Source organism: Panthera onca, chromosome B2, assembly GCF_046562875.1.
Source record: "Panthera onca isolate mPanOnc1 chromosome B2, mPanOnc1 haplotype 2, whole genome shotgun sequence".
Taxonomy (NCBI): Eukaryota; Metazoa; Chordata; class Mammalia; order Carnivora; family Felidae; genus Panthera; species Panthera onca.
Genome location: NC_138343.1, coordinates 63,894,536 through 63,966,624, shown reverse-complemented (window position 1 = coordinate 63,966,624; position 72,089 = coordinate 63,894,536). Strand labels below are relative to the sequence as shown.

Sequence of the window (72,089 nt, the reverse complement as noted above, 5' to 3'; positions counted from 1 at the left end):
CAGAAATCAGATATAGATATAGATATAGATCTCCACCATAAACATCTCCAGCAAAAAGAATATCATTTTCCATTAAGCTTTGTAGAAATGAATCTATTCTATTTCTAACTGTTATGCAGAGAGGGAAAAGTGCATTTTAGAGTGGAAGTAGATGTGGCCTGGATGGGGACGTCAAACCCTCTTTCTAGGTCTACTCCACTGTGACCCAGAAAGTATGGGGTTGAGTTAGGGAAACATGGCTTCTGGTGTGTCTCAGTCATTAATTACTGAGCAACATTAAACAAACTGTTTAATAGCTATGGGACTTAGTCTCTTCATCTGGAAAATAAGACTTTTTAATTACATGATCCAATGTAGTCCACTCCAGCTATGCATCTGATAATTCTATCAGATCAGGGCTCTACTGTTACGAATTCATTTGACCTCATCACCTCCTTGGAGGACATATCTCCAAATATAGCCACAGTTGGAGTTAGGGCGTTAACATATGAGTTTGGAGGGAACACAAATACTCGGTCCATAATGATAGATTAGATGGATGAATGGATGGATGGATGGATAGATAGATCCATCTCTCTCCCTGCTGTACCTGGCTGACCCCTAACATAATCTTCCTCCTAAACATAGCACAGACTTCACTCATTAGCCCTCCTTGTCCACCATTTCAGCTAAACCCCTCCCCTGTACCTCTATATGCTTCCAGCATGGATCACTCACACTGTATTGTATATATATTGTTGGTTGTTGAGTCTGTCTTTGCCTTCCAGTCAATGAGTTCTTTGGGAGAAGAGATGCTTACTTGTTCATTATTTAACTATATGTCTGTTACAAGCTAGGTAGCAACTGAATATTCAATGATCATGTGAATGAGAAGACATGGGTCTTAGAATCAGACAAACGTGACATCCCTTTGCCATTATTTCTTAGCTGGGGGATCTCGAGCTAATTTTTTTTAATGTTTATTTATTTTGAGAGAGAGAGCAAGCAGGGGAGGGACACAGAGAGAGAATTCCAAGCAGGCTCCACACTGTCAGCATAGAGCCTGACGCGGAGTTGGAACTTATAAACTGTGAGATCATGACTTGAGCCAAAGTCAGATGCTTAACCAACTGAGCCACACAGGCAACCCATAAGCTAATTTTATGTTTTAAACAAAATGAATCTCAGATAATTGTCTATAAAGTGAAGATAATGTTATATAATGTTCAAGGGAACATTATATAGTGAAAAGTATATGAAAGTGCCAGGAGAGCGTGGGGACAGGAGGGGCCGCCTGGGTCACTCATTTGGTTAAGCGTCTGACTCTTGATTTCAGCTCATGTCATGATGGGGTCATGGTCATGGGGTCGAGCCCTGCTTCAGGCTCTGTGCTGACAGTGTGGAACCTGCTTGGGATTCTCTCTCTTCCTCTCTCTCAACCCTCCCCCACTCATTTCTCTCTCTCTCTCTTTCAGAATAAATAAATAAAAACATTTTTTAAGTGCCCAGCACAGTGCCTGATATATTATAGGAGTTCAATATATGCTACTTTTCCCTTCCCCATAATTTTGAGATTAAATGAATCACCAAATAAGTATTGACTACCAAAAATGTACCAAGATTAGTTCTTTATTCAAATTCAGTAAAAATAAATAGGATGTATTTTCTCTAGCTATGGCTAATCTGGAAGGAGACATAATTTCATATTGGATACTTTCAAGAACAGTACTAGTCTATTGCCTGAAGAAATAACAGCTTTACACGCAGCAAAGATGAACTTCCTGGTAGTTAAAAGCATTCTAAAGTGTCACTATTTGTTGCCACTAGTTAACCCAGCCAACTGAGGCACACCCCGAAGGAGTCTTTTAATGAAGTGACTAAAGATTCCCAAGCAGCATTTTAAATGCTTGTAAAAATGAACATCCCAAAGGGATGGATTTTTAAACACTTAAGGATGTATGAATGGTGCATAGCACACAATGAAGTAGGGATTTGGCAACCTTCCAACACAAGCAACTCCCTGCTGCTGAGCATCTCTCTGCAGCACAAGCAGAAAGCAGGACACAAGCCTTCCTTGACAGAGGGTCTGAGTGACATGCACCATACCCCTTACACCACTGCCCCCACTAGTGCTAATTAGAGTTTCCTGTTACAAATACCAGACTCTCACTCTAGTACAGCATGATGACCGTAGTTAATAATACTGGACTGTATATTTGAAAGTTTCCAAGAGAGTAGATCTTAAAAGTTCTCCTAAAACAAGCTGCTCAACATCACTCATCATCAGGGAAATGTAAATAAAAACCACAGTGAGATATCACCTCACACATGTCAGAATGGCTAAAGTCAAAGACTCAAAAAATAAAAAGTGTTGGCAAGGATGTGGGGGAAAAAAGGAACCCCCTTGCACTGTTGGTGGGAATGTAAACTAGTGCAGCCACTGTGGAAAACAGTATGGATCTTTTCAAAAAATTAAAAACAGAACTACTCTATGATCCAGGAATCACACTACAGGGTATTTCCCCAAAGAACATGAAAACACTAATTTGAAGGGATTCATGCACCCCTATGTTTATTGCAGCATTGTTTACAAGAGCCAAACTATTGAAGCCACTCAAATGCCAATCAATAAACAAATGGATAAAGAGGTACTATACACACACACACACACACACACACACACACACACACACACACTGGAATATTATTAACCATAAAAAGAACAAAATCTTGCCCCTAGCAACAACATGGATGGATCTAGAGAGTATTATGGTAAATGAAATAAACCAGTAAGAGAAAGACAAACGCCATATGATCTCACTCATATGTGGAATTTAAGAAACAAAACAAATAAGCAAAAGAAAAAAAAAAGAGATGAATCATAAAACAGACTCTTCACTATAGAGAGCAGATAGTTACCAGAGGGGAGGTATGTGGGAGTATGAGTGAAATGGGTGAAGGAAATGAAGACTACTCTAATCTTGATGAGCACTGAGTAGTACACCGAACTGTTGCAATCAGTGTATTGTACACGAAACTAATATAACACTGTAGGTTAACTACACTGGGATTGAAAATAAAATATACTAAAAAATGGTAAGTGAAAAAAAGTTCTCATCACAGTCACAAAAATTTTGGTAACTGTAGTGATAGATGTTAACTAGACTTACTGTGGTGATTATTTTGCAATGTATATACATAGCAAATCAGTAGGCTGTACACCTGAAACATATAATGTTATGTGTTACATGAAATTATATATTAATAAAAATAATGAAAGAAAGAAACTCAGATGGCAAGTAGAAATTTGGGAAGACTCTACCTGAAGCCCAGGGAACCAGGAACAAACAGGAACCAAGCAGGGGAAGACACGGTCAAAGCTCTACCATCCAAACCGCCTATGTAGCAGCTGCCCCTGGTCCCTGGACACTGGCCCACCTGGATTCTAGACTATACCTCAACCCCTTTCAAAACTATTGTCTAACTGGTCTTTGGGCCTCTCTCTCAAGAATTGGCTGTGCTCTTAGGAAGCAATTCATGATGATTTTCAGCAAAATCTATTTGCTGCCTGGGGTTCTGGCTTCTACAAGATGAAAAGAGGAAATATTTTCCCTTTTGTGGAAGAAGTATTTTCCCCAGGCCACCCACCTATTTGGGGAATCCCTTCGAATTTAAGAGGTATTTGGCTGCTGTGTAGCCAAATGTCAACTGTCCAGTACAATACCTTTTGTTATCCCTTCCTTCCTTGCTTTACGGTTGAGGAAACTTGCCGAGAGAACACAGCAAGCAAGTGGTGGAGGTCGGGCTAACATCTCATTTCACGCTTTCCACTGCACACACTGACTAATCAGTGATTAGGGTGGGTTGCTTTTTGTTTTTTGTTTTGATTTTTAAAAATTGATTAAATTTATTAGCTTCCTGCCAAATCACTTTCATTGTTCTATAAGTACATCACCTAGGATTTATAATTGTTATAGTTCTAGCCACCTAACTGCTTTTCCTTTCCCTTTTAAAGGTATTTCCAGATGCTATAAAATCTGGAGTCTGCATCCTCTTTTCCATCCAAGAATAAATCACAGGGACAATACCCTAAAGTTACATGAAAATACACAAGCCGGGGTTCAGCCAAAGAGCCCAACTCACTCAGAAGCAATTGCATTTCTACATCAGGATGCTTTATTATATAGCTAAGTGAAGCCAACTATCTCACCCTTTCAAGTACAAAGATCATTTAAATGGATGGCTGTGTGTGAGACTCTAATCACTGAAATCTGGGATCAATTATGGAAGTTAGTCAATCCTAAAATTTTATTTACTACCTGATGCAGATGTTTACCTTCACTTTCAAATTTCATAGTCAGCTGGAAAATTTATTTAACTATCTCCCAAGATAACCATTTCCAGCTGTAATTTTTCATGCCAGGAGTTTGCCGCAGTTCACTATGTGCTATAGATCTTGTTACTGCTAGGTGGAACTAAAGTTCGGAGATAACACTGCTGTGAAAAATAACATAGGTTGGCTCACTCAAACCCATTTCAACCTCATTTCCTTTTCTTTCTCTACCATAGCTGCTAAAAACTAAAACGTCACCTACTCTAATAAAGGTAACCCCATGAAAAAGTTCAAGCGAAAGAGGTACAAGTAGACTTCCATGCATGTCTAAGAGAGTCTGATTTCCTGATACAAGCACCACCCTTTTCTCTCACCCCTTTCTTCTGGCCTGGGGTCTAAATGTGTTGCTAGAAGCTGCAGCAACTATCTAGGGACCATCAGGGAGGAAATCAAGGAATTGCAAAGAAGTGGACTCTGATATAACGTGAGCCTCTGAACCACCACCTACTGTGGACTTGTTGCATGAAGCAAACAAAATATAATAACAAATAAGCCAATATGTGTTTAAGGTTCTATTTGTCTATTTTTCTGTTATTCACAACCAAGAGCAACCCCTCCCTTTTAAGTCTAAAAAATAAGAAGTTACTAATCTTCACTGCAGGGCACACTGCAGTGAGATTAAATGTCCTAGGATGGCATAAACAATGTGGTGGTTTCCACCTAAACCAATAATATGGATTTAAAATGCATTGATTCCCCAAAGCAAAAAGTCATCTAAATCTAGAGTACTGATGTTAAATACTATGTTTAATTAAGGTCCTAATGGCAAATAGTTAGATTTATTTTGAAAACTGGTCTAAATCCACCCAAATCTGCTAATTGAACAAAATAATTTATTGTAGATTAATTGTTTATTACTTACACTTATCTGGAAAGGCCTTTGGCATATATAATTAAATATTCTATATTGCTTTCTTTGATCCCCGTCCTAAACAAACTGCTTCAAAGTTTTCTTGATACTCATGGAATAAAATCCAACCCTTTGTCATGACCTAAACGGCTTCATATGAACTAACCCCTCTTTCCAACTTTATTGAATACTTTCTCCCATCCACACTATGTTCCAGCCGGTCCACCCCTTTCCATCCCCAAGTCTTCAAGCCCCTACCCTCCTTAGGATTTTGTCTCAGCATTCTCTTCACACGCTCTCCCTATGATAGGTTCTTTCTCATCCTTCAGACATTGGCATGAACATCCCCTCCTCCAAGCAGCCCTCCCTGACCACACGACTATGGCGGCTTTGACACACTGTTCATGACGTTTTTAGCACCTTCTGAATCCATCATCTTAGTCATTTCCTAATGTATTTATTTCTTTGTTTATTCGTTTTCTCTCCCCATACTATTTATATATCAGTCCAGGAGGACAGGGACCTTGCCAATATCCCTAAAAATGTAACCTATAGAATAGAAAATGATTGTTTAATGCGTTATTTCATTCTTCAACCAGGTGTTTCTCAACATATCGATAACATCTCAAACAACCTGTTATTTTTTCATCATGTGTTAAATAATTAGCAATAATAATAGCTAATGGCAATGTGTATCTTACTATGTATGAGGCAGTGCTAGTAATTTTTATGTGTTATTTTCTTTAATCTCCACAATTGTGTGAGGTAGATGCTATCATTATAATCCTGTTTCACAGATGAGAAAATGAGAAGGTTGCTGAGTCCACACAGCTGTGAAGTGGGAGAGTTGGGGTTAACACCCAGACCACTTGATTGCAGAGTTCTTCCTCATAAACACATCCCTGCTACTGATTTAGTCTCCCAGTAAGGACTCCTTTGCACTGGTACGGTACTTAGCTAATTATAAAATTGTTTTATATGTGTTATATTAGATGAATAAGATTAAAAATTTGCCAGGGATGGTATTAATAGTCTTGTTCTACAGATAAGAAAACTAAGATGCAGAGATATTAAATGATTTCTTCAAGATCATAACAGCAATTGGTAGAAGTCAGAGATGGCTCCGGAGCTCTGATTCCTTATCCAGGTTTCTTACCTTGGTACCATGCTGCCCATGAGCCTAACACAAATTCCACATGACCTGTTATTCCTCCATAGGAATCTCTTTAAAAAAGCCATTTTCAGTGGATATCTGATTTCTTACTTACATTAAGGTAATCAATAATATGTCTTTTCTTGTGTGTGAACCTTAAAAAGAATCTTTTAAAGGCAACCATGTCACTACAGGCTTATGTGATGATATCACCCCGGATATAATCATTTTCTTGTTGATATATGAAAGGAATTGGAAGCTGTAAGTCATCTTATACATATGCGAGTATATTAGAAGCCACTGATTTTACGTCAGTAATTATTTTGATGTGTAACTGTCCTCTATCCCCATTTACAAGTTCTTAAGGACCATGAATTGTGTATAATACTTATCTTTGCTAAGAGGTCAAGACATATTCGTTGGTACTTATTTAGAGAGGCAGAGAAGACAAGTTTTCTATATGAACAAGTTTTTTCTTCTTTTATGAATCAGAGTCAAAATCCTACTGGTTTTGAGTGATTTCTATTTTGCATAAATTGACTAATTCTGTCAAATAACAAATGGTTACCAGGCTCCCAATACAGTCCGGGCTCATGCCAGGCACCAAGGAATACAAAGGACTGGAAAACACTGGCCTTACCTCTGCCACCCTCAGAAAGCTAACTCAAGTTGTGGAGACAAAATCAATGCATTAAAAAATATAAGCAACAAAAACAACATAATTTATGATAAATGCTGTGGTATAAACAACATAAGAATTTAGAAAAATCTGTTTACTATAGGGAAAGGGTCCAAGATTGCAACGTAGGAAGATACTGAACTTACCTCTTCCATGAACACAGCAAATCCACACCCATATAGAAAGCAATTCCTGAAGAAGAACTGAGAGCTAACTGAACAGCTTCTGCACAACAAAGCCTAGAGGGACCACGCAGAGAATGGCAGGAAGATAGAGACATAGTAATGATGAGAACCCCCACCCCCTATACTGTGAATTGTGGGGAGAGATGGTACTGAGGGACCAGGAACTGATTTGTCTGCCCTGGGATACAGAAAAAAAGCAACAGTTTAAAAGGACAACTAGAATATAAAGGAACTAGCCCTCCACCAAATGGCTGGCTTCCTACTGGAACTCCGGATCAGAGGGGCTGGCCAGCACCACTGTTTATATTCCCCATCCACCTTCACAGCACAGATGGGAGCAGGGTCTGGGCCCCCTAGCTGGCCTACCACCTGGGTGAGCTCTAGCCCCTATCCTACACAAGGTCTTGATGCCCTGGGTCACAGCCCTTGGTTTAAAAGAGCAAATAGAATATAAAAAACCAGCCCTACAACTCTGCCAAATGGTAGAGCCGCTGCTGGAATTCTCTCCTGGGTCAAAGAGTCATATGTTCCTTCTCCACCTTGATAGTGCAGACAGGAGGAGCGTCAGGATGCCCTAACAGGCTAGCTGCCCTAGTAACCCCCTGGCCAGAGTCCACACCAGCCCCAGCCTTCCCACTGAGGCAGCCCTAGTACAACACACAGCAAGACTGCCCTGGACAGCTGCAGGTTCAGTCATCTCACCAAGGCCACATAGACACATTCCACAAACATTCCAGGACACACTAGGATCTCACCCACGTCAGCTCCAGATGACTCACCAGGGTACCCCCTGCATGGAGCACCCACGGATCTCCTGGCCTTTTCCCACTTCAGCTCCAACTGTCCCACCAAGGAACCCCTTGCACAAAATACCCTAGGATCCCCTAGTTGCACTCATTTCAGCTTCAGCTGTCCTACCATGGCACTCTATGCATGGAGAGCCCTGGGATACCCCACAGCCTGTGCCCAGTTTTGCTCCAGCCATCCCGCAAGGGTGGCCACAGTTCAAAGTGCCCCCAAATCCAACCCATGCCTGCTATAGCCCCAGAAAGACAGCCAAAGTTGCCAGGCTCACGTGGTCTACACAGGGAATATCCCTACACAAGGCCACTCCTTCAAATTTAGGGGAAGTAGCTATTTTGCCAAATTTATAGTCACAAACACAGAAACTCAAACAAAGAGGAATATGCTCAAAACAAAAGAACATCACAAAACCTCAGAAAAAGAACTAAACAAAACAGAAACTGAAAAAAGACACAAACGCATAGAGGCTAAACAACATGGTACTAAATAAACCAATGGGTCAATGAATAAATCAAAGAGAAAATCATAAAATACATGGAAACTAACAAAAATGAAAACACAATGGTCCAAAATCTATGGGACTCGGTGAAAGCAATTCTAAGAGGCAATTTTATAGTAATATAGGTCTACTTCAAGAAACAAGAAAAATCTCAAATTAGCAATCTAACCATACACCTAAAAAAACTAGAAGAAGAACAAGCAAAGCCCAAAGTTAGTAAAAGGAAAGAATTGATAAATACCAGGGCAGAAATACATTAAAAATAGACTTTAAAAAAAAAGCAATAGGAAAGAGCAAACCAACAGCTGGTTCTTTGAAAAGATAATAAAATTGATGAGCCTTTAGCCAAACTCATCAAGAAAAAAAGAGGACTCAGAAAAATGAAATCAGAAATAAAAGAGGAGAAGCAATAACACCACACAACTATAAAGGATTATAAGAGACTACTACAAAAAATTACATGCCTACAAATTGGACAACCTAAAAGAAATGGATAAATTCCTAGAAACATATAACCTTCCAAAATTGAATCAAAAAGAAATAGAAAGTCTCAACAGACTGATTACTAGTAGCAAAATTGAATCAGTAATCAAAAACTCCCAACAAATAAATGTCCAGGACCAGATGGTTTCACAGGTGAATGCTACAAAACATTTAAAGAATTAATACCTATTCTCCTCAAACTATTCCAAAAAATAGAAAAGGAAGGAAGCCTTCCAAATTCATTCTATAAGGCCAGCATTACCCTGATTACCAAAACCAGATAAAGACAAAATAATAATAATAATAATAATAATAATAATAATAATAATAATGGCCAATATCTAATGAACATAGATTCAAAAATCCTCAACATAATATTAGTAAATGGCATTCAACAACACATTATAAAAATCACTCATTACCATTAAGAGGGATGTATTCCAGGGATGCAAGGGTGGTTCAATATCAGCAAATCAATAAACTTGATAGATCATATTAACAAAATGAGGGTTAAAAACCATATTATCATCCCATTACATGCACAAAAATCATTTGACAAAATTCAAAATATTTCCATTATAAAACCCTTAACAAACTGAGTTTAAAGGGAACATACCTCAACATAAGAAAGTCCGTTTATGACAAACACACAGCTCACATCATACCCAATGGTGAAAAACTCAGAGCTCTTCCTCTAAGATCAGGAAGAAGATAAGGATGTCCACTCTCACCACTTTTACTCAACATAGTTCTGGAAGTCCTAGCTGCAACAGTCTGACAAGAAAAGGAAATAAAATGCATCCAAATTGATAATGAAAAAATAAAACTGTCACTATTTACGTATGACATGATACTATATATAGAAAATCCTAAAGACTCCACCAAAAACTATTGGAACTAATGAATTCAGTAAAGTTGCAGGATAAAAAATTAATATACAGAAATCTGTTGCATTTCTATAGGCTAATAACAAAGTAGGAGAAAGAGAAACTAAGAAAACAATCCCATTTACAATTACAACAAAAATAATAAAATACCTAAGAATAAATTAAACCAAGGAGATGAAAGATCTGTAGTCTAAAAAACTATAAGACAATGATGAAAGAAATTTAAGATGACACAAGCAAATGGAAAGATATACCACGCTCATGGATTAGAAGAATTAATATTGTCAAAATTGGATATTACCCAAAGCATACTACCCAAAGCTGTCTATGGATTCAATGCAAACTCTATCAAAATACCAACAATATTTTTCACAGAACTATAACAAATAATCCTAAAATTTGTATGGAACCACAAAAGATCCCAAGTAGTCAAAGCACTCTTGAGAAAGAAAAACAAAACTGGAGGTATCACAATCTCAGATTTTAAGATATACTATGAAGCTATAGTAATCAAAGCAGTATGGTATTGGCACAAAAATAGAACATAGATCCATGGAACAGGAGAGCCTAGATATAAACCCACACTTATATGGTCAATTAATCTACAACAAAGGAGGCAAAAACAATAGGGAAAACAGTCTCTTCAATAAATGGTATTGGGACACCCAGAGAGCTATATGCAAAAGAATTAAACTGGACCACTTTCTTACATCATACACAAAAATAAACTCAAAATGGATTTAAAAACCTAAATATGAGACCTGAAGCCATAAAACACCTTAAACAAAACAGAGCTAATAATCTCTTGGACATCAGCCTTAACAACATATTAATGGATATGTCTCTCAGGCAAGGGAGACAAAAAGCAAAAGTAAGCTTACACCAAAAAAAAGAAAGCTTTTGCACAGTGAAAGAAACCATCAGCAAAACAAAAAGGCAACCTCACTATACTGCAACATATTTGCAAATCATACACCTGATAAGATGTTAATGTCCAAAATATATGAAGAACTTATATAACTTAATACCTGAAGAACAAACAATCTAATTAAAAAATGGGCAGAGGGGCGCCTGGGTGGCTCAGTCGGTTGAGCGCCAACTTCGGCTCAGGTCATGATCTCGCAGTCCGTGAGTTCGAGCCCCGCATCGGGCCCCTGTGCTGACAGCTCAGAGCCCGGAGCCTGTTTCAGATTCTGTGTCTCCCTCTCTCTGACCCTCCCCCATTCATGCTCTGTCTCTCTCTGTCTCAAAAATAAATAAACGTTAAAAAATTTTTTTTTGAAATGGGCAGAAGACCTGAAAAGATATTTTCCAAAAAATACATACAGATGGTCAACAGGTACATGAAAAGATGCTGAACATCACTAATTATCAGGGAAATTAAAGTCAATGACTTTAACCATAATGAGATATTACCTTATACCTGTCAGAGTGGCTAATAACAAAAATAGAAGAAATAACAAATATTGGCAAGGATGTGAAGAAAGAGGAACACTGGTATATTGTTGGTGGGGATGTAAATTGGTAGAGCCACTATGCAAAACAGTATAGAGGTTTCTCAAAAAACTAAAAATAGAAATAGCATGTACTCCAGTGCTTCCTCTACTGGGTATTTATTCAAAGAAAATGAAAATGCTATTTCAAAATAATATTTGCCCCCCTATATCTATTTCAGCATTACTAACAATAGCTAAGATATGGAAGCAACTTAAGTGGCCACTGATAGATGGATGGATAAAGAAGAGGTATATATATATATATATATACCTATATATATATATAGGTATATATATATATATATATATATATATATATATATATATATATATAGGAATATTACTCAGCCATAAAATAGAATGAGATCTTGTCATTTGTGGCAACATGGATTCACTCAGAGGGTATTATGTAAGTGAAATAAGTCAGAGGAAGACAAATATCTATGATTTCACTTATATGTGGAATCTAAAAAAAAAAATAATAACTGAAAGAAACATGCATCAATAAAAACAGAATCATAAATACAGAGAGCAACCTGGGGTTGCCAGAGGGGAAGGGGTTATAGGAGGATGGACTAAATAGGTGAAGGGGAAAAGAGATGCAAAATTCCAGTTATAAAATAAATAAGCTATGAGGGTGAAAAGTACAGCATGGGGAATATAGTCGATTATATTATAGTAACTTTGTATGGTGGCAGATGGTAACTATAGTGAGCATAGCTTAATGTATAGAATTGTCAGATGACTATGTTGTACACCTGAAACTAATATAACATTATGCATCAACTATACCTCAATTAAAAAAAGAATTTAGGAAAAGAAGAGAGAATTATAGGAAGAATTTGTCAACACACAGGCTACCTTCTGCACGTAGATCTACAAGTTATGTATAAATTGTTATTTTCAGGCTTTAAAATATACTTTTCATTGAGTTGGTGTCTCGAATGGGGTAGACAATAAGAATAATGTATGCCTAGGAGATGGGTATGTATTTTAATAGAGTATGTGGGCAGGAGGATAAGGAAAGTGTCTGGTCCTTTGACTAGATACTAAAGAGCAGCATTCTGAGAGGTACAGTATAGTGTGAGCAATCCCATGCCTACAAAAACTCTCACAAACTCCCATCCTTGCAGTCTGAATACGTCCCAAGTATCTTCTTATTTGTTTTGTTTCTTTTTGTGAATCTCATAGCCAAACACATAGTATTTGAGCTCAAACATAAAGTTTCATATGGATATAAAGCCAAAATCTATAGAATTGGAGACTGATGGAACAAGGGAAATGAGAAAGAAAGAAGAGTTTAAGATGACTCCCTGATTTGGACAGTTAAGAAGATAGTGGGACCATTTCCTGAAATGGAGTCTGTAATTAGAAGAGTTGACAGAAATAATGAGTTCTGTTTTGGACACATTGAGTTTGAAACTCCATAGGACACCTACTGGAAATATACAAGAAACAGGAGAAAGTACTGCTCTGGAGTTTAGGAGAAAGGATGTTGAAGGCATGAGCATATTGATGGCAGTTGAAGTCATGAACATGGCTCACCCACAGAAAACACATGTGATTAAAATTTTAAGGAAAAAAAATATTTAAGGGAAGGCATTGAAAGAGAAAGCTGAGACATGGTAACCAGAGAAGTAGCAGGCAACCAGAAATGGGCCAAAGAATAAAAAGCAAAAAAAGAGAAAGAGTTTTAGAAAGGAGAGTTCTGTGGGATCAGGTGTGGGGGGTTAACTTGGAGTTAGGACCCAAAGGCCAAGCACTCTAAATACCAGACTGACCCAGTTATGGACAGGCCCTTACAGGAACAGCACCTCAGCCTAGCATCATTCCAATTTCTTAGATTAAGGTTGTTCTAGGAGGAAGTAAATGCAAATTTTCTCTGGAGAATGACACTTATAACATCCTAAGTGTCAAATTTTTAATGATTTTGCTAATACAGGACCTAGCAATCAAAGTAACTAGGCAGTACATATATTCATCTATCTATCTATCTATCTAGAGATAGATAGATAGATAGATAGATAGATGAATATTCTTAGCCACACTGCTTGTTAAAGACCCAAATTTAAAACTATAAACAATTGAATGCTAAATAAATTATGACATAATCACACAATAGAATACTAAACAACAGTGGAAATGGATAAGTGGCAGCTACTATAGGCAATAAAACTGATGAAGCTCACAAACATAAGTGAAAAGAAAAGCAAAACCCACAAAAAATATATACTTCATCATTTCATTCAGATACAGTACAAAAATCAGGAAAAACTCATCTGTGCCATGAGACAACAGAATAGTAGTTATTCTTGGGTGGACGGAGAAAGAGAAGGAAGAAATCATTTCTAGAAAAGTTCAACGAGGGTTTCTGGATGTTGGTAATGATATGATTCTTAATCTACATTTAAGTTACATAGAGGTATTTAGTTTGTAGAAATTTAACATGCTGCACATATATGTGTACACTTTTCTGCTTGAGTATTATACTTCAATAATTTTTTTAAAATAACATGATTGGAATCTGCAAGAAAAAAAAAGAGGGGGCAATATTTGCACCCACAGAGGCTCCAATAAAATATTTTTGTTATCAGACATAGACTTTAAAATAACTAAGGTTGTTTTCTTTCTTTCTTTCTTTATTTTTGAGAGAGAGAGAGAGTACAAGGTGGGGAGGGGCAGAAAGTGAAAGGGAGACACAGAATCCATATCAGGCTCCAAACTCTGAGCTGTCAGCACAGGCCAGATGCCAGTCTCAAACTCACAAACCATGAGATCATGACCTGAACAGAAGTCGGCCGCTTAACCAACTGAGCCACCCAGGTGCCCCTAAAATAGCTAAGGTTTAAGGGGTGCCTGGGTGGCACAGTCATTTAATTGTCCAGCTCTTGATCTTTGGCTCAGGTCATGATCTCACAGTTTGTGAGTTTGAGCCCAGCATCAGGCTCTGTGCTGACAATGCAGAACCTGCTTGAGATTCTCTCTCTCTCCCTCTCTCTGCCCCTCTCCTGCTCACATATTCTCTCTCTCTCCCCCCCCCCTCTCTCTCAACAATTAAATTTTTAAAAATAACTAAGGTTTTATATTGAAAGAGATGAAAGATAAAACTGGGAATTTTTGTGGAGTTCTGGAAACTATACAAAAAAAAAAAAGAAAGAAATGAGCATTCTAGCCTTCAAAATACAAAACCAAAATGAAGAATTCAGTGAATGGGTTTGGTAGAAGATTGAGCACAGTTGAAAAAGGAATTAATGAACTGGAAAATAAGTAAGAAGAAATTATTCAAAATAAACTATAAAAACTCAAGAAGGATGAAAAATTACAGGAGAGGGAAGAGACATATAAGACACAGTGGGGATTTGTAAATGGGTCCTATTAGGAGAGAAGACAGTGAGTTAAAAACAGTATTTGAAGAGGTGGTAAAGAGAATTTTCTAAAACTGATTAAAAACGCCAAGCCAAAAACTCAAGAAGAACTATAAATCTGAAACAGGAAAAATAGAAAAAGGTTTTTGTTTCAACACATCATAATAAAACTGCCAAAGACAAAGAAAAAATCCTAAAAGCAGCCAAAGACAAAAGACTGATTATCTTTTAAAAAGCCACAATTAGCCTGACAGTTCAGTTCTTAATATAAGAACTGGCAATAGATGCCAGAAGAACATAAAATGATGTATTTAAGTGCTAAGAGAAAATAGCTGTGAGCCTATAATTCTATATACTGTAAAAATATCTTTCACAAATGAATGTAAAATTAAAATGTTTTCAGACAAATGAAACCAGAAAATTTGTCATCAGCAAATAAAATACTAAGAGTTGTTCTTCAGGCACAATAAAAATGCTCCCAATGAAAGATCAGACATACAAGAAGCGATGAGAAACAACAAATGGCTTCAACAGCATTCTTTTGAGACAGGACTCATCTCTTCTTTGGGTACCAGTCATGTCTCTGTCCTCATCAGTTGTATAGGGCAAACAATGACCAAGCTCACCTTTCTCAACCACTGCTTTGTGCCACTGAGGACTGCCAGGACAGTCTCAATCATACAGTCAAATGTGTCCAAGAAAAATTTTGAGTCTCTAGAATGGTTCAAGGCAGTTCCGTGTCAAAAACTCCAAATAAGAGTGATGTCTATATGGAACAAGTCAATATCTCTGAAATTTGAATCCCATTTTATTGAACAAGTCCTGAACAACAAAGTTGTCTGCCTCCAAGCATGTTAATCTCATTCCAGCTAACTACATCACTGGGGAGGAGAAGCCTGAATCTACTGCTGATGCCCAAGAGACCATCAGGCCAGATGCCAAGCATCTCATCAAAGAGGTTGGTTTTCTCGAGCATGTCCCACTAGATTTGTGCCTAATACAGTTGATTTTCTTCCTCCACAGCCCACTTCTAGCTGTTATGATTTAAATTCCTCATGTTCCTTCCAGTATTGCTTTTCCTCCTGGTTCAGCTTTTCAGCTTCTACCCAAACTTTTCAAAATTGCCTGTCTCTTGTCCTAGTTTATTTTGACTTCCTCCAATTCCCAAATCAACCTCACTCTTTCAACTGCATCCATAGATTCTACTTCTCCTACTCACTCCTTAGCTCCTTGAGTTCCAAAGCATATTTGTAGCTCTGATACTCATCTTCAATGACAAGAAGTTGGATGTTTAATCACTCTAAAAAGTTATCAGAGCGTTCTTCACATAGTGGATCATTCACACATCTTTGTCTTCACAGGAAGTCAGGATGTCCCAGTAACCTTCAGAGTGGAGCTGAAGATATTAATGGTGCATATTCCTCTGATTAGTGAGGCTGTTGAGAATTTCTCAAGCACTATCCCTCATCCCCATCCCAGAGGGGTCATCTGAGGTCCCACACCCTGTATGTATCTGGCTTCTCCTGTGCTGCACTGAATAGCAAAGCTGGGAGCTCCTGACATATTGCAAAATCAGGCTCTTGAAGCAAGCATCCAGTTTCAGTGGCTGAGTATAGCACCAGCCAATGCCATGCTCAGAGGACATGGCAGTCCATGTAGCTAACTGCGATCTCACCTTGATCCCAAGTCTCCACTGTCTCCTCAATCCCTGACCCTTTTTCTGTTTCTAAAATAGGGATCTTCTTCTGAAGCACTGAACCACAGTCACACAAATATTATCTTGACACTTTCCCTTAAAACCATCAATGCCTCCCTAGTTCTCTACACTTTTATATCCTCCTCGGCTCCTTCTAATCTGGGGATATTTCTAAAAGGAAAATCTGATCATTTCACTGGCCTTAAAACTTTCTATGAAGTTTCCTTCATGAATCAGAGTGATCTTATTTTAAAATAAGCATCTGTAATAGCACTCCCAGTATCTGCCTCCCCAGTGTCCTCAATTTCAAGGGCAATTCTTGTCATAATTTGTCATACAGGCCCCTACTTGCCTTTCCAGCCCCATCTCTCTCCACTCACAGTCTCCTCTATTTTTATCCATACTGAATTGTCTTTTAGTTCTTCAAAGACTCCATAGTGTTTCATCAACCTAGAATATTCTTTCTACTCCTTAGCATAGCTTACTCCCACTTATCCTTCATTTAGATGTCACCTCCTCCAGGAAGTTTTCCTTTCCCTCTAAATCTACTTTAGTTACCAACAAGTTCTCTTACAACACACTGTATCTCCCTAACACACTGAATTTTTTAAATGAATGAGAGACAAAAAATATTGAATGAGAAGGAAGGAAGTAAAAGACTAAGTTTGGATTTTCTTTTCTAAAAGAAAATCCTTTTTATAAAAGGATGGGGAAGGCATTAAAAGTGAATGCAAGGAATACAAGATCACAGGCATGGCAGACTGAAGTTACCAGGGAAAAAGGCTGTTATTGATGGCATCAGGTCCCTGAGGAAAGGGAAGGAAGCAGATCCAGAGCTCAGAGAGCAGGGTTAGTTTTGGATATTATAATAGCCAACACTTATTAACTACTTACCACTGGATGCTATTTTAAGTCCTTTACAGATAAAGAAATGCAAGTACAAGATCTCACAGCTGAAAATTGTACATCTTGTAGAGAAAAAAACATTAGGGCCTAAATCTTGGCAGGCTGGCTCCAGAGAAAATGTTCTTAATCACTCTATCAAATTAGATTTGAGAAAGGACACCTCCTCTGAAAAGCCAAGAGAGGATATTTAGAAGTTTATTTAGTTCTCTAGAAAGATAGTCTGGGGTTTGGGATAGCTCCTGCTTTTTCAGGGAGAAATTAATGCTATCTGCTACACACAGAGGGAGGGTGGGGAGAAACTTGGTGCAATAGAGAATGCTGGAGTCCCTGCTGTATTATTTGGGGATACCTTATTTACAGGTGCATCTCTTAGACCGGTGGTACTCAAAGTGTGGTCCCGGGCCAGGGCTGGTTTGCAAACTATTTGTTGCTTTCCCCCACTTGTTGAGTGCAGAAGTTGAGGGCAAACATTCAGACACTTTTATAGCAAGTTGAAGTTGCTGCATAGCCAAGTGCATGATTGGTGGTCTTGTCTCCTTAAAGAGGATATAAACAAGTTCAAATGTCAAAGAGCTTACAAATGTGACAAGAACATTGGCAATTTAAAAATTAACAACAATAATAATAACCAGAGAGTTTGAGAAGCACTGCTTAAGGAGGGAAGAAAAGTAAAGCGCTAGAGGACCACGCAGCTGAGTAATTCCTATGATGATCGCACATGACTTCTAATATCTGAACTACACTCCATGAAAAAAGGAAATGCAACATCTCTGGAAGCGGCTTTGCACGCTCTGGGGAATAGCATAAATGAGCATGTGCCATTCGTGCAAAAACCCTGCCGAGAAGTGCTCCTGTGTATGCTGTGAGCTGCATTACTGGAACAGAGAGTCGTAAGGAAAGGGCTTGACCTCAAAATGAGAAGACCTTGGTACTAGTTTCAGCACTACTTCTGACAACCTCCATAGTCTTGATAAAATCACTTAATCCCTTTAATCCCTGGGAGTGTCAGTGTGCTCATCTGGAAAAAAAAAAAATGTGTAATAAAGTGTGTGTGAGGAGGAGAAAGAGGGGAGAGGAGTGTTGCCCTAGATAATATCTAAACCTTCTTCAAGCTTTTGTATTCTATTATTATCCACTGTCAATGATTCTGAAAATTTCACCCTTAAACACTAAAGCACACTTAACCTGTATCTTCTCAATCAACTATCATAGAAACACAAATTTTAAATAGCTATTGTATCAGGTGGGACCCCACCTAACTAGGATACATGTGTTCCTTACAAATGAGTTGAGGAAATAGCCAAGAATTTTCCTAGTATTTCTTGAAGTCATAGGAAAGAGTGTGGCATGTAAAATTATTATCTTCCATATGAGATAGTATGCTCCTGGTGTATTTAGTTCATGAGGAATCTTGCTTATATTTAAGCATATGTATTTTAAACTTCAGTGAAAATCGTCATCAAAAAAATAATAATGGCCCCCAAATGTCCTAAGTTCCATGTCTAACTGTTACTATATTAAGCCCTACTTAAAGCCCAGCCAGCTCTTTAAGAACTGGAAGCTAAACATAATACACCTAATAAATACATGGTATATTCACTTAAATATATAGCATCTTTTGCTTAATGATGGTGTTCAGATATTTTTATACTCTGCATCATCTGCTGCTCCATAATTTGACAGTTTATTCTTTGTGTATACTTACATAGGAACTGAAGGGCTCTGAGAACATGTATTACCCTCATTAAAAAGCATGATATAATGAAGGACCAAACTTGGGTCAGAGCCCAAGTGTTTCTATTTTGGTGAAAACATTTCATTATCTTCTGGTGGGACCTAATAAAGTGATATTATTTAAATGTTTCTGAGCAGTTCTTATAGACTATCCTATGTACCTCCAATTTTGCTTAATTTTTTGAAAGAATGTCTCTGAATGAATAGTGTTGAAGAGCCACCCAAGATTGGGTCTACAGAACAAAATAATAAGCCCGTAAGTGAAAATGCTTCCCTTTGTAATCCTGTGTCTTGGCAGGTGTTACTAAACTCTTTGGTTTGCATTTAAATAAGATGCTAATGTAATTCCTTTTCATAATTTTTATGAGAAATAATAACCCTAGAATTTCAAGATCATTTTCTAGTCTGTGGTTTAATATTTGCAGACTTGTAGAAATGCTATTTTGCTGCCAGCATCTGGTCAGTGACATATTGTTCATTTCCAGATACACTATCAAGCACAGCTTTAAATGACAAAAGGTAGATTATGTCCATTCTTTTTTAATAAAAGCAAATTGCACATTTCTTGCTCAGTAACCGTCTTAGAAAAACTGAAATACAATGAGAATAAATTAATCATTCTTACCATTTACTTTTCTACTGATTATTGTTAATTATACTTAAATGAAATGTCTCTGCTGAGAATTTCTTACCTAAAAACATCTATGAGATTTTTTTTCTGGTTTTATTTGGATAATCAGAGGACTAGATTTTTAAAAAACACTGTAATTATTACAGTGACTCAATATATTTTATCTGAGATTGTGATTTTACCAAGGCAAGAAGAAACAATCCTAGTTCCTTTCTAACCATTTGATCTATAGCCCCCATTGTCAATTGCTCCCACTTCTTTTAAAAAGGTAAAAAAGGACTCTTCCCATAATTTGGCTATTGTTGATAGCTCTGCTATAAACATTGGGGTACACTTGCCCCTTCAAATCAGCATTTTTGTATCCTTTGGATAAATACCTAGTAGTGTAATTGCTGGGTGGTAGGGTAGTTTTATTTTTTATTTTTTTAGGGAAACTCCATACTATTCTCCAAAGTGACTGATGAGTGAATAAAGAAGATATGATATATACATACAATGGAATATTACTCAGCAATCCAAAAGAATGAAATCTTGCCATTTACAACAATGTGGATGGAACTAGAGTGTAATATGCTAAATGAAATAAGTCAGAGAAAGACAAATATCATATGATTTCACTCACATGTGGCATTTAAGAAACACAACAGATGAACATAGGGGAAGGAAGGAAAAATAAGAGAAAAACAGAGAGGGAGGCAAACCATAAGAGACTCTTAAATACAGAGAATAAACTGGGGGTTGCTAAAGGGGAGATGGGCAGGGGGATGGGCTAAATGGGTGATGGGCATTAAGGAGGGCACTTGTTGTGATGAGCACCGGGTGTCATATGTAAGTGATGAATCACTGAATTCTACTCCTGAAACCAATACTACACTGTATGCTAACTAACTTGAATTTAAATAAAAAATAAAGTAAAAAATAAAAAGCTAAAAAGGAGATCTTGAGGGCTGGCAGCCAGGGAAAAAGTACTGAAAAGGAAAAGTTGAGTAAGGAAATAATTAAAAAATAAAATAAAGAGAAAAGTTGTAACATTCACCAACCTCTGAAAATCTAGCTCATTTTATTTCTAAAACGTTTCTGTTTGATCTCAAATATGTGACCATAAAGTCATTTTGAACATCTATGACTAAAACATCATTTTACATTAACTTGAAGCAACACAGAGTTCAGCTGCTTGGGCTACTGAATTTGCCTTTTATATAACAGCTTTTCAGAAGTTTGATTACCATGATGGCCATATTTTAAGAGAAAAGTTTTGTAAACTAAAGAGCCCATAGTATTTGACCACCCCCAGTGCTCACTGGCCCCCTGAGAGGGATAAGCAGGGATTTTACCAACTTGTAGATGAAAAGCCTAGAGTATCAGAGACTGGCTCACCGTTTTACCAAAGGTCACACCATCTGTGACAGTGCGAGGACCAGAAGACCAAGTTGGTTTCTCCACCCACCTGTAATTCCAATACATTCCCTGGTTTGGGTTTATAAGCTTCTTTCAGGCTTCAACACGATTTGGTGGGCATTTAATGATGAGAAAAACATATGCCATCTTGATCAACGAAAAGGCACATGGCTGTGCTCAGACAATCAAGTCATTTCAGTGTTTGTGAATCTCTTTTCTCCTCTGCTCCCTGCAGGAGAGGGAGGTATTTAATACCAATTAAAGATGCATTTAATACCTTCCACTGATGCTGAGCCATCTGTTACCGGTTCTGTTCAACTTATATTTCTAGAACAAATCTTCTTTAATGCCTGAATTGTGCACCATTTCAAAGTTCATAGTTACTCACTATCATCTTAAAAATATTAAAACTTTACCTATATTACAATATAGAAAATTATTTGATTTCTCAAATTTAGATTGTTGCCTAGGCAAATAGCCTCCCAGTTTTAAGAAGTTGCTGACAGGATAGGTTCGGAGAAGACTGAGAAGATGAGAAGGAGCAAAGCTGGTCTGTGGAATTAGCTGAGAGACTAATAAAATGAAAAGCACACCCCTTCCTCCCCATATCCTTAATATCAATCTCCTTTATATCTATATATTTTATTGAATAGTTTGAGTCACTGATTCTTAACATTTTTCATTGCTCATTTTACTCTAACTTCAATATCCTTTTACAAGGTCTCATCCCCCGTGCTGCTGCCTCATCCTTCTTAAACATTTGCTCATAACATCATTTAATATCAATTTAGAATGCCTTAGGAGGAAGGGAATACTTTGACTAATCCCTGAAGGTTGAAGCTGATTTCAAATCCCAGTTCTAAGGTAAAACCATCCCTAGCTCACAGGGAGACATATTGACATACCCCTTAAGGGAACTGGAATGTGCAAAGAACATGTGTGATGGGGAAGAAAAAAATTTTTTTCCAGGTTCACCAAAGAGGAGGGGGAAAGGGAGAACCAAGGAGATGGTAGGAGGCTGAACACTCCCTAATTAAACCCCTCCTTGCAAACTAAATTCTCTCTTTCTCAGGAGAGTTGCTAAAATCTGTGCAATGTTTGAAATCAGAGAATTTTAAAAAGCAAATAACTGAAACAGGACTGGGCTTTGCACCCAAGCTAGTGTGGCCAAGACTAAGGCAGCACGTGTGGACCCTATAGAAGGGAAGAGGCCTAGAGAGAATTAAAAGAACTAAGCCAAAACCATGGGCCTCACAATGTCTGCAGAATTGTCCCTGCAGACCAGGGACAACCAGATTTCCAGAAGATGGTGGCTGGCGGTAGACACGATCCCTTCCGCAGCATGGTCCAGCTGCTGTTGTCAAACAACATTAGGTCCACGCTTCTCCCCTCCCTGTCACATAACTGTCGCTGTCTCCTGTCTTTTTGAAGCATTTAGCTCAAATGCACTTGTTGACACTCCACTAATTCTTCTCCCTTGAATTTGCAAACATTAATGTGAGAGGGTCCTGCAAGTCATAGGGAAAGGTCAAGAAGGGATAAGGAAGAGAAAGGCAGCAGTAAAATCCAGAACATTTCATGGATGTCTGCCCTACTTATGTCTAGGTACCCATGGGGTTGGTAATATTATTACTTACTTAACATCATTGTTAGATAATGATTATAAGTACTTTAAGGATGTATGTGTCTTTAGGAAAAAATTTATATGTGTATATATACTACAATAATAGAGAAATGTATTTGCCAAGAAAATGCCCTTTAAATTATTATTTATAACTAAGAAGGAATGAAATATAGTTGATCATCATCCCAGAATAACCAAGCCTCAGAGTTCTCCCCACCTCCGTGCCTTCTAATTGTCCCCCCCCCCCCCAAACGCCACCACCAAATGGCTCTTGTTAAGGACAATGGCCCTTGGTAAATGCACACATATGTAGGGCTACATTCTAAACCATATGACTTGGTGCCTTCACGAAGATGTTTGGGCCACAAAAATGCTAAGGAAAGGGCAAATAGTCTGTAAGTCTCCCAATCACCTAGAAAGAAGACTGGTATGAAAGTTCTTCCTAAATCAACAAAACAAGAAAATGGAGATTAGATGGACCTATGAGAGTCCCTCTCACAATAATTTCAATTATAGGGAGAAGGTTGGGCAGTTGGTAGGGGCAAGTAGAAATCAAAGCACACAACAACAGAAGACAGTGTGCAGACTCCTGCTATAAGGAAAAGATATCTAACAGGGAAAAAAAGGTCAAGTGGATGTACAAAAGAAGGAAGAGGAAAATCTAATATATCAAAATTAAATGGCAATGTGTTCAGGGTGTCTTCTTTCTAAACTTGTCTTCAATTCTTTCCCCACATACCATGAAGTGATATTCTGGGTGGTAAATTGCTTCTGCTTCTTAAGCTACATATTTTAAGGAGGTGGAGTGATTAGGTATACCATGGGCTAATAAATGAGAGCCCAAGGTTCCCTTTAGAAAATGAGCAGTTTAATTATTTCCATTGTTGCTATTAATCTTACAAGGAAATAAGCAACTTTATTTGAACATTTCTGAATGAAATTTTAAATAAGATGCTTTGTACCTACTCAGTTTTGTATGATTGTGCCCATATGCAACACAGAAAAAAGATGTTTTTCCAAAATTTAATTATTGTTCCCACATTCAAATTATCATCTTCCTTAAGGGTCTCATTAAACTACTCCTGCAATATTACTGAGCGTTCAAAGTCAAGTATAAACCTGATAATGTTTTCTTATATATGTGGGACTGCCTACTCCTCTTACACGGGGAGTTGAATTTACTTAACAGATATTTACTGAGCACTCATATGTGAAAGGCGCTCTGCTCAGGGCTCTAGAGAAGTTTCCCAAACTTATCTGATATTAAGAATCATCCATAACACTTTTTTTTTAAGTCCTTGAAGCCCAATCCAAACTTACTGAATCAGAATTTCCAGATAACAAGAGCCCCACATTTATTCTTATCTCTAGGAATTTGGAAAACACTGTTGTAGACGATGGAAAGATAAGCAAATCTCCGTCCTTAGAGTCCAGTAATTCAAGAATGAGGAGAACTAGGTAAGTGTATAAGAAGCTGCAACATAAGGCAGAGGAGGAAGAGATCACACGCGGTGGGGAGGAGGTAGTGATGATGAAAGACATCACAAATGGGTTGATGGATTTCGTGTGGCAGACACTATGGGACTTCGCTAGGCACAGTGAAGGAAGCGACAGGTATGCATGCAGGAAGATGTGATACTTGCCTGGAAAATGGGGAGATAGCCCAGCCTAACTGGACCACAGGATCCGAGTTTTGCAGAGAGCAGGAAAGCAGAAACAGTGGGGGATATATTGCAGAGGCTCTGAGTGGCATGATGAGGGAAACCTTTTTATGCAGGATAGTAATGTGATTACATCTGTTCCTTAGAAATATTAATCTACCAAAGATTATTAGAACAGGTTGAAGTAAGTCAAGACAGTAAACCAGAAGCCCCAGAAGGATCTCATTTTAAAAGATCAAAGGACAGATAGTGAAGAGTGGTGAGGGGAGTACTAGAAAGATTATCATTTATGTGAGGTCACTAGAGCAATGTTTATACTTCATCTTCTCTGTCCTATTTCCTTTTTAAAAAATGCAAATGTATTCAATATTTACTCAACAAATATTTAGTGAACATGTACTATGTGCCAGACACTTTTTAAGGCCCTGGGGTCCCAGCCTTCACCACATTGCTAATAGGTTAACGTGGCAGACAAAGGAATAAGTCAACCACCGCAGTGCACTGAGAGGAGCTGGGGCAATGGTTAGGGGGAGTGGACGAAATTACTTTATAACATTCATGTTGTGAATGTACTGCAGAGGTATTTTCTACACTCTGACTTACAGTAAGAATGTCTTAGCTCTTTTCGCTGAACATATTAGTCTCAATTCACTGAAGCTGAAAGTCAAGAGAGAGGCTTTACCAGACAGAACCTTGGAGAATGCCTGTGCGGTTTGTGGCATTTCCAGAAAACACTACTGTCTTCAGACACCAATTTATAAGGACTGCAGCTTACCCGGTCTGTCCGTGCTGGGCTCATGTTAATCACAATTGTGTTTAAATTCCCATGATCCAGACACATTTCTGAACCACACATGAATATATTTTTAATCCTGATCTTAAAAACAACAAACCAAACAAAAATAAGGGATGGGTTGATAATTTGTTGAACCCATAGAAAATGTCAAATGTACTAAAATTCTGGACGTGTGGGCTTACACACACACACACGCACACACACTCACATACACATGCACACTGTGCACATCTACTATCCCAACATATTTACACAGGGGGCAGAGTGCAAATTACCAGTCCCTCCAATTAGAGCACTAATAAAACCCCTAGCTTGAAGTAACCCTTAGTTTAAAAAAAAACAAACAAAAAAACTAAAGATTCAATTTGGGTCAGTATGCTCAGTTTCTGTCATTGTGCAAAGTTCACCACTGATCATCTCTCCATTTCATACCGGCTTATATCCCCACTGACACATGCCCCTCCACATAGACTCAGAATTGTCATTTATTAGAGCAGACAGGCTAACCATACAGTGTTCTCAGTCTCTGCATACAACTGTTCAAATCTCCATCCTTCCAGATTTAATCTTCGCAAATATGAATAAATTCTGCAAAAGTCCCCCTCAAGGTGCCTGCAGCAAAATACTTAACTGTGTCTTCCATGTCCTTATCCTGCTGTGGTTTGTGTCAGAAAACAAGAACCTTCAGTCCCTAGAAGTCACCATTTTATAGTGACCTCCTACGTGTGACCATAAGATGCCCCCTCTACAGCAGCAGCCAGAGTCGGAAGCAATCCAGCCGAAACCTTACCAGAATGTGCTGTTTAGCCATTCGTAGTTAACAAGGGGTTAGACTTAAAGTTAGGAATAAGCAGCATGAAACAGAGTAACTAAAGGTAGCTAACAATTCCATAGATGGAAAAAAATACTCCAAAATGTTTCTAATGGATTATCTAGATATTAGATCTTTTTTTCTCTTTCTACTTTTCTAACACGATTCAAATTTTTTAAAGGCCTTTACATATTTTATAATATATGTGTTTTTAAGAATCAGAGTGTGGAGGCATCTGGGTGGCTTGGTGGGTTAAGCCTCTGGCTCTTGGTTTTGGCTCAGGTCGTGATCTCGCAGATCATGAGTTCAAGCCCCACATTAGGCTCTGTGCTGACAGTGTGGAGCCTGTTTGGGATTCTCTTTCTTTCCCTTTCTCTCTGCCCCTCCCCTGCTCATGCTCTCTCTCTCTCTCAAAATAAATAAATAAAATTAAAAAAATAAAAAAAAATAATCAGATGGTGTGGGGTACTTCAGTGGCTCAGTCAGTTAAGCATCGGACTCTTGATTTTGGCTCAGGTCATGATCACATGGTTTGTGGGATCAAGCCCTGCATCTGGGCTCAGTGTTGACAGCACAAAGCCTGCTTGCGATTCTCTCTCTCTTGATCTCTCTGCCCCTCCCCTGCTCACTCTTTCTCTCTCTAATAAATAAATAAACAACATTTTTAAAAAAGAATCAAACTGTGTTAAAGGGATATATATTGATTTTCACTTAAATATGCTTGAAATTTATGCATAAATACATAAGAAACCAATAATATGATTGCCTATGGAGAGGGGAGCTGGGTAGATGGAACATAGTTGTGGGGAGCAAAGGAGCTACTGCATACTCTTCCTGTGTCTTTCAAATTTTGAACCATGTAAATGTATTAGCTAGTCAAAAAATAAATTAAAAACCAAATCAATTATGTAAGTAGGAGGATATGAAAGAAACAAAAAAAAGTAAGAGGATAATGAGGAGAGAATGTATTAATTCACACATTCATTCAGCAGGCATCATTGACTATATATGCCAGGCACTGTACTAGATGTTAGGAACATAAAGATGAATAAAACAGTAGCTTTCCCCACAGCTCACAGTAACCCAAACTTGAATATGATGTTGCCATAGCACCTTTTTTAAAAATTTTTTTCTTTTTTTTTTAAATTTTTTAAAATTTACATCCAAGTTAGTTAGCATATAGTACAACAATGATTTCAGGAGTAGATTCCTTACTGCCCCTTACCCATTTAGCCTATCTTCCCTCCCACAACCCCTCCAGTAACCCTGTTTGTTCTACATATTTATGAGTCTCTTCTGTTTTGTCCCCCTCCCTGTTTTTATATTATTTTTGTTTCCCTTCCCTTATGTTCATCTGTTTTGTCTCTTAAAGTCCTCATATGAGTGAAGTAATAGGATTTTTGTCTTTCTCTAACTGACTAATTTCATTTAGCATAATACCCTCCAGTTCCATCCATGTAGTTGCAAATGGCAAGATTTCATTCTTTTTGATTGCCGAGTAATACTCCATTGTATATATATACCACATTTTCTTTATCCATTCATCCATTGAAGGACATTTGGGCTCCTTCCATACTTTAGCTATTGTTGATAGTGCTGCTATAAACATGGGGTGCATGTGTCCCTTCGAACCAGCACACCTGTATCCCATGGATAAATGCCTAGTGGTGCAATTGCTGGGTCGTAGGGTAGTTCTATTTTTAGTTTTTTGAGGCACCTCCATACTGTCTTCCAGAGTGGCTGCACCAGCTGGCATTCCCAAATAGCACCTTTTTTTATTACTATTTGAAGATTAATGAAGAAACAAATCTTGGAGAATTTTGGTGTCACTGGTATTTAAAGAAATAGTCATGCTTTTCCCTCAAAGCTAAATTACCTGGTTAAAGGCAACTTGGCCTTGAAAAATTAAGCTAGCTTCTCTATGACCAAAGAGGACTGTATTTAAGATCCTGTTCTTTGAAATCAGATGAAATTTGTGTCAGACTCTCAACTTTGTCTCTCACTACTACCTGAGTAAACTTGGGTAAGTTTACTGAACATTTCTAAGTCTCATATTATCTGCAGAGTAAAGATTCTAATGTTATCTACTTCATCAAGTTGTTATGAAAATTACATTTTAAGTGTATGCAAAGCACTTTTTATAGTTATCATTACTATTATCTGGAGAGGAATCTTGGTTTTTCAACAAAGGTTTTTGTTAAAGAAAATAAGGTTCAATTTCTGCTGGCAGATTCCTCTTTAAACTGCCTATTTTTGTTCTCCTACATCTTTTGCTCCCCAAAATGAACATTTGGCTGAAAGCTTAGCCATAATGCAGAATGGCTCCCAGGGAGGGGAGGAGCACCTTCCAAAAATCCATGATAAATATCTTTTGGCTTTATAACTCTACAGGCTTAAATCCTACTTTGTAGCCAAGACCGAGGGCATTACCCTTCTTGGCTGTTTCAAGTCACACACTGTGCAGAAATCAATTTCTTTGGGGAAAATATAATGCACATTGGAGCAGGTTAAAATCTATGATTTTTATTCATCTTCTGCACAGGTGTCTTTTCATATGTTTTAACTTTACATTAAAGGAAGTCCCTGGTGCCATACAATAAAAGATTGATATATTTTATTGCATAGTCCCCCCAAAAAAGCACATCTGCGTAGCAAAAGAAAATAAGAAGCCAACTCAAGAGATAAATAAATTGAGAAAATATTTGCCACAAACATAACATACAAAACTCATCTTCTTAACATATTAAGAACTCCCACAAACTGAAAAGAAAAACCTCAATCCAGAAGAAAGAAGGAAAGAACCTGAGCAGGCAATTCACAAAAAAAAAGAAATACAAATTGCTCTTAATATGAAAAGATGAGCGACCTAAATTGATGCATCAATTTTCATTTACAATATTGACAAGATCACAATGACACATACCTCATAAGATTGCTGTGAGGATTAAATCATAGTACATGTAGAGCACCAGACAAGAGCTTGCATTTCAGAAGCCACAGGAAGCACTTCCTGTGCACAACAGGATTTAGGCCAACCCAGAGCCAAGAGTTGGCATGAACAGAGCAAAAGAAACTCAATACTAAAGGAATATATGATTCTAATTAAGGTATCTATCTATACACCCTCTCTGTTTTCACAGTGATGGAAGCATGTGTTCACTTACTGCTGTAAAGAAAACAATGCGATATGGGGTCATGATATCGTATTTAAAGTAAAAACACATAATTATCCTCAAGCAATATTACTTTCTCCAATCTAGAGAAGTCATCACTGCTCATGTTTTAAATGGAGAGTAGAAGTACAAGAATAGAGATGATTCAGAATAATGACTAGTCCATCATCTTTCCATCCACTTGCCTCAGGACACAAAACTGAGGACAACTTCACATTTTGGACCCAGAGGGACTAAAAGAACCTAGTTGCTCAATTAGAAGACACTTCACCTGCCCATTCTCATTGGTGAGTGCACGTTCATAGTCTTTGTTCTCAGCAGTGTCTGCAATTGTTAGCACTGTAGGTACTAATGTTCAGGTTGAGCATTGATATAGCTTACTGACTGACTATGAAAACAAAATGGGGGGGCTGTTTTTTCTTGGGCGTTTCAAATTACACAAAATTCTCACTCATACTTTCCACTAGTTTTAATGTGTACAATATTTACTGTTACAATGTTCTGTAAGTTATATATCACATGCAAATTATAATAAAGGTCCAGCCAAACTAGTATATCAAAATTGCTGTAATAATACAATGAATAATGATGCATTCATATGAATAAAGTTACAAACAGAAGTTGCAAAAAAGGCTGAATGTCATTTGGAAGTGCACTCTAGCAGCTATGGCATCAAGATACTCTCCAGAGAATAATGTCTCTGGATGAACCCTAGCACCTTATATGCAGCTAATGATACCTAATGGAAAGTCATTTAAATGGTCTCACATCCTGTTATATATTGAAATCAATAATCAGAGACAGTATGGGAAACAAGTAAGTGGTTTTTAAATTACTGTGTAGGAAGATATTATTTAGATTTACTCTGCTTAGATTTTCTGATCAATTAACAGGTCACAGCCAAGCAGAGCTTACATTATTCCAACTGCTGCAATGAACCATTTCCCTCATTACTAAAATGCAACAGTCCTAAGTTCATTCAAGCAGCTGTTGCATTTATCATACTTATATTTACAAATGACTATAATGATCACATAATGTTGTTATTATCACTTTTTGGAAATGTTCCAGGATTTGTTTTCTGAGAACTCATGTGGGTCCTTCCATTTCAAATGTAGAATATATAAAATATTTAGAGCCTTTCAGTCGAAGAATGGTAGCACATTTCACCCATTATTTTAGATGTAATAAATACACAATAAACCAGACATAGAAGTTCAGTCCTTTCAAGTTCCATTTATCCCAATATAGTGTCATAAGAAAGACTGTGATCCAAAGTGGGAGAAACAGATTCACTATTATACTTTCTGATAGCTAGTGGTCAATATTTTCAAGAAGTGTAGATCAACCCAAACCTCACAAGTGAATTTATCTTCTATCATGATTCCTTTTTTTTAAGTTTATTTATTTTGAGAAAGAGCACATGAGAGTGGGTGGGGGAGAGGCAGAGAGAGAGGGAGAGAGAGAGAATCCCAAGCGGATTCCACATTGTCAGCGCATAGCCTGACATGGGGCTGAAACCCACAAACTATAAGATCATGACGTGAGCTGAAATCAAGAGTCAGATGCTCAACCAACTGAGCCACCCACATGCCCTTCTTCCATCATGATTCTTGACCCTAAGTGTGGTTTATCACTCACCTTCACTTCCTCCCCACCCAGCAGCAACTTTTGTTTTCATCTTGTGAACTGACTGAATTAAATGATTCTAAGCACCCTAAGAATTTCAACCATATCACAGTCAATTTCACCAGGAAAACTGGAAATGTACAATAACACATTATGCATATCATCACCTCACCCCCCAGCATTGACATCTCTACAGCCTGAATCCATGAATCAACATTTCCTCTTTAAACTAAGACAAAGAAACTTCAAAGATAATGGAGCAATCAGCATTCAAAGCCTTCTAAGTCTTAAATAATTATCTCTTACATAGCTTTAAATTAAATTGTGATGTGCTTTTACACCTACGGTGTAAAAAAATACCTTTATCATAGTAAATATAGCAATTCAAGAAGAGAGGAAAGAGGGTTTAAAGCATTGTTTGTTTGGGGGAAATGGAGGGTAGCAGTGAGAGTCCCAGAATTCCTACAAGAATTAACAAGATATAAATTCCTTCCAGAGTGGTACTATGTCTCTTTCCTGTTCCTCTTCCCTTCAGCCCCTCAACCACCAGCAGAGTGTTCTGTCATATCCTCCATATGCTCAGACAGCTGTTCAAGACAGACTATTTTGGATTTATTGATTTCTCCATAAATTAATCACTCTGAAACAAGAATATATCAGATTAAATTATTCAATCCATATAGGCTTGTGTGATAGAAAAAAATTATACACAAAAAGAAAGAGAGAAAGAGAAAGAAGCATCTTCCTTCTCTCTAGGGTTTCTTTACAATAGTAATGAAGTATTTATAATTATGCATCAGTCAAGACACTTCCACAATGAAAATGTCTAAGCAATGGTATTCGAAAAAGTGTTTATGGTAGTTATTTTTACCAGAATGGTTTTGCTAAGGTGGCTTTTGGCCCTTTTATATGTAGTGCATTATAAAAACCTCTATTTCAAGGCTTTCTAACTTTAGACACTTCACATGTATGTAGCCTTAATCCAAAAAGGCAATGTTTGAGAGATGGTCAGAGTATTATAGCTTTCCCAAAAAACAACTCATCTAAGCTGATTTTTGAAAGCCAAGGTACATATGCAGTTTGTTTATTCACAATTTGTTCACGGTAGGGACATGATTTTAAGCTAGAAATTAATTAGTTACTTGTTCATCAGTCTGGGTTCCTCAATGACATTTTATTATTCAAATTTATTATTGGTCTTGTGTTGGTGGTATAGTGGTGAGCATAGCTATCTTCCAAATTTATTATTGGTCTTACTTTTAAAGTTAGGGAAACTTAAGGCTATGGAACAAATAGGCTGATGCCAGCTTAGGGGTACCAGATGCACTTGGAAAGTAAGTACCAGTATTTAAACTCATTTACAAAATGTTGCACAATTCATGTAAGAAGACTGATGTAAAAGGGAGGTAAATTGTTTTTGTCACTATAGTGCCTCTATGGGATACTAACATGTCTTTAAAAAAACTAGTGCCTAAGAAAAGCAGATCGGTTATTTTGTGATCATTTGAAGTACAAGGGATGGGCAGAAAAGAATATACCCAGAAGAAACACATTTTGGTTTGTTTCATTTTGTTTTTGGGTACAACCCAAAACGTGCAAAAATGACAAATAGTAGCATTATGACAATGGCATTATAGGTGACTTAAACACTAACTGTTACTTTGACCTTCAAAATGTGCAGATTCAAATTTCTTACTGATTTTATTCAACTATTATTGTAGTTACTGTAAGTACTATTGTTAAAAATTCTATATTCCTAGTTATAATAAGTTTAAACATAAGACCCTGTTGAGCTGTAGAAATGCAAAATTTTATAGCAATGTTAGGAATACAATACATGAATGAAAGCTGTAAGTAGAAGTTGCAAAATAGGATCTCAAAATCATATGAAAACTTACTCCACTGGCTATCTATACCTACATGTTGTTCATTGTGTTACGGAACCAGGCTGGAACGCTGGCGGAAAAACCAAGCAGCACTCAGAGATCTTGGTGCATCAGAGATTTATTTAACACCAGTGGGCTCAGAGGAGACCATTTCTCCAAAGATCTGAGCTCCAAATGAGGGGGGAAGGGTAATTTATAGTTGCCAGCTTCCGTATCTGTGGCGGTTTTTTGCGCACATGGCAAACAGGGCAAGAGGAACCCAGAAGAGGGATCTCCAAGCTAGAGACCAGAGCTTGTTTTAGTCTCATCAGCTTTCTTATGGTGTAAAACTTTATTCATTTTCCCAACATTCCCCCCTTTGATGCCTTTTTAAAGATCTTTTATTAGGCATCACTTTTTAGCTCTAGGGGTTGTTACCCTCAGAGGGAGGGCTAAGATATGTGCTGCAGTTTGCCGAGCAACAGTGTTTTCAATAAAACATACCAGGGTATTTAGTATACAGGGGCCGATGGTCTCAAGTAAAATTATGGAAAGGAGGAGCCCTGCCAGGGCAGGGAGCCAGAATGCCCAGTCTGTGAGATCCCATCCTCTCCATTAACTGATATTTTCCTGTTGTCTACGTTGAATTCCTTCCTTGAGTTCCTTAACCTTAGTCCTGACGATTCCTGATTGTCAGGGAGGAAATAGCAACATTCCTCCCCCAGAAAGATACAAGTCCCTCCATTTTCTGAAGTGAGGAGGTCAAGGGCTTGCCTATTTTGGAGGAACACTGCTACCAGGGAGTTTATTTGGCTTTGTCAGGTTACCAGGGAGTCTGCCATCCCTTCCATGTCCAGCTTTATGGTGCAGTCTCTATCAGCCCAACAGCAAGAAGCAAGATCAGGGCTATGACACCAGTGAGGGGCAAGGGCTGGCAGAGTTGCATCCAAACCCCTGGGAATCCACATGTTGAGTCCTCAAGCTTTTGCCGTGCACAGGCCACCCAGCTTCCGGGGTGTGGCTGGAGCAGGGCTGGAGATCTCAGGAACCAGTGTCTTTTTGAGAGTCAGTTTAAGCAGGTTGACTGGATCTGGATCACTTCGCCAGGTTGAGGGTTCCTCTGAGTTGGCCTTCTCAGCTCTGGAGCAATGGACCCATGGGGTGATACCTGAAACTGAATCCTCTATTTGGTTGTATGTCTGTAAAGTCCACCTCCAAGTCTTCAAAAGGGGCGGGTTTCTGGTAGCTGTCAGATCAGGTTTAGGGAAGATAGGGTTTGCATATTTAGAGGTCTATCCTATTTTCCAGTTATTTAAGTAATCATACGTCCATGGGGTCTTATTATTATCCCCATAGAATAACAAGCACAGAAGATTGCCTATACATGAAATACTGTGACAATTTCCTGAAGTTTACCTCAAGTTGTCTAGTTTAGGCAAACAACAAACATTTAAAGGCAATCATAACTAGAATTTAACATCCATAATGGTGCATTGTTGAAACAGAGTTTTTTGCTCTAAAAATCCCCCCTCTCCAGAGATAGCCAAATGGAGACCAATGCATTTGTAGAACAAATCCAGTCTTAACAAATCTGGCCTAATTATTTACATAAGCTCAGCAAGAATAGTGATTGATCATGAGGATCTTTTAAAGTTTGCTTTGCTGGAACCTTTTATAAGGAATCTTGGGTTGAACTTTTAGTAGCCTCTCCAGGCCAGAAGCCAAGCCAAATACTTGCCATCAGACAGGCCTACAATACCTATAGAATTGGGCAAATTCCTCTTCATGAGGTCCCCAAGATATCCTGAGGTTCCTGCACCTGCCAGGAAGTAACCTTCTTTACTCACCTGGTGAGGCTGCTGGGAACTCTGTAAGCAAGGTATCAGGCCAACCTTGCCAAGGGGCTTTATAGCTCCATGTTTCATAAAGCCAACCTTAGTTCCTTAAAGCTGTCTGGTCATATCTGAGTCTATGAATGCCACTCTCAAATATGACATTCCAGTCAAAGCCTTGGTAAAATAACCAGTATTTCCAATGGTGACCTGTTACAAGACAAACAGATTCTTATTGAATTTATGCAAACAATTGTAATTGCCACAAAAGAAAGAATACTCACTGAGTTTTTGAATTTCAGAGGAGTTATATACAGAGAAAATTTGTAAACTGAAGCATTTACAAATGAATACTTTATGACATTTCTGTATATCATAGATATCTCAAGAGAGAGTTTTCTTAATCTGGAAGAGCAAACATTAGAGAACCAGCAATATTTTCAACAAGAATCACAAAACTATAATCTTCCTCAGTTCATTTAATCCCATGTTCCTATTTCTTGTTCAATTTGAATGCAGCTTTTGAGTTCTGGAAATTCTTACCCATTTTAGTATTAATCTTGGTGATGTCGAATACCCGTATTTGTCCCCAAAGTCCTTTTTACAAATCTCCTTGAAGAAGAAACACCTTTTGTGAGAGAATAAGAACAATTATAAATGACAAAATCTCAGAAATAGACATTGTTAAAGATCTGATGAGAGTTCACTATGATGCAGTTGACAAAGAAATTTGGTTATTTCTGTGACACATAACACTTCAGGTAATCAGAATATTAAGTGATTACCTTATACCAAAATATTAAAACTTTAGGAACTGCATATATATTTGGACAGTTACAGCATTTACCTTTGCAATACAACCTAAGGTTTACCATTGTACGACAGTGCTTTTCCGAGGAACTTAGCATCCCAAATAAAAGGGTCTAATTGGTCAAAAAGACTTCATTTACCATTTAAATCCTGGAAGCTTGTTAAAAGCTTAGGAAGTTATAAGTACATCCTAAAAAGGATTACAGGTCATTAAAAATCTTAAAACTGTATTTATTCAACCAAGGTGGCAATAAATGATCCTAAAGGTGAATGTATAGCATTATATAGTTGTTACGAAAACCTAGCTCCTTTAACATTGAGAAGATTTAACTAAGTAATCAAAGACCTGATAAAGATGAAACCTAAAATTGTGGTTTTCCTGGAAGACAAACCTTTGTTTGCATTGTCTTATCAAGAGCAGATCAACAGTCCAAGAAAACTTTTGTCATTTGAGAGAGAGAAGAGCAGAATTTCAACCTTATACCAGTGTACTTTTAAAATTCCATTCATCTCAACCTTAGTCCTTCCTGAGCACACATAAAATTCCTTTCCAAAGATTTCCCTTCATGAACCTTCCACAACCTTCAAAGTTTGTCCCAAAGTTTGCCTTCAAACTTTGTCCCAAATCCATTTCTCTCCAAATAACCAGTCTCATTTAGGACAAAATTACTTTCTTCTACCCTCAACAAAAATGTATTTCCATTCCTTATATCTCTCTATATACCTCCTACATTCCTACATACAGGGTTGCTTTCCTTATTTCCATCAGTCTTAAGTACACTTAGCAGAATTTTAACTGTTAGGAAACCTTAGTCTCCAATTGAGGACTTAGTAACCAACTGAGAGGTGTTTACACCAGAATTTTTTTAGATCGTAAATTCATGAACCAATTACAGTACAAAGCGTGTTTTCCAATAGGTCCAAATAGCCTTAATTTCTCTGCAATAAGAAGTTAAAAACACAAACCTATATTCAGTAATCAAAGCTTTAGCAATTCATTCTATTTGGAAAAGACCTAGATGTCCAAGAGGGTGCACTTTACTCCTTGACCTTGAGGATGGGAGGAGGAGCCAATGGTGCCTGAGGCACTGAGGAGGGTATAGGAACCAATTATATAGACCACACCCAAGTTGGTGCAGAAACAGCAGAGGGAGGGGAAGGCAGAGGAGGCAAGGTGCCAGTAGAAGGCAGAGAGGGAAAACCTAACTCAAAACCTTAACTCAGAGGAGCAGACGCCATGTTTTTTCCACCAAAGTGGAAATACGGAGTCCACATCAGGCCAGTGAAGACTCAGAATTTCCCCAAAACAAATGGAGTAGCAGCAAATGCTTGGGAACATTCCTTAAAGTCCCCATCCCGAGGTAGACTAACCACAGTTGGCTCCAATTATAGCTGTTAACCTGGGAAATGAGGGAGAATCCCTCACATCTATTAGGCAGAGGAAGAGGGAGCAACTCAGTGTCCCCTTCAGTCTGATTCTGTCTCGGCCAGACCAATAAGTTCCCTTTCTGGAGATTCTTACTGATATCGGCTGGGTTTCTGGGACTTTCCCTGGTTGGGACATTTATTCTTTTAATGTCCTTTCTCCTTGCAGTAGTCTCACTGACCCCGTGCTAAGGAGGTTCTGGGCCTCCCCCTCTTTGGTGGCTAGACCTTCCTTGTCCTTTAGTCATGGCTCTCTTGTGCCTCTGGAGCAAACAGGGTGTAAGCCTTGCATAGCCTCTCATAATAATCCCTGGGGGAATCCCCTTGCTGCTGGGCATATTCATGAGCTTCTCAGCCCCTGTTCTGATCCCCAGAGGAGAGCCTCTTTGTACGGCGGTTGTGGACCAGCATCTGGAGAGTGCCTGTGCCTGGCCAAGGGCGCAATCTGGTCACTGGTCCTTGTCGAGGAGGTTTCTCTGGGTCCTCTGGGCCCGGGAGGGGAGGAGAGATGGGCGGCATCCAGGGTCAGAGGAGAGACAGACAGGGGAGGAGTTTCAAGCTCAGGGGCAGAGGGGAGGTAGCCTGGTGAGTCAGAAGGTGGCGGAAAGATGGGATCTTCCTCTGGGTCTCCTGTAAACACTAGGGGAGCAGTGGGTTCCTTCTTTGGTTCCCTGGGTGACTCTCCTGACAAAGTAGCTAAAACCTTTGCCTGACTCTGCTTGCTATAGATGAATTGCACCCAAGGTGGAGGATTTTGGGCAATTTCAAGCCAGGAGTTGATGTATGGAAATTGATCAAGGTGACCTGGGTCTCTGGAGACAACATGCCAGATGCAGTGGACAATTGGGACATCCAAGGTTCCCTCAGAGGGCCCTCCTACACCAAAAGTGTAGCCATTCTAACTCACATAAGGTCCTTAACGAGCCAGGGGTTATCTTAATTCCATAGTCTCCCAAAAAACCCTTCTTTGCTCTGTCTCGACCCCATAATGTTCCTGTGAGGTGGAGTTGCAAAGACAAACAGAGGGATAGGGGTGCCCCCTGTAATGAGGCAACCAGTAAGATGCCCATCTGGCTGTGTCCCGAAGGAACTTAGGTGATGCTTAGCCGTCGTGGTCTCAGCTTTGTGACTTACTATTGGAAACTATTCCGATGCCACCATGGACTGTGTGCCATTCACCACAGAATCGCAGACAGGCCCACTCAGACTCCATGGGCTTTTGGGGACCTTAAGGGTGCCTGCCCATGGAGCCACAGAATCGAACTCAGCAGGCAAGCTAGACCAAATTGCACATTCACACTCACATACACACCAGAGGTTATTACATTCCCTCCCACAGAATTCCTACCTGTGAGACTACTGAGGTCTCTGGGGAGTGATCAGGTCCCCCTTCCACTCTTGAGTGGGCCTGACTAGATTGGGCCCCAGCCATACAGGTTCCAATGTTGGGTCCAGGTCCTCACCTGCCAGGTCTCCTCAAGTCCAGCAGGAACGGTGGAGCGGGGCTGGCCTGAGGCGACTGAACTAGAGACTGCCGAAATTCTGGCAGGGCGCGCCTTCTCCCTCGCGATTCCTTGTTCCATCACCACCTCGCCATTCTCCCAAACCGGTGGCAACATTGGGCCAGCATGGTTGGGTTTCCCAGTCAGGGAACAAATATGTTACAGAACCAGGCTGGAATGCTGGCAGAAAAACCAAGCGGCACTCGGAGATCTCGGTGGATCAGAGATTTATTTAACACTGGTGGACTCAGAGGAGACTGTTTCTCCAAAGATCTGAACTCTGAATGAAGGGAGGAAGGGTAATTTACAGTTGTCAGCTTCCATACCTGTGGCGGGTTTTCACACGTGTGGCAAACAGGGCAAGAAGAACCTGGAAGAGGGTTCTCCAAGCTAGAGACCAGAGCTTGTTTTAATCCCATTGGCCTTCTTATGGTGTAAAACTTTATTCATTTTCCCAACAATTGATTCTCAAGGAATAATGAATACTCCTGAGGAAATTCAATACTCCATACAGTGCTGATGATACACACACAAATTCTTAGGTATAGCCCCTTCTTTCTCCACATGGCCACTCTGAGACTGTGGAGGCACGTATATTACGTTCCCACACATATAGAAACAAGGAACTCTAGGCAGGTTAGTTGGTTGGTTGGTTGGTTGCTTAGTTGGTTGGTTGGTTAGTTAGTTGGTTGGTTGGTTGGCTTTGATGGGTTTATAATAGAATGTTTTTCCTCCTTTATGGAAACTTGTCAGTGAAGTCTCCAAGATAGGAAATATAAATAATTACCTGGAAAAAAAAAAAGCCACTAACACTAGATGTCCTCTCTGTGGCCTTGAGCAGGCCATCTAATGTCTTGGAGCCTCAGTTACTTTGTTTAATATAAGGAGTTGGACTTTAATCTTTAAGCTTCCCTCCAGTTCTGCAGTTATAAATTGAGATCTCTTGCCTCCTTAAATGTGTAGATGGCCTAATTGCTCAAAACCTAAAAGAAGATCAGAATTCTCTCATAACTCTGATTTCTCATTTTATACCCAGGGGACTACTTTGTCCCATCATTGGTAGGACATAGGGGTTAGTAGCATGTGCCTGTGAGTGCTGTAAGGAGCTCCTTGGGTCCTAGAATTTACAACTAAGCTCTACTTTTTAGATGAGCAAAGGGGCAGAGAGAAGACTCCCTTTAATTATCTGGGACTCTGATAATTTCCAAGAACCTACATTCATCAGTGCACATATTGGAAAGCAGGAGTTCCTGCTTTCCAGATGGCACAGAGGGTGATTGGGGATAATTCTAGAGAATAATACAAGTTACACTCAAATGGGGCCCTTCCAAAGACGGGGGGCAAAGTAATATTTTTCCTCAATTATAGCTCTATATGCCAATTCTCGTATTTTACATACCACGAGTATGCAAATGCTCCTTTAGGGAGAAATGTTATTAAGCATATTGGCAAGAAAGGATGACAAAGCTGGGATGTAGATTAGCTATTTTAATAATACAGAGGACCAATTGCTTAGTCTTTGGAGAGTGACTATAGCGGCAATTAAATTGCAAAAGTGTCAATAAAACAAATGTTGATTACACCCAACCTAAGAATCTGTAATAAAACAGAAACAACTTTTTTTCCTAGCATGTATTTTCAAGCCTGTGGCTTTGGAATTGCATATACTTATTTTCTATTTTCATAGGATAGACTTGTTTTCAATTATTAGTGTGAAAATTTAAATTCTAGTTTCAAAGAATTATCTTCAAAGATGGTGAGTTTCCTCTGAAACAATTACAGTACTGCTTTCTCTTTTTAAATTTTTTTAAGTTTATTTATTTTGAGAGACAGAGAGAAAGAGAGAGAGAGAGACCATCAGGGCAAAGAGAAGGAGAGAGAGAATCCCAAGCAGGCTCCTCACTGTCAGTGCAGAGCCCGATGTGGAGCTTGAACTCATGAACCATGAGATCATGACCTAAGCTGAAATCAAGAATTGGATGCTTAACCAACTGAGCTACCCAGGCACCCTGTAGTTTTGTTTTCTATCCCCCAAGTCTTAATGTTTTATAAACGTGGCTGAGACTTTTATTTTACACAATGTTCCAAGTCAGAATTTCTACACTTAGTACTTGAATGAGTTATATAGGACACGTCAATTTATTTTTCAGGGATCTAAGCATTTTGCAAATGTTTCATGACTCAAAAATGAGTTAAGATACTCATATTTCATACTACTAATAATACTACATATTTCATACTACTACTCCATAAATGTCTATCTAAAATGCATGTTTGTGTGACACTCCAAATTAAGCTGCATGGGTAATTTTGAAAATAAAAATGTGTTTGTGAGACCAGAGGTCATGGATAAGGGACAATTATTACAACCCTAAGAAATCCTAAAAAGCCTGGAGTATTTTCCTATTAACTTACTGGCTGAGGTTGAAGACAACTGCCAGCTAAATCTCAAAAGTCAATGTACAAAATATGGACATATGAAGCAGAAACTTTATTTTTTTAATATGAAATTTATTATCAAATTGGTTTCCATACAACACCCAGTGCTCATCCCAACAGGTGCCCTCCTCAATGCCCATCACCCACTTTCCCCTCCCTCCCACCTCCATCAACCCTCAGTTTGTTCTCAGTTTTTAAGAGTCTCTTATGGTTTACCTCCCTCCCTCTCTAACTTTTTTTTTCCCCCTTCCCCTCCCCGATGGTCTTCTGTTAAGTTTCTCAGGATCCACATAAGAGTGAAAACATATGGTATCTATCTTTCTCTGTATGACTTATTTCACTTAGCATAACACTCTCCAGTTCCAACCACGTTGCTACAAAAGGCCATATTTCATTCTTTCTCATTGCCATTCTTTCTCTCTCAATTCTCATTTCTCATTGTAGTATTCCATTGTATATATAAACCACAACTTCTTTAGCCATTCATCAGTTGATGGACATTTAGGCTCTTTCCATAATTTGGCTATTGTTGAAAGTGCTTTGAAGCAGAAGCTTTAAATGACCCATGAGCACACGGAATACAGTTCCTATCCCATACAGGGACTCAAGGGTGCATGAATCCCAGCCACCTGGAAGTTTGGTGGTGGTAGGTGTTATTGTCATTGTTGTTGTTGTTTTCTAAAAAAAAAAGTGATCTGAGACTGAAAAAGTTTTTTAAGTAAGCATAACATGAACACTGTAAGTGACAATTGTTATTGTTTTTAATGGTAGCACAAGGGTTTATTAAGCTGTGCGTTAGTACAGGTGCCAGGGCTTGCCCATGGTGCTCTTGATGTATAAAGCCCAGACATTCTGCCGATTCTTCCTGAGCAATGATACCAGGAAATTGACAGCCAAGTAGGTATTGTACACAAGCTCATCATCTGCCATCTTCATAGGTGGCCAACAGCCACTGCCAGACACAGCACCTTCTTCATCTGGAATTAGATCATGGGCTTCACTTCATCAACTCTGGCCACCATGTAGGTCAGCAAGGAAGGGAAATTGCCAGCCTTATTCAGGCCAGGATACAGGATTCATGGGATCTGCCTGATCAGAGATTCTGAAGCCAGAAAGGCATCATACTTCTTGGCCAGCTTCTTGACTAATTTTTTATTCTTGAGTTTCTTCAGCAGCTCAATGTCCGTGTGGGGAATATCCACAGCCTTGGCCTCATCACAGTACTGCTGGTTTCCCCAAACACATACAGAGAGCTTGAGGTGGGGAGTGGACTCAAGCCTGATGGTGCCCAAGAAGTGTTGGTCCTTCCATGGGTCATAGTTCTTCAAGATGATCTGCAACTCCACCGTCTCCAAAAACTTCCCACACTTAGGCTGGTTCCCATGCAGGACTTCCAGCACCGCTTAGAACAGGGCACTTCAGGAAACTGCTGCTCATGTTGCCTTGTGCCACAATAACCAGAAAAGAGAGCTGGAAGTTTGGATTAAGGCAAGGAAATGATTTTTGTTTGACCTGAGCTTTTATTAATGTCAACACAGTCTCTGTGTGCTGATCTTTGAGTCTGGATATTTTAAGAATCTTTCACAGAGCAATACAAGTATGATAACACACAAATGACTTTGCAGTACTAATAACATTCAGTGTGTGTTGTAACCAAGAGTGTTTAGATCTTTATAGACATTCTCTCTTCAATTTTCAAAGCACCACGAGGTGGACAGGAAAGGTATTCTCACCTTTGTTTTACAGATCAGGGTGCTGAGAAGCATCAAAGCTAAGAAACTAGCTCCAAGTGAAAGCACTAGTATTAAGTACACCAACAGCCCCACCCAAGTCTCCTGTTTCCACCCCAAAGTGCTTTTTATCACCCTTACATGCTTCCGAATGTCTCAGAGGAGTCATTCCCATCTTTCTCAGCAAACAAAAAGCTCTAAAAGAACCAGGGTATGTGGGGAAAGATATGAGTTGGAACATCCCAGATTCTCACTCCCTTTTACATTCAAGCCATTTGTCTAAGAAGCAACTTGTGCTCTCTTTCCAGTGACCTGATTCCAACTAACAAGAGAATTACAGTTCTGTTTCACAGCATTATGTTTTATAATTTTTCATTTTGAAAGCTTTCTCCATGGTCAGGTATAAGCCTGGTGGTAAATAGATGATGTATTTCTCTGTGTCTTCTTAAAGGTGGTCCCATTCAATGCATTTCCCAGCGGCTCATTACCCAAGAGAGACTGGAAGGCTGGCGGCTTGTATGACCTCATTTTCAGGATGCACTGCTGTCTAACCCATTAGCTATCTAAGCCATCTCGTTGTAAGACTAACTCCGGGCATGGGTTAGAGGCAGGCAGGCTGTATTAGGCAGCTGCATCCTACCAGTACATGTGCAGGTTAGGAAACCAACAGGTCAGTGCTAGGTGGGTCTGAGCAGATGGCATCTTTGGCAGAGCTTATGGCAGGAATCTATAAAATGCTTGGTAATTGGTTCCAGCAGGATTTTCTGGGGTAGGTGTCTAAGGGTTGAAATAGCCAAGGCTCTCATTTCTCTGTGCTTGTTCCAGCAAGAGCCAGCACTGTCAGAATCAAAGCTTGCTCTGTATCAAAAGGTGCTCTGTCTTTTAGTAACTTATTTTTATCACTTGCCATTAGTTTTCAAAGAGCGATTCCTTTTATTCTTACCCTTTACATTCCTCCTTTGCTCTTGAAACTTGTTATGCTTTATACCTGAGGACAAAAGCAGCTGGAAATGAGTCGTTTCCACTCTTCCACATCCCTCCTTTTCAGACATAAAACACAAAAAATGTTAAAGCTCTGTGAGTTGTTGTCACAGGAGTGTGATGGTGATGATTCCTTTGGTTGTAATTATAACAACACAAGGGTGTGATGACACACACGCACACACACACACATATACTCCCACAAATATATGTTCCATGTAAGTAATACCTTCTAAAATGATTGCCAGTAGATAACACATAACCTTTTCAAGAAGAAGAAAAGACATTTTAAATGGGGCATTTTCAATACCTCTTCAACATCTCTGAAGAAGATTTTGTCAAAAAGATTGAGAGTCAGCCTAAAAGCATCCTTCTACACATGTACATACTCCAAAAATCTGCCTCATTGTGTAGCTGTTTAATCTCTTACATATTCATAAAAAGCACTATTGTCCTACTTCAGGGAATTTTCTTTGCTTCATTAAATTCCTGTATGTCACAGCTGAAAGGGAACAGATCAACCATCTTGTTTTTCACACAAGGAAACTACAGCCCAGAGGGAAAGTGACTTTGCCAAGGCCACGCTTTGGTGGCAGCTGGGCTTTGGATCTCAATCCAGTTCTTTTTCCATCAGACCAGACTACTTCTTAGGGACTAGAGTCTGAAACAATTCATTCCTTCCTTGAAAACTTACTGGACCTAGATAAGGCTGTGGGGAAGATACAAAAAGAATAAGAAAAGAGCTAGTCCTTGAGGGCTACTCAATTCTTAATTTTTTTATTATGTAAAGACAGACACTAAGTAATAAATACTTTGTGTTATATTAAAAATTTAAAGTTGTATTTTTCTTTCCTATGTTTGTTGTTGTTAGAGAAGACAAACATTTAATATCCCTATAGATAACACCCATAGTGTACCTACTGTTGAAACAAAATGAAGGGCTTTGAAGGCCAGAAAAGATTAATTTGACATCTTAGAAAGTTTGCAAAAATTAAAAAAAAAAAAACACTTTCACATTCTATTTGGAAATTTACCACTAAATTCACTAAATCTCATTCAAGTGTCTTCCATTTTATAATTCCATTATATCTTAAAATATATGGACATTAAATGTTAACAGATTTAACTTGCCATGTTGCTTCCTGTTCCAATGTATGGAAAAATAGAATGCGTTAAGCCCATTAAATTTAGGGAAAAAAGGATAGAGGTAGCAAGTTTTTCTTTCTTCTCTCTTTTTGCATTTTTTAAGTCTCTTATAAATAGACATGCTTTCATTGTTAGAGACGATGTCCAAAGCCTTGCAAAATGGAGCCATTCATTCTCCTCAGCCCTGGCAAACAGAGACCGCCAATGGAGTCAGGTTTGAAAGACATATCTTGTGACTTCCCTTTTATCTGTATACGCCACGTTTTGATCATCTGTAGTTTCAGCTTCACTTTTGAGTGGCCTCGGGTTCAGGGAGATACGCAGAGCATTAAATTCAAAACGGGAACAGAATCTGAATAGGCCTTAGGTGACTGACACATAACCTAGGGATGCAATCTATTTCACTGTGGGAAAAAAAAAAAAATGGCACTCACTCTATCTCCAGGCTCTCTGAAGGTTTCCACGTGAATAAAATCTGGCTGCTGAGTACTTGTGATAGCTGGTGACCTGCAGGAAAAGCTTACATATAAATGCATTTTTCCCTGTACATGCTTTGCTTTTTTTCTCTTTCTTGCTGTCATGGCCCTTTACCATCCTCACAGCCTTTCCTTTTTTGATTAGAATAATAATAATAGTGACTATTCATTAAATATTTGCTCCGTGCTGGACACTGCTAAAACACAGCATTTCACTAAACTGCACATCAAGTATACAAGAGAAATATTTGTCTTTCAATTTCGAAAAAAAAGCTTAAGTAATTTAACCAATGTCCCTTAAGTAGCAGAGTGGTGGATTCAGATTCCAATGTTCATGCGCATAATCACTATGCTGGTGCAATAGTAACAGCTAAAGCTTTTTTAGGTTTTCCACACCAAATTTAAATCCCAAATTGGGATTTAAATCCCAAGTTGGCTTTCTACTGTAACAGATGTTTTAAGGATGCCTCATCCACCTGGTGGGTTCAGAGTAATATTAAATGCACCTAAGTAAAATCCAAATAATTTTAGGAAAAATCCTAGAACACACTTGAATTTATTTTCTTTTTTTTTTAATTTTTTTATTTTAACATTTATTTATTTTTGAGACAGACAGAGACAGCATGAACAGGGGAGGGTCAGAGAGAGAGGGAGACACAGAATCTGAAACAGGCTCCAGGCTCTGAACTGTCAGCACAGAGCCCAACGCAGGGCTCAAACTCACAGACTGCGAGATCATGACCTGAGCCGGAGTCAGACGCTTAACCGACTGAGCCACCCAGGTGCCCCTTGAATTTATTTTCTATTACTGTGTAACAAGTTACAAATTTAGCAGCTTACAACAACACAGGTTTATTTTCTCATCATTTCCAGGGGTCAGTAGTCTGGCACATTTTAGTTGGGTCCTCTGGTCAGGGTCTCATAAGGCTCAAATCAAGGTGTCAGCTAGATATGTCTTCATCTAGAATCCCAACTAGGAAATGGTTTCTTACAAGCTCCCTCAGGTCGTTGGCAGAATTAATTTCCCTGTAGTTGTAGGACTGAGGTTCCCACTGTCTTATTGGCTATCCACCAAGGAACACTCTCACCTCCTACAGGCTACTCTCGTGTCCTTGCTGTATGGTGCCCCTCCATCTCAGCAATGGAGAACATACCTCACAGATATTCTACCTGCCACAGTAATCACCACTTATTTCTTCATCTAGCCTATTATTTTCTTCCATTATTTGAAGAGCCAGTAAATATTAAAGAAGAAAATTTAACCATAATGGAATGTTTACTCATAGATTTCAAAGAAAAAGGTAGATTTGAACCCATGAGTGGTGAAGAGAGCCTTTCTCTCCTGATTCTTCAGTCATAGCCTTGTATGTACATTATCCAACATGATTTCATCTTCCTGAACATGCCTCTAGGCCCACTACAAGGATCAGCCTCAGATGAACCTGAATGCTCCTCTTGTGAAAGACAACAAGAAAATGTCTGTGTTGGGAAATCAGTACCCCTATCATTTGTTACTTGTCCATGTTTTACATCAATCCCAGGGCACATCCACTGGGAAAGTCTTTACCTCTCCCATTTGCTGATAGAAGCGTTTTACGGAAGATCACATTTTTTAAGGTATATGATTTTAGAATAAAATAACAAATTGTTATGTCTGTATTTAGCTATGTTTTTATTTCAAGCTGAATTTTAAAGAATGGATTTTTCAACAGTTATCCTATCAATTTACTTCATAAGTTCAAAGAATGGGGCCATTGTCTCCTGATAGAGCTAAGACCCCAATTATGCCAAAATCTATGCTAACACGCTATCTTTACTATTTTCCTCAATCTTTGAATGTTGCATTTATTTTTCTACGTAACATGAGATATATTTGGTATGAAAAGTTCTTTTAATGAGAAAGAACTAGAATATGCCTTAAAGATCTAGAGTCTTGGGGTGCCTGGGAGGCTCAGTTGATTAAGCGACCAACTTCAGTTCAGCTCATGATCTTGTGGCTGATGAGTTAGAGCCCCTTGTCGGGTTCTGTGCTGACAGCTCAGAGCCTGGAGCCTGCTTCGGATTCTGTGTCTCCCTCTTTCTCTGCCCCTCCCCAGCTCTCTCTCTCTCTCTCTCTCTCTCTCTCAAAACTAAACATTAAAAAAAATTTTTTTAAAGATCTAGAGTCTCAAATGTATCTAATCTGTTTGATCTGTTTAGAAAGTTTGAGAACCTGTTAGTAAAATCTAATTTAAAAAAAAAAAGTGTATAAACTGGGGGTCAAGAAACCTGGATTTTATTTCTGGTTATTATCAGTTACCTCAGCTATAAACAAAAAGGGTTAATTTAGATAGCCTCCAGGGGTTAAATGCAAATTATCTCTTTGGAATGCACCATGCAGTACTGCTGGATAACCAAATGTCAGCCCTCAACACTCAGTCTACTTTAGGCTTCTCCATCCATGAGAATGATCTTCAGACCCAACAAGGATAGAATAAATGTTGTAAGAGGGATTGGAAGCTTGAGACAGAGAGATTTTCAGAGAACTTCTGTCTGGTCTAGATGGGTTTAAGTCTCAGGCCTTGATGAGTAACATCCTGGAACATGGAAAGAACTTGCAGACAAGGTCCCTGATCCACTGCCTAGGCTGGAGCTCTGACAATAGGCAAATACTGTTCTAATATTTTTCAAAACTAGAAATTCTATAGGTTTATATATTTCTATTTTATTTATAGATTTATATAATCTTTATGATTTTTACATATATTATAAGTAGATTTATATACTATATTCATATGGGTTATATAGATTAATATCTACAGATATTAATCCTATAAACTGCAGATAGACTCTAGGATTAGTTCCCAAAAAGATGGTTTGGGAAGGCTTAGGAAAGGAAGCTTGGATCACTAGGAGCTGGTATGGATTCAGAATAAGAACAATTATTGACTGGCTGATCATATTTCTTTTGCAGATTGGGTTACTAGATTGATAAGGAAAGAATATATAGTCAAATCTTGCCTCTGTGTAAGAAGAGTCCTGGAGAAGGGTGGGATGAATCTAGATTAGGAGAAGGGTAGTGAATAGACAAAGAAAAAGAAAGAGCCTGAGAAAGATAGGAACAGGGAGGGGGACACTGGTAGAAGTGGAATAAGTAGAAGACAAGAAGAGAGAAGACTCAGCCCTAGAGAACAGGAGCATAAGAACAGCTCCCTCTGCAGAAGAAGAGACCATGTGACTTTTCCCAGCCCCAGAACCAAGATGGCAACAAGAAGGAAGTCCCACTCTCTCAACTGGTGGGAGACCCACTAGTTTTCCCAAATGGAGGTGTCGGTCCTGGCACCTGGGCTTGGAGCACTCAGGGCTCAGGATGCGAATCACACTCAGGGAGAGGAGAGGCACTTTTAGAGACTTCAGGAACCAACACAGCCTGAGGAGCTACTCAGCTGTGGGCCAGGCTGCAGGCAGCAATCAACGCTGTGGTACCTGGGTCTCCAGTAGAACGCCTTTGGGCTTAACGGAAGAACAGAGCACTTTTTTATCTGAAGACACACATTCCCATTCGTACCCTTCAGGAAGTGTAAAGCCCCTCAGCAAAATGAGGAAGGACAAGGTTTCTGAAGCCCTGCCTAGGACTGAATCCCTGCTCTTCTGTTTGCTAGCTGACCTTCTGCATGTTACTTATCTCCCCCCTCAGCTTCACACTATCCACGGCTATCCACACTGTGCCATCCATGACACAGTGATACTAAAATACCTCCCTAATAAGGATGTCCAGAGAATTAAATGACAGTTATCTAAAGTGCTTAATATTAGATATTATTAATATAGTAACACATTAGCTCAAGCTGATGGTGTCTGAGGAATCTTTAATAAAGTCTCTCATGACATATTTGTGGACAAGACAGAGAAATGAGGAATAGGCATAAATACAATTTTGTGACTTGTAACAGGTTAAGTGACCAAGCAAAAGAGTGCAAATTAATTTAAGCATATTCAGTCTGGAGAATTACTGTGAATTACAAAAGACCTCCTGAGAGTCTTTAAAGTCTTCCCAAATTGCAGGTCATTTCTTTGATGCTCAGAGACAAATAAATGACAAGAAATTCCATAGACCTTCCTTTTAATATTCTGCAAAACGTTACTTAGAGTAACTTACTAAATTGGTTATTGAAGTTTCCTAAAATTTGATATTCACAAGCTAACTAAAATGAGCCCATTACTAAACTTACTGAAGGAGCTCATTCATCATTCTCCAGCAGGCCTAGAGCTGGCTAATACGGGGATATACTGAAGCATGTGTATCACCTGAGCACATGTGCAAATTTCTGAAATGTTGCATCTTTATTACTGCGTCATCAGGCATATCCTGACTTGGCCGTAGTTTTCAAGTGCTGATATATATTGAGTCAATTGATATATCACATTACATGTTAACAAATACCCATCCATCATCAGTCACTTCATGAATGTTCTCTTTATGTCCTGGGTCCCCGAGATTTCTCCAGAGGACACAGACCCCCTGCTCCAGGAGATCCCTCTAGTACAACTGCTCACTTTCCAACACCTCATGTACCTTGGACTCAGAAAACAGGGTGGGCATTTTCTTTGCTCCAGTATCTCTCCAAGACCGTGATTTATCTATCTTGAATAAAATTCCAAGCAGATTCCATTAGGGCACCTGCCTTCTGGCTCTATCACCCTGAACCCTCTGCATCTTCCCACCCTTCACCTATTATCTCCCTTCACTTCTTCTTGATTCCTTGTGGACTCTGGCATCTGATTCACAGTCTTCCTCTTTGCACAAGACCTGTCATCACCTTGGAAGATTGCAATGTTCGTGTGGATAACCCAGTCACAACCCTAGTCTTTCACTTCCTTCATCTCCTCAATTCCATCTCTGAAATTTAAATTCTTCCTGACTACAACCACCTCTCCATCCAAATTTCTCTCTGTCTTGCTCCTGTATTCCCAGCACCTCATAAAGGCCTCCAATTCTTCCCAGTATAGCAACATCTCCTTACCTCTGCCATCTTCTGTGTCTAACTGAGGCTCCATGTCCCCTGCTTCAGCTACCCTCTCATTGTATTAGTTTCCTGTGGCTGCTATAACAAATACTACAAACTTGGAGTCTTAGAAGAAGAGAAATTTATTATCTCACAGTTTCAGAGGCAGAAATCTGAAATCAAGGTACCACACTCCCTCCAGAGGCTCTGGAAGAGCATCTGCTCAGTGCTTCTCTCCTTGTTTCTGGTGCTCCAGGCCTTCCTTGACTTGTAGCTATATAACTCCAATCTCTGCCTTCATCTTCATACTGCCTTCTCTCCTGCATTCATATCAAAGTTTCCTCTGCCCCTCTCTTATAAAGATACATGTGATGACACCAGGGCCCACCTGGATAATCCAAGATAAACATCTCATTTCAAGACACTTACCCACATTTTTGCCATATAACATAATATGTACAGATTTGGGGGATTAGGAAGTGAATACGTTTTGTAGGACGCTTTTTTTTCAGCCTACTATGTTCATCAATATTCTCAACATCTTTGCCTCCCTGGTCCTTCTCTGCTATCCAGAAAAGCATCTACCTTCTTGTCATCCCAATCTGGGCCATTGATTTTTGCTGAACAATATCACACACTCTCATGGCTAGATGCCGCTATAAATTTACAGTCTCCAATCCAGGAAACCAGATCTGTCATTTCCCTTTTGGATTAGGCCATACTATACAGTGAAGTCCAGAGTTATAAATGGGCAAGAATGAAAGCTTGGATTGAGTTTGAAGTTATTTTTACTTTGATTTATTCCCACAAGCAGTACAAAAGATACAGGTAATGTCCATTACATATGGGCAAACATGGTTCCTACTTACTTCCTTTTACCTCATAAAGGCATACCAGCATTATGGTCTCAGCAGCTTATGTAGAAGGAAAAGACCACAGGGCTAGAGGACCAAAGAACTATGGACTCGCTGCCTTTCATATGTCCAATGAGGTCAGCACCTAAAACAATTTATATTACCATATAAAGCTGTCTGAGGAAACTCCACAGGAAGCCATGTCACCCAGACCCAATGTCTGTGCTCTGAGTCTTATCTCTGCTGTAGTAACACAGGAGTCTGGGAGTTTTCCATTTCTGCTCCCCTAGAGGCTTTCTCATTATGCTCAGAATAAAATCCAAACCCCTTGGCAGGAGTATGTTTTATTCCTTTCAAGCCTCTTCTTTCATCTCTCAGCACTCCCCACCATTAACATTTAAATACTTTGAGTCCTGTACAGATATTTATTTTTCTCTTTCACTTCTGAGTCTTGGCACTTGCTAATCTCCTTGCCTGGAATGCCATTCTCCCCTCCCCCCCACCCCCTGCTTACTCCCATCATTCATCAGAAGCCAGGCCCAGCTCCAGGCTTCCCAGAAGCCCCACCTAACCCCCTGTTCCTCTCTAGTCTCACGGTCACCATCACCACTACCACCCCAGGCTGGTTTAGGTACCCCTCTTTGTCTAACTAAAGCCCTACTCTTTTCCCTGCCATAGCCTTTTTCACACCATTATCTCATTAACCATATTTATAGTAATCTGTCCTATTATGCTCTACAGGCCTTGCAGGCAGATGTATGAATTCCCAGCACCTAGCACAGTGCTTGACACATAATGAGTGCTCAATAAATATTGGATGAATAAATTGGTATAATTTCATCAGTATGAATCATCTGTAGGGTTTAGAAGCCAAAGTTGTTCACTATTCACACAAAATGAAATACCAAGAGTGAGGAAGGAATTAGTTCAACTGTACTCCGTAGTGGTCAGACTGACCATATTTCATGTTTGGGCACCACCCTTCAAAAAGGACATGAATACCAGAATGTGTCTGGCAAAGCCCAAACAGAAAAGTGAAGGGTTGGAAAGCATGAAAGCAGAGGAACAGCTGGAGAAACTAATGGTGTTTACTGTGGAGAAGGGAAGATTCAGGAGCTGCCTACATGAAGGCAGTCTTCACTACTTGAGATGATGCTATGTGGCTACAATGGAACTGAACTGTTTCAGAACTTCCTTCCAGTCATGAATGGAATGGCTGCTTTCCTCAGATAGGAATGGACTGCCTTGCTGGAGAGGGATTCATGGGCCCAAACATGCAGGAATTGGGGTTGTAGAAGAGTTGAGAGCATCACGGGAATGGTCACACTAAATGTTTTCTGCAGACCCTCCAACCCTGGCATTCCAAGTCTCAAATTAATTAGCATGTCAGGCACTTTGCTACTTAGCAGTTCTGGAACATCCTCAGCTCTATCGTGCTGCCTGAGAGTACATGGTGTTGACAAATGCACTCCCAGCCAGGCCAATCTCTGTTCATTGAGTGGAGACAATTCCAGCCAAATCTTTCAGCATGGTTGGATTTTTTCTCCCTTCCAACTGTCTGTCAGTGATTACAAAATTGTATATTTTGCTTTGTAAGACTGTAACAAACTGCCTTAAGAGGGATGCAAATGAACAAACAAAAAGCAACTAGTTTTCCTCAGAAGCCCTAGGATAAGATTCTGACCACTTCCACAGCTGATAGCATGCTTTCTTGTTTGTATATAACATCATCATTATTCTTCAGCTGACATGTTTGATTTATGATGCTTAATATCTTTGAAGTAATGCACTTGGTAATTTTAGTCACTCTATTGATTTTCATAAAACTACTTTATTCACTATGAAGCCACCACTAAAGCCAGTGAATCATGCACTCTCTATCTCCAGCTGTTTGGGTGGTAATATGAATATTCAAACAGGGCTTTTTGCCAGCTTTGGACACCATTTATTCTGGGACTATATCTTTAATTTCCCTAATGAGTCTATCCATTAATAACTGGGTGTTGCTAACCAATCCATACAAACTTGTTTTTAACTATCTCTAGTATTTTATGTACGTCAAAGATTCCAAATAAAAATGATCATATGGAGCAAGGAAAGAATTGGCTTACTTTCCAAAGCACACATATAATTATTAACTATGTTACGAAGGGAAGGTCAAAATGGCTAAGAGAAGAAAATGATAAAACAGACACTGACATCTAGCCTCTCTCTGATAGAGGCGATAATCCTTGCTTCAGGTAAGTTTTCTTGATGGGTTTCCAAGGTACTAAGTTGTTGGTTTTTGGTTTCCTTTTATCCATGTGTGTGTTTTCCCTGTGAGGCACATAAACTGCTTTTAAAAGTGGTCATTTTACTCATACTTAATGGGCCTGGTGCATTTGCTGCTCTCTGTCCTGTAATGTGCTTTGCTTACCACCATCAATATTCAAACACAGTCTTAAGGACTGGGCAGAACAGGTCATTGATCAGTACTGCTAAGTGAAGATTACTGGATCCCTATGGTTATGTTACAGAAATCCTGTCCAGGTTAAGCATTTTCCAGTCTCTGCAGCTTCACTCAAAGCTTGCTGATTTGTTTTGCTCTGCAGTGCCGTGAATAGAGCCATGCATTAGGAGTCAGAGGTTGAGGTTTGCTTCCAGCTCTGCCACTGACCAGCAGAGCAATAATGATAAAGCCAACACTCTGTAAAACAGAGATAATAATTCTTGTATCTACCTCACCAAATCATTATGAGAATTAAGTAATACAGATAAACAAAAGCACTTGATAAGTAATATCACTGATCAAACAAATGGTATCATCCAAGATGACTATGAGGAACTAGTTCATATTATTCATAGTAGCTAATAAAAAATGTTGTGCATACACAAGGGAGAAAAAGTTTTCACATGTAAACACATATAGGTCTATGTTAAGTTTAAAGAAATTTTATGCAATTTAAAGCACAAATTGGGTCATAAAATAGAGCAGCCTAATATGAGACCTTCATAAGCACAGAATTCGAGAAGATTCTCCCAGATTGTGCTAATGACAAATATGGCAATATGTGTATATAACTACACACAAGCAAAAACATAGAAGGGGCAGGATCAAAATGGGAGTATTCTCCAGATGAATTTAACAGTCTCATTACACTGTGACATTGGATTGTTTACTTGTCCATTTCTCACACTTGTTTGTGAACTCCATGAAGGCAATGATCCTGTTTTACTTATCCTTGGTCCCTGGAAAGTGTAGTTTCCTAGGCTACCTGTGAACAGAATCACCTGACTCTGTGTTTAATGATATGAAGAGGTGTGCATAACCCCAAACTACAGTCTTAGGGGAAGGGCAGCCAAATGTAGTGAAGGTCAGACTGGGATACTAGAATATGCTGATGGACATCTGGGTCCACTGAGATGGCAGAATTCCCAGCCCTCTCCCAAACCTCAAACTCTCTAGTGGTAGGCTCTAAGAATCCCTATTTTTTATTGAAGTGTAGCTGACAAAATATTATACTAGTTTTAGTAATCTTCGACAAAGGAGGCAAGAATATGCAACTGGGAAAAGACAGACTCTTCAATAAATGGTGTTGGGAAAACTGGACAGCTACATGCAAAAGAATGAAAGTAGATCATTTTCTTACGCCATACACAAAATTGAACTCAAAATGGATTAAAAACTTAAATGTGAGACTGGAAACCATAAAACTACAAGAAGTAAACATAGTAAGCGCTCTGATCAGTCTTAGCAACATATTTATGGATCTCTCTCCTCAGGCAAGGGCAACAAAAGCAAAAATGAACAAAGGGGACTACATCAAACCAAAAAGCTTTCTTTTTTTAAAGACCACTCTCACCAACCCTGAAGTTTGAGAAGCACGTTGGAGAGTATGTTTTAGAGGCTATTGTAGTCAATTTCCAAACAACTGAACAGCCACCTTAGTAGAGTGAGCACAGAAGAAAGGGAAAGACTTAGGCTGAGAATAGCTCCCACTTCCTACCAGTAGCACAACCTGGGGTGAGTTACATAGGTCTCATTTGTAAAATGGGAATGACAAGGACCTTGTCACAAAGTTGTTGGAAAGGGCAAAGAGAAAACTATGTACGAAAGTGCTACATACGTGACAAGAGTTAGAGCAAATGCAGGTGCAGTTGTTTTTGATTGTTTGTGGTGTGGCTCTCGGAGCCTTCACTGGCTGGCAGAGAAAGGCCAGCCATGAAACACTGCAAATCTGTGAGATCAGATCTGCTTACAGCTGTGTGACAGCACTTGCAAGTTCCTCTCACCCATACATCCTCCTCTTGAGTCTCAGTATTAAGAATTGGACCCTTCTTATTAATATTTCATTAAAAACATAAGATTAAGGTTTATCATAACATCAACAATATGTATTTACTAAGAATTACCTGCCAGACACTTTATGTACATTATTGGCTTTACTCCTCAAAAACAAAAACTTAAGACATGGTATTATCGTCATCTTTATCCCCTTTTTAGAGAAGACAAAAACAGGGGCACCTGGGCGGCTCAGTTGGTTGAGTGTCTGATGTCAGCTCAGGTCATAATCTCACGGTTCGTGGGTTCGAGCCCTACATCAGGCTTGCTGCTGTCAGCCTGTCAACATGGAGCCCGCTTCGATCTGTCTCCCTCTCTCTGTCCCTCCCCCACTTGTGCTCTCCCCAAAATAAATAAATATTAAAAATTAAAAAAAATTAAAAAGGGAAGAAAAAAACAAGGCACAGAGAAATGAAGAACTGGTCAAAAGTACGCTTTCAGTAGGCGGTGATGCCAGGGCTTGACCCCAGAGACTGAGCTCATCAGTACATGATATCACTCATCAGCCTGAGAAAAGTATCCTGTGCACCTTCCTTCCCTATTTCCTCTAAAACACATAGACAACCAAGGCACAGAAAAAATGCATGGACTAGTCCCTTATCAGCCTGGCCAACTTTCTTCCCACAGCACTGAGCTGACAGCTACAACTGTGCAACTCTTCTCTCTCTCTCTCTCTCTCTCTCTCTCTCTCTCTCTCTCTCTCTTTTCTTAATTTAGACTGTGGTTGCATACAAGAGTCATAAAAATCTGGTCTTGATTGTATTAGTCCTACTTTAGGGACTCATCGATATGCATTCACAAAAGAAAATTACTAGAGATTCCATTATGAGTTGTGGAGGTAGGATGTGACACCTTGAGTGCAGGAAATCACTGGAGTGTGAGCCTCTGGATGACATGAGCTAGGAGCTGAAAACTGGGCATTTCTCAAGGAGAAAGCTGTAAGTTCTTCTACTGCTAGATATAAAGATACAGAGCTTTAAGATCCCATAAGACTATTTCAGTATCTAATTAGGTTTCTCAAGAGTGACTAAAGGTACTGACACATTTTCTCTTCTTCTAAATGGCAAAGTCTTATTCATCATTATTGATAAATACCCAAAGGCATTATTCATAGGCCCATCCAGCAGTCAGTGATGGCAACCCAGGTGTCAGGAGGCTGGGAGTGCAATTTTTCCTGAACCAGAAGAATGGAGACAAGCCTGGAAAGTAGAGCAGAGCAGAAGATAGGCCCAGGATTAGACCACTCCAATAACAAAGTAAGAAGCCCATAGCACAGTTTTTAAATGGCTGAGTCAAGGTAGTATTTTTACTTTCTTTTCTTAAAGCAATAAGGAGTCTGAGACACAGAAATGCAAATTTTATATTCAGTGAAACTAAAAGGTGTATACCACCCCAAACTATAGTACTAAAGGAAGAGCAGTCAGATGTGGTGAAGGTCAAGACGGGCACTGAAAGATGCTAAGATTAAATGCCCATGGCTGCAGAGCTCAAACCAAAGGAGAATGCACAATTCCATAAGGTGAGTAGCACCATCTGAGAGGCAAAATCAACCACCTCTTACATGGAATAACAAGGAAGGAAGGGTGTGTATGGGAGGGTGACAGGAGCTTACACAGAGCTGAGTTGGCACAAAGGAAAATTCGGGAGAGTAGGAATGAGGAAAGAATCATATAGATAGGCTACAAATATAGGAAGTAATGGGTCAGGGAGACAAGATGAAGAAGAGATACCGCGTGAAGAGGAGCCTTGCAGCTGCCAATATCAATGAAGAAGAGAAATCAAGACCAAAGCAATTCATACGTATAATTCTATAACATGAGAATTCCTGAAACATGGAATTATGAAAGTGTTGCCATGAGACAGATGGAATTGCGAGCAAGTATATCAGCATGGATTCATAAATTTATCAGGAAGGAATTGTTGTTGTAAAGTGGGAGCTCAAGCAGAGATACAAGAACTGAGATAAAGCATGGTGAGACAATAAAAGGAGTGGCAGCATTCAAAAAAGATGAGCAAAATAAAATCATTACAAAAATGAGGCCACGCTGAGAGCAGCCCAAAAGATAACAGACATTGCTAAATCTACCAGAAAGGTAATCGAGAACAGGGTTGAGAAATAGAAGCAAATACATGGAAATGAAGAATAAAAAGTAATTACAAACAAAATAATAAATATAGAAGACAGAAAAAGGAGATCTAACATAGTTCTCTCCTGCCCAGCCAAAAGTGTATTTGTTTTCAACTGAAATAACAAAACAGGAAAAATTCTTAAAGATACAATTCAAGAACACTTTTTCAAAATGAAAGCCAAATTTGAAACTGCATGTAAAAGTGCGTGCCATTTTCCACCAAAAAAACACAAAAAGTGACACAAAACTGTCAATCCTGTGACATATCTTGGTAATGTTTCTGGACTTCAAAGATAATTAAAGAATTATTTGGACATCAAGGCAAAACCTTTAATTCATCTATTAAAGGAAAGAAATAGTTTGGTCTGAGATCCTAGAAAATGGTATAATTTTCCAAATGCCCCCAAAATACTAAAGAAATAACATATGACCCAAGAATTTATACTCAACAAACTATTTTCCAGGGGAAAAAATCTCAGGAAATATAGCTGCTATGAGTACCTGCTGAAGAAATTATTAGAGGACACATTTTAGCCCAACAAAAGATGACAAAACTAAAAAAAAAAAAAAAAAAAAAAAAAAAAAAAAAAAAAAAAAAAAAAAAAAAATGACAAAACTATGAAGACAGACAGTAAACTCTAAATGTAACTATAGGAATAAAACTAAAACACATCTAGGGATTATGGTTGAAGAACAGAATCTAAACACTATTAATATGGACAATATTACCATGATATAGCTAAGGCAACTTGGGAGGAAAAGAGAAATGAATAATGAGAGATAATGTAGTACAGACAATTCCTCATCTTTCCTCATCTTTTATAGATGTGAATAAAAATATCCATCAAAGATAGTAAATCAATAAGAACAGGTGTAAATGTATTATAAGTAAATGCAAACTAAACCTATATCATCAACAAAAAGGGTGGTGGCAAAAGAGGAAAGAATGGAGAAGATTTTAGAAATACAATAATTTTTTGGAAATATAGTAAATTTATCATTTCTCATAATGATAAAAACTAAAGATTAAATATAAATTCCTTGGTAAACTAGGGATAAAGAGAATTTCTGGAATACCATTAAGAGTATATACCCCCAGGGGCCCCTGTGTGGCTCAGTCGGTTGAGCGTCTGTCCAGCTCGGGTCATGATCTCGCAGTTCGTGGGTTTGAGCCCCACATCAGGCTCTGTGCTGACAGCTCAGAGCCTGGAGCCTGCTTCGGATTCTGTGTCTCCCTCTCTGTGCCTCTCCCCTGCTCACACTCTGTCTCTCTCTCTTTCTCTCTCAAAAATAAATAAACATCAAAAAAATTAAATAGTACATACCCCCCCAAAAAAATAGCACATAAATTTTATCCTGGAATGTTGAAAACATTCTCTTTAGGATCAATGATAAGATGACAATACACCTATCACCACTTCTATTCAACATTTAGGACTAGAAAGGAAGAAACAAATCTGTCATTATTTGCAACTGATAATTCTCTGCAGAGAAAACATACAATAATGTAGCAATCTTACTAGGTACTAAACCCATATTAAGAAGCCAGTTGCTTTTCTATTCACCAGCCACATTTAGTTAGAAATGTTTTTTAAAGATACCATTTTCAACAGCAACAAAATATAAAGCATCTAAGGAAAGTTCATCATGAAAAAAGGTGTAAGATTTTATTTTAAACCTTTAAGAAAATATATATATTTAATTTGTACAAGAAGACCCAAAATTTTAAAGATGCCAGCTCTTCCCAGGTGACTTATAGATTAACTGCAATTACATTGAAAATCCTAACAGGATTTTATGGACTCTCAAATTTATATGGAAGAGCAAAACACTAAAAGAATATGGTGGAGGATATGGTCCAATGAGATATGAAGACTTGTCATGAAACAATAGTAATGAGGAGAGTGCTGGTTGGGACAGGCATGGACAAGGTGGCCAATAAGAGAGAACAGAGAGCTCATAGCAGAACCACACATATATGAAAACTTGATTCATGATAGCAAGAGAATTACAGACCAGTGGGAAAAGGAGACTATTCAATAAATTGCACAATAAAAAGTAATGGGCCAATTAGTTACCCATATTGTAAATATAAAATGGAATTCCTACCTCTCACTATAAAAAATTGAATTCCAAGCATATTAAAGACTTCAATACAAAAGGCAGAACTGTAAAACTTTTAGAAAGTGTAAGAACTTTCTATTTTTATATTACATTAAAGCAGGGAAAGATTTTGTAAATAAGTATAAAAGACATAAATCATAAAATTCAGTGTTGATGTATTAAACAAATTTAAAATTAGGAACTTCTGTTGATGGAAAGATGTCTTAAGGAGAGTAGAAAAACAAACGAGAAAATTAGGAACAATTTTTGCAACACATATAATTCACAAAGGACTAATATCAGAGGATTTAAAAAAAATCAGTGCAAAAAAAAAAAAAAAAAAAAAAAAAAGACAACCCAATAGAAACTGGCAAAAGATACTACCTGACATTTCATCAGTGAAGAACCAGGAATGGCCCAGGAACACATGTAAAAAAATTTCAACCTTATTAATAATTAGGGAAATGCAAATTAAAACCACAATGAAACATTATTTCCCCTTCATCTGTTGGAATAAGTTAGAGGTCTAACAATACAAAGTTTTGGCAAGTTATAGAAGTCGGCCCCATACATTGACATTACCCAGTGGATTCAAATATATCTGCACTCATGATCCTGCACCTCCACTCATAGGTAAAGATGCTAAAGATACTATTTTCCCCTGTCGGAGTGGCAAAGGGCAGTAAGTTCAAAGATCCACTACGTTCATGAAGGCATGGAGTAACAAGCTTGCATACTTTCTGGTGGGGCTGTAAACGGCCACAACCCAAATGGACAGCAATTTGTTACTATATTTCTAAATGAAAATATTCTACTCTCTTAGATCCTGCAATGCCACATCTAATAAATAATCACGAATGTGTGAAATTATGTGCAAGAAAGAAAATTATTTCAGCACTGTTTGAAATATCAAAATATTAGAAACAATTTCAATGTCTTTTAGTCTACATGAACTACTATGCAGCCCTTAAAAAGAATAATTGAGCCCAATATGTACTGATATGGAAGAATCTCCAAGACACGTTTTTGTTTTTCTTTTTTTTAGAGAGAAAGAGCATGAGTAGGGGACAGGGACAGAGGGAGAGAAAATCTTTGGGTTTTTTTTTTTGAGAGAGAGAGAGAGAGAGAGAGAGAGAGAAGGTGGGGAGGGACAGAGAGAAAGGGAGAATCTCAAGCAGGCTGCATGCCATCAGTGCAGAGTCTGATGTGGGGCTCAAACTCACAAAACTACGAGATCATGCTCTGAACTGAAACCAAGAGTCCAATGCTCAACCAACTGAGCCCCTATACAGGCGTCCCTACATTCTTAAGTTTTTTAAAAAAGTATATTATGTTCCACTTGTGTTTTTAAAAACATGACTATATATGTATTTGTGTATCAAATATATATATATATATATATATATATATATATATATATATATATGTTTATACACACACACACACACACACACACACACACACATACACACAGAATATCCCTGGAAATACATACAGAAAAGCTGATATGAATAACTGACTTCAGGGATTATTACAAGTAAGTCAGAGGCAAAGTTTAGAGGGTTTTACTTTTCATCGTCTACTCTTTTGTATCTTTTGAATTTTGTGCCATGTATATGTATGACGTATTCAAAAGTAAAGTAATTTTTAAAAGTTTGAAGCCATCATTGCTTATGGTGGACTAGGGAATCTGGAATCAGGGGATCAGTAGAGTAGGAATATACACTGCTTCTCAAGGTCAGAGCCAAGCGGTAAGGCAATGATGAGAAGACCTAAATAGCAAATGTCAGTGTGAGCAGCAAGTCTACAACTGGGGGAAGCTGCAAGGATAAGGAATTCATACTCCATGGGAGTGGAAGGCAGAAGCCATATGGTCTGGCTCTAGGCACCAGCATCATTCAAGTTCTTTATACTGTTAAAAAAAAAATCAACTGAGTAAATTTTAAATATATTACCAGCTTTATTTGATGATTCATTAATCAGGCAGCCTCCCATCTAGCAAATAGAAAGGAGCTCTGAAGAGCTGTACAAAATAAAAGACTTTAATAGGCAGAAGAGGATGGGACAAGGAAGTTATACTAGCTGAATGCTAATTGTTTGTGTCAAGGCCACCTTTCTTGAGGAGATGGCAGAGGTCTACCAGGCAGATTACCTCACGAATACTGACCAGGTAATTCAAGATTGACTGGTTTAAGATTCCCTTCCTGGGGGAGGCTGAAACTTTAATTAAGTTAGGTATTAAGTCTCAGTATTTTTGACACAGAGATTAGCACAAGCAACTCCATTTTGGGACTGTTGTCTCTTTTCTAACAGTATTGAGCCAATACTTTGTCTTAATCAGGAAGCTTTCATATGATTCCAGGATCAGGCATGGGCAAGTCTCCACCTTGGAGATAGATAGCAGGGAAAGGCAGTGGAGAAAACTCAGACTGGCCAGCTGGAATGGAAAAGTAAAGAAGCAGGAAATTGGCCATTGCTAGCAGGCTGCAGAGACATAATTAATTCAGGCAGGGCTTGTTATGTAATCTGAGGGACCTGGTGCAAAATGAAGATGTAGGGTCCCTTGTTCAGTGTGCCATTAAAGGTACTAAAACAAAGCTTTTTCCTTCTGCAGTCTCTCTCTTGACCTATTATGGATTTGCTATGTAATATCATTCTAAGTGAAGAAAAATTAAAATTTTAAATTATTAGCATACATTTTACTATTCATCTCTAGATTGTGTGGTGGCAGTTTAAATGCAAATATAAAAGCATTTAACTCATACGCAGAATTAGTGAAATTACACAATTCATCTTTTGTGGTTCATACATACATAAGTATTTTGTTCTTACAAACAGTAAAATGCTGCACAAAATTAACTCAACTGTTTTATTTCACTTCTTAATACTCACACATTCTACCAACAATCTCTACTTTCAACTTATTGATGATTAAGGAAAGGAACTGTGGGTTGCCCTATCTTTCCCCTTCCTCTGTCATTAATTTCTCTGTAAGTGAAAAGGGAAGTGACATGAGGGAAAAAGGATATGGCTGGGTCCCTTGGTCATTCATGTATTTTAGAATACCACTGCCTTCTTTCTACGCTTGAAGCAAGTTCTAGTTCAAATGGAAAATGTGACCTCTTGGGGCTGTCAGCATTCCCACTTAGTCATATACATAATACACTTACCTATTCCTTTGCATGTCCTGAACTCCCATGTGCAGTGGGTCCACTGGAATTCTGTGCTCATGGAGCATCACAAATGCTGCATGCAGATAAGCATCAAGGAATGGTAGACATGCGTATTACACTGTACACATCTCTGCCTACCTGCGTGCTCCGTTGTCCCATCTGAGTTTGGAGATAAAATTATTAAGAATTTCATGATGAAGACAGAAGAGCTTTAAAGCAGGTACAGGGCCCTTCGGAGTCTGGGCCCTATGTGACCACACAGGTCCCGTAGCCATAAAGTTAACCCTGTATCCAGGACTTTGCTATTAAAGGAGAAACTCTGGGGTGCCTGGGTGGCTCAGTCAGTTAAACGTCTGACTTCAGCTCAGGTCATGATCTCACAGCTTGTGCGTTTGAGCCCCGGGTCAGGCTCTGTGCTGACAGCTCAGAGCCTGGAGCCTGCTTCCGATTCTGTGTCTCCCTCTCTCTCTGCCCCTCCCCCATTCACGTTTTCTCTCTCTCTCTCTCTCTCTCTCTCTCTCTCTCTCTCTCTCTGTCTCTCTTTCTCTCTCTGTCTCTTTCTTTCTTTGTCGCATAAATAAAGATTGGGGTGCCTGGGTGGCTCAGTCGGTTGAACAACAGACTTCAGCTCAGGTCATGATCTTGCAGTTTGTGAGTTCGAACCCCATGTCAGTTTCTGTGCTGCCAGCTCAGAGCCTGGAACATACTTAGGATTCTGTGGCTCCATCTCTCTGCTCCTCCCTTACTCACACTCTGTCTCTCTCTCAAAAATAAATAAAATAAATACATAAATAAACAAACAAACATTAAAACATTTTTTAACTTAAAGGAGAAACTCTGGATAAGCATAGCTGACTATCTTTTGCCAATATTTTGCTTGTCTATTTAATATTATAATTAATGCTTAGGAGGTACATTATTAGAGCCATCATATTGAAAATATGTCTGACTGACAAGTATTATGTTGTAAATTTTGATTTCTCAAGGTTCTATTTATCAGTTCATTATCAACCTGTCTCTATGTGAGAGAACAGAGTGATCTTCTGAGGGCTCTTGGTGACATTGCTACTGAATTCATATGATTATTAATGCAGGATATGAAATTTTCCCCTAAAGGTTTAAGAATGAATTCTTAAGTCTGGAATTATTCTTCAGGGAATAAATTCAAATTGATAAATTCTTGGATTAGTATGCAGTGGAGAAACAAATGGGATTTGGAAGTATGCTTGCTCCCATTGTCAATGTGCTTGTCGAGAATGTCTTGAGTTTTTCTGCATCATTTGTTTTGCTGTGTAAAGAGACCACACTATTGGAAGAAAATGTTTCAATCATTGTGATGCTTGTTCTAGTGAGAACTTTTAAAATATATTTGACTTCCTCTTGCCCCAGAAACAGAGTTGGCTCTATTATAGTGACCAGATGCCCAAGATGGGGAGGAAAGTCTCTCCCTTTTTGACAATTTGTATTGGGTGCAAACATGTCTGAAGAAAATGTCCTTGCAAATGACCTGAGGCAAATCACTTAATTCCTCAAATGTCAAGGAGATAATAACAATAGTATTTAGCTTAAATAAGGTAAGATATGAATAAGGTAAGTTAAGAAAGTTCTAGCACAGTGACTGTGCACAGAAAGTACTTAATAACTATTACTATTTTATAAGCTGTTATTCCGATTGTTTAACTGTTTGTTAAACTGTTAAAAATCATGTTGGAGGTAGAGATGATGACAACCCACATGCTCCTTTTCAGCCATCCATTGCTTTTAGCCAATAAAATCCTGAGGGATATTTATAGCAAAATCCCTTAGGCAAGTCCTCCAGAACTTCACTGTCCTGTCTGTGTTCTGCACTCTATTTAGATAACTCTCCTGGACTTTATCAAAAGGCCTAGATGACTGGCAGGCTGAGTAGCTTATTTTCCAGCCACTTTCCCCAGACCCACAACTGGGCACTACCATAGAAGTTCATTCCTCTAGTGGGACCAGTCACAGTGGTTCCTGGGGACTCCTCTTGTCTTAACCCATATCAGAATTTCTTCCCCTTGGAGGAAGGAAAGTCTAAGTCCCTTAAAATATTAGATTATGTGTCACCATATCAAAAAAAAAAAAAGCTGGAAATAGTATGTCAGCAATATAAAGCATAGAAATCCTTTTCTAGAACATGATACAAGTGCCTTCAGCCCTATATATGGCAACATTTACAATAAAGGTACCAGGACATCTTCTCTGTCTCTAGTTGTGAAGCTAGTCCCAGAAGCTATGGAGAAAGAAGGTCACAGTGTTGAGGACATGGCAATTTTTCAATCAAAAATATGTCATCTGAATTGCATAATCAGCTTAATGATTATTCTTAAAGCATCAGCCCTGTCCTCAATTTCTTAAATAAATGCAAAAGAACTGCAAGCAAATGGGCTGAGGGACCCAGGAAGACTGCCCAAAGGGGACAAGTCAGGAGCCCACGGGAATAAAACTAATTGGAAATCGGATGCACTGTTAAATGACCCATAGATCAAAGAAATCACAAGATCAATAAGAAAATAATTTGAACTGGATGAAAATTAAAACAAAACATACAAAAATGTGTGGAATGCAGCTAAAACAGTGCTTAGAGGGCAATTTATAGCTTAATTTGCTTATATTTGCAACACAACATGCCTAAAGATCAGTGATCTCAGCCTCCTCCTTAAACACTAGAAAACGAAAAGCTAAATATTAAACCAAAAGTACATAGGAGAGAGATAATAAAAATAAAGCAGACATGAAGACACCAGTGAAACCAAAAATAGACAATTAATAGGGAAAATCAACAAAACAGAAATGTGGTTCTTTTAAAAGGTTAACAAAATGAATAAATCCCTCACAAGAAAAAAGAAAGAAAATACAAATTACCAATACCAACACCCAAAATGAAAGCAGGAGCCTAACTATAGGAAATAGTTTAGAATGTTTTAAAAGAATCATAAGGAACTATTATAAACGATTTTATAACAATACATTTGACAATTTATAAATGGGAAAATTCCCTGAAAGACCCAAATTACCAAAATTAACACAATAAGGAATTTTCAAAAACATGACTATCCCTATAACTGTTGAAGAAATTGAATTTAAAATTAAAAACCTACCCACCAAGAAAACTTAGACCCAGATACCTTCACAAGTAAAGAACAGCCAAAATCACTTTGAAAAAGAACATTGCAGAACTTGTACTACCTGATTTAAGAATTAACATAAAGCTAGCATAATCCAGATAGTGTGGTATTGATCTCAAAAATGGCTAAATTAATAAAATGAAATAAAGAATTCAGAAATAGATCCAAGCTTATATAGTCAATCAATTTTTCACATATACTAAACAGTTTAATATAATAATTAGTGACCTTATGAGATAGCTACTTACTTTCAATACCCCATTTGATACCTGAGGAAACTGAGGCACAGAGAGATATATAATTAGCCCAAGGTCACAGTTGGCCAGTGGCACAGCCACGCTTGAAAACCAGAGCACTCTACCCCAAAAATGTGTATTCTTAACCTGCTACACTGTTCTGTTTCTATGACAAGTGTTTCACTATTGAGTCTACATTATAAAACCCTGGGAAAATTTATAATTAAATGTGTAAAGTGATGATATAAATCAAACATATACTATTAATATTTTGAGCTATGTTTAGGGAAGAAATTAGTGAATATTTGGTACTTTATTTATAATGTTTAATGATATATTAGAGTAATTAACAGATAAGCCTAGGGACAACTTAAAATTGATGTTTTTATTTGAAAAATAAATGAGAATTTCCCTAAGATTTTAAGTAGTGTTGGAATATTCAATAAAACTTAAGATCAGGGTAGATCTACCATGGGGCACGGATAATAGGAGTGGTCCTCCCAGCGCAGAGGACTGTTTTATCACAGATATTGTTAGCATGTCAGTACACAGCAATAATAAAAAGCAAACTAATAAACATTTAATTGGTTTTATTATTGTTTTTAAATTCTCTACAGATAATGCACCTTTTTATTGTCTGTGCTCAAATTAGACCACATTTATCATTCCCATTGCTGTATCACTCCTTAAGATCCCATAATTGTAAGTTTGAAGTTTTAGGAGAGTCTGGGTGGCTGAGTCGGTTGAGCTTCCGACTTCAGCTCAGGTCATGATCTCATGGTTTGTGGGTTTGAGCCCTGCTTCAGGTTCTGTGCTGACAGCTCAGAGCCTGGAGCCTGCTTCGGATTCCGTGTTTCTGTCTTTCTCCCTCTGCCCCTGCCCAGCTTGTGCTCTCTCTGTCTCTCTCAAAAATAAATAAAATATTTTTTTAAGAAATAAAGTTTTTTTAGATTTATGAGAATTACTTAGGTACTTGATATCATATGTTTATAGACAACTGAATTTCTTAAAATAAGGAGAACTGGATTTATAAATGCAATTTAAAGTGTATAGGACAAATTAAGTTGTGATATTGTGGTTTCCAGTAAGAAATATATATTTGTTCTTGGTCCTGGGTTCTGGCACAGAGCTCCTAAAACCTTTGGAATTTCTTTTCTTTTTTTTTTTTTAATGTTTATTCATTTTTGAGAGAGAGAGAGCGTGAACAGGGGAGGAGCAGAGAGAGAGGGAGACAGAATCAGAGGCAGGCTCCAGGCTCTGAGCTGTCAGCACAGAGCCCGACGCAGGGCTGGAACTCACAAGCCGCGAGATCATGACCCGAGCCAAAGTCGAGCCAAAGTCGGATGCTCAACCGACCAAGTCACCCAGGCGCCCCAAACCTTTGGAATTTCTTAAGTGAGGAGAACCTCAAAGGTGTCTTTTATTATGTGAGTGAGGTGACTTTTGAAATGCTCCTAGGTGTCTTAAGAAGATGACTGGTCACATGGAACCAACCAAGTGATTAGAGAGTTGGAATTTTCAGTCTCACCCTCAATGACTTCCGTGGAAAGGCAAAGGGGAGAGTGAGTTCCATGGAAAGGCAAAGGGGAGAGTGAGTTCAATCACCAGAGGCTGGTGATTTCAATTAATTGTGACTAGAATGAAGCCCAGAAGTACTAGGTTTGGAGAGCTTCCAGGTTGGTGAACACTTGGAGGTGCCAGGAGAGTGGTGCACCAGGAGAGAGCATAGAAGCTCGCAACCCTTTGCCTGTGCCTTAACCTATGCATCTCTTCATCTGGCTGTTCCTGGGTTATACCCTTTTTCAACAAACCAGTGATCTAGTAAGTAAAGTGTTCCTCTGAGTTCTGTGAGCTGCTCTAGCAAATTAATCAAACCCAAGGAGGGGGTCATTGGGACCTCCAAAGCAGATCAGTCAGAAGCACAGGTAATTACTTGCATCTGGCATCTGAAGGGGCTTGGGGGAGCATTCTTGTGGGGCTGAGCCCTTAACGTGTGAGATCTGATGCTATCTCCTATTAGATGGTGTCAGCTTTGAGATGAATTGCAGGACACCCAACTGGTGTCTGAGAATGGTTTGGTGGGTGTGCAGAAAACTACCACACACACACATCCTCACTGGTGGCCAACTTTTAGCTGTAAACGTTACTTTATAAATGATTGTCAAATTTTTCTAGATTTATAAACAGAAAGCTAAAATTTATGAGTTACACCTAAAGGCTTAAGGACTAAGTGATACAAGGTCTTGTGTGAGCAAAGCCTTTTCTAGGTGATTTTCACACATAAACTCAATTATTCCTCACAAGCCCCTGTTAGTATTCCTAGTCTAGAAATGTGGAAACTAAGCCCAGCTGGGGATAATAGTGGCCCCTTTACAGGTTATGGTGAAGATGAAATGAGTTGATGTGTACAAAGCTAAGTCACTGGTCCAAGGTCCCAGAGTTAGTAAGGGGTAGAACAGAGTCTCAAACATAACACCTCCTGAGCCTAAGCCATTAATTTTTTGAATCTGTAGCTTTAATTAAATTAAATAATAATTTTTAAGACTAAAATTGTCTCTGAAAAAGTCTTCCTTTAACAAAGAGTAACTTCAACCCCATCACCAAACCACTAGTTTCATTCACTTCAACACAGGTACTACCTCCGTAGTCTCATTCATTTTTCTTTTTTTTCTTTCTTCTGTTTTTCTTTTTTGGCAATATTTCAAATTTAATCTTTCCAAAACTGAATTAGCCATTTTCCTTCAAAAATTGCCCTTTATCGTATAGTATCTCCACTTCTACCAAGACTTCCCACTCAGGCACCCCAGCATTACCTTACAGACCCATTCTCAGCTCCTCTTTTACCTTTTTCATTCAGTACTGTCCCTAATTAACAATTGATTCTGCCTCCTAAATCTCTTTCTCATTTTCTCCCGTCTTTTCATTCCTGCTTCCATAGCCTTAGTGAAGGCCCTTACTTTACCAGGTCTATCGCCTGGACCATCGAAGCAGCTTCCTCATTGCTTTTCCTGTTTGTGGTTCTCCAGTCTTCAAAGGGTAGACAAATTTCCTTCCTAGGAAACAAATCTGATTATCTCACTGTCTTGAAAAACTTCTGACAGCTCCATGTTGCTTATGGGACGAGGTTCAGACTCTGAACGTAGCACCCAGAGCCCTTCAGAACTGCCCCAGTCTGCCACTTGGGCCTCTTCCCCTTCCCCAGTCAGTGCTCTGATGACCCTGAAGGGCTCACCAACCTTCAGATGTGCCGCCTTTTCACAGCAGTCTCTGCCTAAAATGTTCATACCCCTCTCTGTCTGTCAAACTCCTAACATTTATTACAAGTCCCAGCAGAGATGTCACCTCCTCCGTGAAGCCTTCCCTAGTTCATTCACCACCTCTAAAATAGTGGTTCCCAAACAGCACCAGAAACTTGGTAGAAATGCAAATCCTCAGAATCTCTTTTGCATTGTTGGTAGGAATGCAAGCTGGTGCAGCCACTCTGGAAAACAGTATGTAGCTTCCTCAAAAAACTAAAAATAGAACTACCCTATGACCCAGCAATTGCACTACTAGACATTTATCCACAGGATACAGGTGTGCTGGTTCGAAGGGACACATACACCCCCATGTTTATAGCAGCACTATCAACAATAGCCGAAGTTTGGAAAGAGCCCAAATGCCCATCGATGGATGAATGGATAAGGAAGATGCGATATATACATATACAATGGAGTATTACTTGGCAATCAAAAAGAGTGAAATCTTGCCATTTGCAACTGCGTGGATGGGACTGGAGGGTATTATGCTAAGTGAAATTAGTCAGTCAGAGAAAGACAAAAATCATGACTTCACTCATATGAGGACTTTAAGAGATAAAACAGATGAATATAAGGGAATGGAAACAAAAATAATATAAAAACAGGGATGGGGGCAAAACAGAAGAGACTTATAAATATGGAGAACAAACTGAGGGTTACTGGAGGGGTTGTGGGAGGGGGGATGGGCTAAATGCATAGGGGGCACTAAGGAATCTACTCCTGAAATCATTGTTGCACTATATGCTAACTAACTTGGATGTAAATTTTAAAAAATAAACCATAGAATGAAAAATAAAAATAAAACAAAAAAACAAAAAAAAGTGTAACATTCAGTAAAGAAAAAAAAAAAGAAAAGAAATGCAAATCCTCAGAAGCCACCACAGACCTACTGAAGTAGAACCTCTGGCCATGGAGTACAGGAATCTGCTGCTTAATAGGCCGTCAGGGACTGATAGACGTTCAAGTCTGAGAACTGCTGTAAGGCCCCATGTTCATACCACTGGCACTCCTCACACTACACTGTTCTTTCTCCCTGTTGCTCGACAAGAAGTGCCTCACATGCAGGGAAATTATCTAACTCATCCTTATTTTCTCAGTGTCTGGAACATAGAAGTCTATCGACCACTTCTGCAAATCACATACCTGGCTTTTTAAGTCCTATCCATAATGTTTCTTCTCGCCACTTTTCAGCCTTCCCTAAATTACCAGATTCTCCATAGATGTCAACTCTTTCCAAGGCTGATTGGTTGGACAACTGTTCTTGTCCCCAGAGAACAGGGTGTGAAATCTCTCTTCTGGAGAAAACTAGGCAGACCCCAATACCAAATCTCTCTCTTTGACAGTGTACCCCATGGGGCAAGCTTTTAGGAGCCTGTACTTTGTCCAAGGACCTGACAACTTTGTAGTTATTCATCTGAAATTGCTTCCAGGCTGGCTATAAAGGATAATTGCCATGAGAAAACTTTGCTGAAGGCCCAAACATTTACTGTTCTTAGTAAGGATAATCGCATCATAGACCGACATAGGAGGAAAATGTAACAGCTAAACTGAATGTGTTTGGTTATTGTTTTTCTCTTAAGAAACATATTTCTTACCATAATGGTATTTTAATATAACTCTGAAGTATATTTATACAAGGTGAGAGAAACTTTGGTTCCAGTTGTGGCAGCACCCTGTGTCTATATCACATGACACAGGGTATTAAATACTAATATAAAGGGCAGGGATTTTAATGTTTATTCCCCCTAGAGGAGTGCCTGGTACTAAGCAGGCACTTGATAAATATTTGTTGGTTATTGATTTTTTTTCTTGGTCCTAATAATTTCATTTTCAGTTAAGCAGAAGAACCCACATACCATAAATATGTAGTTTTCACATTCTTTTTATGTAAAGAGAATTAATAATATCTAGCCCCATTTTGAACTACAAAATGCAAATTAGTTTTGTGTTTCATTTAAAATTCTTCAGTCTCCTTCAGCCCTCACTCTGGAGGGTTTGGGATCTCCCATCTTTTAATGATCTGCATACTGAAGCCAGGGCAGAGTTGCTGGTGGGTAACTTCCCAACACACTGGTTGTTCATAGTAACAGCTATACTCTGTTACACTGTTTTCTCTCTGGGACTGTGCTGGGAAATCGATGGTTCTTTGTTGGTTAATAACTGATTTCTCCACTGATCAAAATGCACAGATTGATGCACTGCTTTGGTTGGTGGCAACAGTCCCGCCCTTCCCTATAGCCACACTGCAGCCAAAGTTCTTGCCATCCTACTCCTGTTTCACTCAGCTCAGGATTGACTGGGATTCTCCACAAGAAACAAGAGGGTTGGGCCATACCTGAAATTTGACTTTCAAATTTATAGCTAGTTATCTGTGCACTACCCCCCCTTTCTGTCCACTAGATGGTGCTGCAAAGCCGTATTTGTAACAGTTCACTGGGCTTGGAGAAAGTGAAAAATATGGACAGGTGAAATGCTGTGGAATGCTTAAAATTTATGAAAGTTAATCCTTTAAACATTCTGGTCTATGTATGTGTCTTGGCAGGCACTTGAATAAAAGGTCCATCCAAATGAACGGAAATATGCAACATGCCCATTTATTTATTACCTCTGGCAGCCTGGGCATACACGTTTTCAGGACAAGTACCTCCTGGCACCTCTGTGTATAAAATAAAGCAGCTGTTTACTCACTGCATAATAATTAATGTGCTCCTTAAAGAATATAATTTATGGCAGTGAATACATAAGAGAATGTATTGTGATCTCCCATGACACTGCTCCGTAAAATCAACGGGTTGTCGTATC

At 38.8% G+C, this 72,089-nt stretch overlaps 1 pseudogene; it reads right to left on the bottom strand.

Annotated features, from left to right (window-relative positions):
• Positions 1-41,500: 41,500 nt before the first annotated feature.
• On the bottom strand, positions 41,501-69,272 carry LOC132667954 (large ribosomal subunit protein uL1 pseudogene; annotated as a pseudogene).
• Positions 69,273-72,089: the final 2,817 nt, after the last annotated feature.